Here is a 72089-nt window from a genome sequence, read left to right as displayed (position 1 = left end):
CGCTTGTCCCCACAGAACATTTATGCTGTGCGACGAGTGAGTGCGTTGCTGCCACAGTCCGTGTGGACGGCGTGGACACTTCTGTCGCGAGTGTTTATGTGCGCCCAGTCGTCGCGGCCAGCTGCGCGTTTGTGCCGCGCCTTGTCGCCGTGCTCGCGCGTGACCACGTACTGTGTGGAGACTTCAACGCGCACCACGTCAGCTGGGGTTGCCGTACCACGGATGCGCGCGGTAGGGACCTATGCGACGCGATCAGTTCGGTGGGACTCCTCGTACTAAACTCCGGGGAACCCACCTTCATCCGTCGCAGTGCGGCCTCGACAGTGATTGACCTGGCGCTGGTGTCAGAACGCTGCTCCTACGAATGGAAACGCCACGCTGACACTGCTGGTTCTGATCACTACCCGATCACACTCCTTCCGTGCCACCCCAGCCGTGGTGCCGTTCGTGAATACAGTGTTGTACGGTGGCCACTTTTCCGTGACCTGTGCGCGAGCGTGCAGAGCAGTGATGATTTCTTTTCGCGCATCGCGGACCTCCGCGCAGTGCGCCAACGAGCACAGCGGCGGGCGCTGCGCTCCTCGGTCCCCGGCGCATGGACAGAGTACAACCGACTCGACGCTGTGTGCCGGCGGCACGCGCAGCGTCTACGCGACCGCAGCTGGACGGGCGTCTGTTCCTCTCTGAGTGACCCACGCCGACGTCGCCGCGGCTGGCACATCATGCGCGTCCTGATAAACCCGAAAGTGTCGCGCTACCCAGTGCTCGCCATAGCCGTTGCGCAGGGCATCACTGAAAGGGAGCTTGCTGAACTGCTTGCCGCCTCTTTCGCGCCTCCTTCCCCCTCTAGAGCGGGGAGCGCTGGCGGTGTCACGACAAACGCCGCACCCCCGCTCCCTCCCCTGCCTCCCGTGGATCCCATCACCTCAGCTGACATTCGCTCTCTCTGCAAGGAAGACTTCTCCCTCTACGAGCTGGAACGGGTTCTCCTCAGAAAGCGCAAGCGCAGCGCCCCTGGAGCGGACAAAATCACACATCAGCTGTTGAGAAACCTGGATGCCTCCCAGCGCCCACTCTTGTTGGATGCATTCAACAGAGTTTTCTCCAGTGCTGTCCTCCCGGAAGAATGGCGTTCCGCGACTGTGATCCCTGTCCTCAAACAAGGCAAACCGCCGCGTTCGGTGACGTCATACAGGCCCATCTCCCTCACTTCTGTGGCGGGCAAAACTATGGAGGAGATGGCCCTTTGCCGGCTACAGTGGATCGCGGAGGTGCGCAACGCTTTCCCACCAGAGCAGTGTGGATTCCGGCCACATCGCGCGACCATCGACTGCATTGCTGCAGTCGCGAGCACCCTCGAGCAAGCCCTTCACGATGGAGAAATGGCCATCCTACTCCTCCTTGACCACGGTGTAAGATATATACTCTTTAGGTGAGGACACTCGCGAGACGCGATCGACCAGATAAAGTAACAACGCCGAGAGCCCGTCGGACCGCTGACGGCAGCGGATACCTACCGGCGGGAAGATGCAACTTCAACACAAAAACGCGTTCCCGTAGCAACTGGCGCTTCGCGGGAAATCTGAATTTCCTAGTCAGCGAGCGCGGCTACGGCACGCCTGCAACTCAAGTTAGAAACGCATACCGCGTTTTGCACGAGCGAAAAACAAGACATGCAGCGGACGCCGGCGTTGCCGCCGACTGCGTCGGTTGCTATAGCAACGGTGCAGAAAGCATTTTCTCTCTTTAGGTTGCGTCTTCCTGCCGCTAGATACCCGCTGCGGTCACCGGACCAACAGACGCGCGCCGTTGTTACTTTATCTGGTCGAACGCGCTCTGCATGCAAGCCGAGGAGTGTCCACACCTAAAGAGTATATATCTTACACCGTGTCCTTGACATAAAGTCGGCGTTCGACTCGCTCCCCCACTCGTCTATCCTCAGTGCCGTGCGCGCGCTAGGAGTTGAAGGCAAACTCTTGAACTACGTTCAGGCCTTCCTCACTGACCGAACGTTTACTGTGCGCGTGGGCGGGGCGACAAGTGCGCCGCGATCTGTCAGCTGTGGCGTGCCACAGGGCAGCGTCCTCAGCCCGTTTCTGTTTAATCTGGTACTCGCGCCGCTCGTCAAGTGCCTACCAGAAACGGCTGTGTTCCCTGTTCGCGCAGTGGTGTACGCTGATGCAGCGCCTCCTCTATTTTTCTGTGCCTGGGCGAAGGAGCGGAGCGCAATGGGAACCGACCGTCGGCGTTAGTGTGGCATTTAGCCGCCGGGCGCCGCCACCGTAGTAGACTAGCCGTCGCGTCGTCGCTCGCGGAAACGAATGCCGTGGCTGCATTTGAAGCTGCTATATGGTTCAGTTTTCGGCTGTATTCAAGTTGTTTAAAGTATAGTGAAAACTTGTAAACTGGAATCATGAAGCACTTGTCGTTCTGGGCAACCAGCCCATTTCGAAGGTATGTGTCTTTCGCGGCTATTTGATCGAGACGCTCGCGCGTCGTTTGCTAGCCCGATTCCAGAGAGCGCATGCCAGTGATGCGCGGAAAATTGTTTTGTCACCTTTATGTTCGCTTGACTGAGAGACGGTTATTGACTGTCTGAAAGTCGATTTTCGAAAGCAGCATTTGCCAAGAGCTAATACTGAAAACTTGGGCGCTTAAAGTTCCCCGATGCGTGCTACCGTCTACTGGTGTAGCACACTATACGCAAGCCATGATTTCATGCGCTAAATAGCATGAAATGTCACTAAGCTGCTTCCAGTGACAATGTACATAATGATTGTCGGTTGCTTCACCGGTAGCGCATGTAGTGTCCATGGGCTCCGATTCTTCTGCTTCGGGACCTAATGTCAGCGCTGCATGCACATGGCGGCGATCGCGAGGCACCGTTGCTACTGGTACTACATGCAATCGTTGACTGTTCGGACGCAACACGGTCACGTTTAGGGATACTTGCAATGCTTGGTTCAGTTGTTACCTTGGGCCGCAAACGTGAAGGGTAGTCTGCAAAGAGTGACGGTACTGCATCCTTCGTAAGCCGCCGCTTCTTATATTCTATGAAATCTTCGCGTCGTGAACGACGGCTGCATATTCTAGTGTAGTTTGAAGATGTATTAGGAGACCAATTATCCCGCCTAATTACTGCAAGCCACCTCTACCAACACCAGCGGCAGCTGGAATTTCATGGAACGACAGCCGAACAGTGTATTAAGGCGAAAGCCTTAGATGCCTCATCAAATGCGAAAATTGACCGTCGTCGGCGTCAGCTCGAGTGATGCAAAAAACAATTACGTGATGACGTCATCATATGACGTCACAGATAATAAAATTTTGTGACATTATCGTGACGTCACATAACGTGACGTCGTCATATTACATCTTCGCTTGGTCAAAATGGGCCGATCACGGAGGCAGTGCATGCCTCCTCTGATGTGCAGAAAGCTTGCACTGCCTCCGATCCGTGAGGGTGTAAGAAAACCTCGTTAGGCGCAGAAATATCTCGAAGGGAGGCAGGGAATGTCCAATCCATTGACTAGAAGAAAAGAAGAAGATGGCTTTCGCCTTTCAGTCGACTTAGACGAATGCATAAGGGACCCTGCGAAATTTCTTTTTCTTTGTCAATAAAGGAATTAAAAAAGACAATCGTGATTTCTTTCAGTTCCATTTGCAGAGTGGAACACAACAGTATGACATACTAAGGCACTGGGGCGGTTGCAATAGCCTGAAATAGAAAATAAAACGCAAATACTATCAAACTCGAGTGCAAGTATCGAACTGGCAGCACGGCCTGACAGTCTGCCTGCGGAATACTTACAGCGGAGATGGAAAGACACGCGAACATGCGGCATCTGCATTCTTTGCTGTTTCGCATCTATTTTCAAGTGGTTATAGCCTGGATGATTGATGAGAAGACGACGCCGTCCATGACACAATAAAAGACCATCTAGCATCTTCTTATTGCCACCGCGGTTAGAGCGTAATGAAAACAGCGCGCCGCTATTTTCGCGTTTCTTTCCATCCCCCTGCACCTGTGAAAGCCTGCAAGAAGCACAAATGCAATTAAACTCGGACGCATACACGAATTTGTGAGCTTCGTGATACGCGCGGCCGTTCAGCGCCAGCTTCCCGTGGATGGATGGATGGATGGATGCTATGAGCGTCCCCTTTATAACGGGGCGGTGACATGTCTGCCAGGGGGAGGTTACTCCGTATACCTCCCATAGGATGCCTTAATTCATGACGTCAGCGCTGGCAGCGCCAAACGTCCCTTCAGTTAATATCCTGGCGGCTGGGATTCAGAGACTCGAACGGCAGAATGGCGGCGCACACGGTATGCGTCGTCATGGCAACACTAACACCAGCCGCGCCTCCTCCCCTAGCGCCCTCGCGCGCGCCGGGTTTTTCTCTTTTTGTTTTGTTTGCGTGTGCGGGCTCCCTCTCTCTTTCGTTTATGACCCCCTCGCCCCTCCGCCGCGTGCTGCGCCGTGCAGCGCGCCGGGCGCTTTTTTTTTTTGCATCCGCTGCGCGTGCTGCGCCGCGCGTTCGTTGCGCGTTTGAATGTGCGCAATTTGCAATCAGGCATTCTGCAAACACTGCAGTCGTGCAGCATATGCCAGAACGCAAAAGAATGAATTGCACTCACAACACAAAATATCTTTGGTCGCTTTTTATTCTCCCCGTTTTCGAAAATCAACATTCTATCAAATGTGGTGCGATACAGGCTCAGGATATTAACACACACGTGTTCATGATCACTAAACAACACGAAAGTTCGCGGCAATGTTAAGAATTTAAAGAACAGTGAAAAAAAAAACAGAACATAACACTAGGGCACATATTGAAAAACACAATATTTATACTGACAAAAGTGCAGAACAGCTTCTGATATATGCGCACGATATTGCACAAAATTATCATAACTAACAAAATTGAACATTCCTGAAATGCAAAAACAATGAAAGCAGTTGAAATACCTAAAAGTAGAATAATAATGTAACGACCATTTTAAAGATGTCAAAATGAACTCCACATATAACACAACTAATATTGGCCGCACTTTATTGACTACATTTCCAAAAACGTTGATTTTCATATAACTAGTGATGATAAACGCGGAGAAAATAAACGGCTGATATCGGATGATTCATGGCATCTCTTCTTGAAGTGCGCCGATTCTGCAATTCTTCAGCTTTTCTCTGGGCGCACCGATCAGCTGTGTTGCGTTCCGAAATACGCCCTAAAGAAAAGGGCAAGTTTCAATCAGATAAAGAGCGCCGTCGACTCGTGCAAAAGTGAACTCGTTTGTTCGTCTCAGAGCAGCATAAGTTTTCATACATCTACCTAATGTCTCACAAACGTGGTTATAGGCGATGGGGAGTAATTAACCGGAGACAAATGCAAAGCACACACTCAAGCACGCGGTTCTGTGAGAGTTGTAAACCTGTAACTATAGTTACTTTGCATGGGCTTCATGTCCGCTGCTTGTTCGTACAACGATTTAAACGCAGCATCCTGCCCTTTTCAAATCAGTCATTTTTGAAAACAGTAACTGTAGCCCCACTGCAGAGAACAGCTACTCGGTATGGCCGTGAATTCAAATTGACACAATGAAAACCGCGACTCGAAGTTCGTTGTCTGTCTGTCAAAGGGCACGCTCACCTGTCGTTCTTTTGGGGGCCGGCACATATATTCCGGGACTTGTTCTGGAAGTATTCAAGCAACAAAGCACTATGCACGAACAGCGCGAGTCGTAAAACATCGCGTCGCACAAGCACACAGCGAGCGAGCACCATGAAACGGACGAGCGACGACGGCTAACGCACGCCTTACCAACGCCAGACACGAAACTTTCTAACGGATTTCAAAGTCGGCGGCGCCAGCAAGGCGGCGGAAAGCGCGCCTCCCGCAGGAAAGGGAGTTGATCCCGCCAGAGAGGGGGTTGAAGAGAGTTGGGAGGAAAGAGACGGAACGCAGATTTTAACTCTGATCCCAGTCGACAGATGGCGCCTCAATTTGCCATACCGGTCACGTGGGTTTCTTTCACTAGCCTGTGTCTGCCACCATGCTCGAAGAAAAAAGAAAAAAAAAACTTCCTTGTTTCATGCTGGCCTAATACCTTGTCTACATTGATTAAATCTATCTTATTATACCAAAAAAATTTATAAATTCACGGTCTATCTCTCTGCCTCTTAAGGCAGAATGACCTTATTCCCCCCCCCCCCCCCATTATTTATTTTCGTACTTTATCTCTACTCTTCTGCCACCAATACTCTAACCGTCTCTTACTTATTTCTATCGCGGACGTGTTCAGCTTTCCATTGTTGTCCCTAAAACCCAAGGCTTCCTGTAGACTCGTGCCCACAAGTATACCTGGGTGAATATCGCCACATTCAATCAGTACATGTTCCATCGTTTCCTTAGTTCATTTGCCGTAGTCTACTTGCACAGCGCCACCACGCGGCAGCGGCGAGCGGACGCGGAGCGCGCGCTCGACGGCCCGAGAGCCAGTGCCTCCTCTATAGAGGAGGCACTGCTCTAGCCCGAGGAGAGCGTTCGCCCAGGCACTGAAAAATACAGGAGGCGCTGGCTGATGACGTCGCATTGTATGTGCGTGGACCGACCCGAAAGTGCTCGGTGGTGCGCGCTTGCATGCAGGAGGCCCTCCAATGTGTGGCCGCCTTCGTGAGAAACATCGGCCTCACGATCTCGGCGCCGAAAACCGAGGCCCTAGTCGTCCACCCCCGTGCTGAAGCCCGACGACGTCTTCCGTGCCTTCAGCTGGATGGTGCACCAATAGTTTGGAGTAGCAACGTCCGCTACCTCGGCCTGACGATAGACAATCGCCTCCGATGGTTCCCGGCGGTGCGACGTGTACGCCAGACGACGCGTCGCGTGGAATCGGCCGTGCGCCAGCTACTCGCAGGCGGCAACGGCTGCCCCGCTGCCTTCGCCTGCACCATCTATACGAGGCGATGGCTCTGTCTGCCATCCACTACGCACTGCCGATCTGCAAACTCCAGGCGCCACAGTGGCGACTGATCGACCAGGACCACCGCCGAGTCATCCGCATGTGTCACGGAATGCCTCGTGGCTCTCGTGTGGCCGAGACCCTCGCGGAGGCTCGTGCGTGGCCTGCGTCGCTCACGGCGGACCTGCGCGCATTGTGCCACTTGCAGCGTCTCCACCGAGCGCCTGATGCAGGTCCCCTCCTCTCGCGGTTACGTGCTGTGCCAAACTCACGTGTCGGTCAACTTATCGACGTGTACGACGGTGTTGTGGCTGACGATCCCGCACGCCTTTCGCGCTGGCCACCCCCTCACCGTCGAGTGCCCCTTCGAGTGAACTTGCACCTGCCGGGCATTCGATCCAAACGCCATACCCCCCTCAGTGCCATTGCTCAGGAGGCCGCGGCGCGGATGTATGAGGACCTGGCCGGGAGGACGCAAGTGTTCACCGATGGGTCCGTCCTACAGGATCGCTCAGCCGCGGCCGCTCGGAACGACAGTGCCGCTTGCGATACTGTGCATCCTCAACAACAGCTGAGCTAGTCGGGCTCCAGCTGGCTGCAGACCTCCTGCGCAATTCGCCGGTCGTCTCTAGCGCAGCAATCTTCTGCGACTCGAAACCTGCCCTGCGCCAGCTCGCGAGGGAGGAACGGGGCCCCCTTCTTGCTCAGCGCGCCGCTCTCAGCCTGCTGGCCCTCCAGGAACGAGGCTGTGACGTGGTCCTTCAGTGGCTCCCTTCACACGTCGGCATCGCGGGCAACGAGGCTGCAGACGAGCTCGCAAAACGAGCACACTCCGCCGAGACTTCGCTGACAGATTACGCCAGCTCGTTCGACTCGGCACGCAACAAAACCTTCGCCGGGAGCTGGTGCGCGAGCATCCGGACGCACGGGTCGCCGCCGGACACCCCCCTCCTCCGGACACCCCCCTCCGCGAGCGGCGAGTGAGCGCGCGCTCACTCGCCGCGAGCGCGCGCTTCTTCTTGCCCTGAGGACCGGGTCAGTGTGGCCCGCGGAACGCAGGCATCGTCTTCGCGGCGCCGCTGCACCGAACTGCACCGATTGCGGCGCGATCGAAACCCTGTGCCACCTATTGTTTGACTGCCCTTCTCTCAACACCGCGCGGAAGCAGCTCGTCATGAAGTACCGACTCGTCGGACTGCCGTGTGCGACCCTACAGGACTTGCTCCATCCCACCGGCCACGTGCACCGTCGCCGATCAGCCCTTGCGGCCCTACTCGCTTTTCTCGAGGATGCCGGCCTAGTCGAACGAATTTTCTAGCCGCTCGCCACGGTGACTCGGACGCCCGTTCTCCTGCCCCCCCCCCCCCTCACCTTTTTTTTTTCACTCATACCTTTCTTTTTTTTTTCTTCTTTTACCATCTCTTTTCACTCTCACTGTCCCTTCAATCCCCAGTCCCCCGTGAGTGTATCGGTTGAGGTGTCCTCACTTGAGAGACAGTTATCGTGCACTCTACACCCAATTTTCATTTTCATTTCCTTCTTCCTTTTAAGAATCACCCCCCCCCCCCCCCCCAACGAAGGCTTCTCAGGCGCCGCCATAATCCCATCTGGGCTGTTGTAAATATACGTGACCCACCGAAATGCACTGCTGAGGCGCGGTGGCTTCAGCCCTTGTACTCCCTCCCCCCCCACCAGATCAGATGATGGAACCCCCCTCCCCCCGTCCCAAAGTAGGCACCTGGATCCGCCCATGAGCCATAGATAGGTCACTTCTCTTACTGCAGCGGATGCGTTTTCTGAAGGAGTGAGCCTATATTCGTATAAAATTCCTATAATGTTGCTATTGGATTCACTATTTCGCTCTCGCGGTGAAACTGTGACTTTATTTCTAACGTGTGACGGTTTTCGATGTTGCGTGTTCATGGAGAGCAAATGGTTCGGCTGGGCAACATGATAGCAAAAGCGTCGCACTGCTCTGGGCAACGCGCGAGGATTTGACAGCAAGCCACAGCAGCAGAATAAGCGCAACTCCACAGTGCATTAAACATGCATTTGTTTCATTTTTACACGTGACACTCTGGCAAGGCATCTAATTGCGATTGCTGCACCTCGGGCTCAACAAAACTGATATTTTTCACGAAAAAAAAAAGTTTTTCATGTTGCCGTGTTAGTCGAGGGTGGCATTTTCAGTTTAAAATTAATCCTTCGGCAACTATGCCTTGCATGAAAGGTCGAATTTCTGTTTAACTAAGTTTCGATATAATGAAGTAAATTGCCGATTTTACCAACTTCGCTATATTGAGGTTTAACTGTTCTCTTTACTATTCAAATGGGATTAAGTCATCTTTATTTTTTAACGTGCGTACTAGAGATTGACATCATCGAGCCATGGTGTCTGCCCATCTTGACATAAAACAAAGTTCTGTTTCACTCAGGGAATTTTAGCAAGAACACTCGGGGAAAACCTGGAAAACTCAGGGAATTTAGAAATGTCAACTAGGTAGACACCCTCTGGGTACTTCGCCAAATTGAAAAAGGAATAATTATGGCGTAGTGGGCACTTCGCAAGTGTACTTGTAGTAGACATTACAGGACAGTTTGAGAGGGCCAATGTTAGGCATAGCGCACGAACATTCCTTTCCTTGCAGCACGGTTGAGGGCGATGCGCACAGGGCCCGATTACCGGCTACTGTTGAAGGCGAAGCTCAAGCGTACTCCAAGTTTTTATAACAGCGCAGAGGGCAATATGGCAGCACAAAAGGAGGCCACATTGGAAAGGTGCATGTACGGTTAATATCCGCCAGTGAAGGTAGTGCGCCGAAAGCGGCTTGCACGTACGTGTCACGGCCAGACTGCATCACACGAGCGTGCACTTCTGCTTTGCCGTGCACACAACCAAAGGTACGCACCACTAGGCCCGCTGGATCAAAGCGTACAAGCTTTGTGCGCTTTGATTCAGCAGCGCGCAACGAAACCCCCCTGATTGATAAAAGATAGCGATATTGTTTCTCGGCCAGAATGAAATGTGGAGGCAAGAATGTGCACCGCAATGTTTAACTTGTGTCTATGTATTTAAGAAAAATGAGGACTTACCTGGAAGAACTGGAGAATAGGACTCTGTACACACTAGTGCAGTGCATTATTGCTGTTGCTTACGAATGAACAGGTAAAAGAAGCATGAAATTGAACTCTCTGTTATACTTGCACATGGCTGTGTGCTTTGAAGGTTTATGCATCTGGCAAATACTAGTTGCCCATAAAATGTACAGTCAGAATCGGAAGATTATGGACCACGAAGCCCAAGGAAAAGCTTAATACTCCCGCTGCTTTAGCAGGCAGCCATGAATTTAGATTCTTGTCCCGTTCTCAAATACGCTAATAACATGTACTATGCGGTTTGACCGAGCACAGTCACAGGTTGCCAAGAGATTCAGTTTCCTCATAGTGAAGCAAGGTGTGGGAGCGGGCTAGTTGGTATTCCATATTGCTAAAACGTTAGCGCAAAACGAGCGCAGCAGACAAAGAAACGACGAGGACAAGCGCCTCATAGTGGTTGGTTCCTAAACCTTTGACGCCAACTGTGCGTGTAGTAAGAACTTTAGGTCCAACAACTTCCTAGAGACAAAACAAATTGTTATAATGTGAGTTCTTACTTTCAGTCCATTGCAATTATAAAAAGTACTTGCTTGATCAGGTTGCATCAGCAACGCCGCGCTGTACTGGGCCGGTATCTCTTTCTCGCTTGATCTTGTCTGAAACGCTGACCGTGTAGCAATAATGTGAAATAACAGTATGCTTCTGGCAAAAAATTCTTGCGAGGCCAGTACTTCCGAATAACTGAAAACTGGACCAAGCTCGAGTTCAGAGGCCAAATCGGGCTGGGCCCAACTTTCATCACGGGGGCCAGGTACGGGCCAGCTTTAAAACCGCCAGGCCTGGCATACCACAGAGCGTGGAACTTTCGAGCCCTGGTTTGGTGAAAAAAATAAATGGTCGGTGCAATGCTTCAGTGTGGTGGCTCTTGTTGCAAGTTGACCGACACCTGGCTCAAGCAGCAACATGACCATAACTCCAGGGGATAAATGGGAAGTGTCGAAATCTGGGCCAGTTGGTTCATGTAACTTGAAGAAAAGCCAGCAAATTCACAGGACATGAGAAAGAAGCAAACGCACACGTTGTGTGCGTTTGCTTCTTTCTTTAATTTGCTGGCTTTTCTTCAAGTTTCAGATAAATGGGAGGCCGGGGATGAGAGGACTCCAGAATACCTACAGCAACCACTTTTGAAGCAGAGTTTGAGCCAATGCTTTATTCCAAAAACCAACTGTGCTCTATAGATGATGATGTAAAGTGACGTCGACAAACACATACAGATGACGGAATGCAGTCCACACAAGCGTTTACAAGATGGCGCACAAGCTCGGGCAACGTGTCTAGATTCAACTAGTACCACTGACCACACTTGCTGCATTCGTTATCACTTTGCAACAGTTTTGTTTCCTGGGAACTAGCCCGCTCAATAAATAGTACTCGGTACTTCCAGTTCATCATTCTTGCCTGTTGTCATACTATGAACATTCACTACCTCTCTGACATCGAAAGAGATGACAATGGGTCAACACAACCATGGCGCCAAAAAGAGAAGATTTAGTCATTGGTTCTCACAAACCAACACAGTTTCCCAGAGTACAAATGTGTAAAAGGTATCAGGCCCAACAGCCTTTGCGTCTACAGCTACACTGCTGAAACTCTCACAAGCACAAAGAAGGAATTGACTGTCGTCCACTTGCTTCGCAAACCTATCTCTTCAAAAGAACATTGCTTATGCGGTATAACTGAAGACACTCGGCAGATACAGATTTCCCAGGGAACACATAGCTGCCATGCTAGAGACAAGCTGTCCTTGTGAATGCACTGAGCTAGAAAAGACAAGATACAAGGAGGCATATTCGAGTAAAAAAAAAAATCTAGCTCACTAAACTCCTGTGACTAATGGCCTGAGCACAATCACCACATTGTCTGCTAGCTCGGCATCAATGGAATGTTCTCACAATACATTTGGCCACGCAGTACTTTGCAGGAGACACAGCACGCATAAAAACACTTCTCGCAACAAACACTTGCATGCACACGTGTACAAGTGAGCAACTGTGATGATTAGGTGTTATAAAATGTTGTTCTTGCTCTTATCAAAGACAACTACAGCACAATGCACCCTACTGCCATACACATGCACAAATAAACAGCTCAGCAAAAAGAAATATGTGGTCAGAATTGTTCTAAGCATTATTGGAATGCATCCACCAAAACACATCAAAATACAAAACGCATGGAAAATGCGATTGGGAGAATTTGGCCATGACATTTTCGTATTCTTGGCATGTGTCATATGCGATTCAAACTATAACAATGAGATAGTCATTCAAAATGACTATCTCATTCATGACAAGCGGCATTAAGGAATGGCAAGCGGCAATAGGGAATGAGGACTTACAAGCTGTACGTCTTAAAAGCCACTTTGTTTTGAGTATGCAACCACACACTTGCTGGTGAAATGCACCCGACACAATCTATTGGACCCCCCACCCCTGACTGCAGGAACATAGTAGGCAAGCACAAACAGGTTTTCTTTCCCTGGCAAACTACTTGAGCTTATTGCAATGTAAGGCATATGAGCCAAATGTGCTGTTTGTATTCAAAAATTCTTATTTAGCAAACCGTTTTCGCCAGTACAGCTGTTACAGACAGCAATTCATTACAACATACCTTTAAAGCACAAAGCACTGCTTTCTGATAGCGTGACACAGATGAGATTCTAAAAACAGCGTAACTGCCTTGAGCACAGAGCTGCCAGAAGAGTCATCAAGATGTGCATCAGTATGAAACAGTAACTGCCTTGAGGAATGAACAGGTTGGAAGGTGTTTTTGAGAAACTCCGCGACATCATAATAAAATTATGCCTCACAAGGCATGTGTTGAACAGAACGCAATGCGCAGCTTGATTTATGCATAGATGGGAATACATGTGGTACAAATAGTCTCATCAAACTATTGCTTAAGTAATGGCTCTTATTAAATACAGCATTCTTCCTATTTTCAGTAGTCTATTAATGCAACAAAGTCACTGCTCAATAACGGGTGTGCGAATAGGTATCAGTAAAATAGCTGCAATATAAATGCAAGAAAAAAAAAAAGGCTGTAGCTCTCACGTGTGACAGTATGGATTAAAGCAAAGAAAGAGGATGGAAAGAAAGATTCTGGCTAGATCTGGCCTGCGCCCACAAAAGACGAATGAGACAGCATAGCTGCACGGACTTTGAGAAACGGAATGAAAAAGCTAATGGAATGGTGGCATACAAGATGGGAAGAGACATCAGAGCTGAAGCTTCTACCAGTAGGCAAAACATAGAAAAAAAAACAATACTCTACGTTTTCTCTTGCTGGGCACTGCAAGTGCAAGGGGAAGATCTCATGTAAATTCAGTCGGAAAATACTATAGACCGAAGCCAACGCCAAACTGTGCTTTAAAGATAGGGCAACATTCAGAAATTGGCGTCGAAACCAACTCGTATGACGGCAGCTCTACCAACAGACGGCATGCTTAGTTTGAGGTCTGTCGAATGAACCGCTCATCATAACTACGTGTTCACCTCAAATGGAACGTCGACTGCAAGTTTCCAAGTATCAGCACACGGATGAGCATCGCAGTGGCCCTCATACAGGGCAACGAATTCACCTGTTTTCTAATCGTCAACACAAAAAAAGCAAGGACATCGTCCCTCATCCCTGAAAGTTCAACTTGGAATGCATACAAATAGTATTGCTGCACGAAGCACGAAGATTTACCTTCCACACACATTAAACTAGCTTAGTGCGGCATTTATTGAAGGCATGTGAAGAGAATCTTGAGTTATCGTCAAAAGTACAGCTGAAAAGTCGTAACCTAGGATTCGAAACAAGCTCCACGCGTATTATCCAAACGTGGCCAGAAATATTAACATTTGCTGCCAAAGTAATGTGTATCATTGTTATTCAGTTGAACAGGCAAAGTAAGCTGCTGAGACATATATAGTTAAAGCCTCTGTGCAGCTGCTGGCACTTTCAAACTGCCTGTCCCCATTCGATATCTGCTATGCCACTGATGATGAACGTCAAACGAAAATTACACATTTTACGAGGGCCTAGGCACCGACTTTCCGAAGCCCGCCAGACAACTTGAAAAGACGTAAAGCGGAAGACATCCTATACCACTGACACAAATACAAGACCAGTCATACGCTGGACTGACGTCACCGCACTAGCACGCTATGCACGTTTTTGTCGAACCTCAGAGCACTAGCTCGTCTTGTTCCTCGTATTCTATCTTTTCTCCCATGGGTGAAACTCTTTCCTCCTCGACGGATCCGGCACTCGGTGACACAACGTTCCTCGGCATCGGTTGCGGTTCTTCCGTCGGCGAGACAACCTCTCGGTTCCCTTCCTCTTCTTCCTCCTCCTCTACCTCTTCGTCGTCATCGACCTTGAGACTATCCCCATTGACCGTCACGCTCGTGCAGTGGTTGACCAAGACTGTCGTCGTCGCCGGTGGCATCGGCGGTGCGGTTGGACTGTGATCCGCCGTGCCGTTGGGGACGGACGAGAGCTTGTCGACGAACTCTGGATCGAGGGAACGTAGTCTGTCGAGAAAGCTCGCTTTGTCCTCGTCGCTCCAGCCCTGCAACAATGGTAGAGATGTGTGTTGGGCACTTTCTCAAGGTTCCAATGCATAAAAACAACACTTACGCAGTGATGGAAGTGACATTTTGCTTTTTGGAGCACACTCTGGAGCAGAAAAAATGCTAGTTTGGAGCAGCTATTGACATTTTCGGAGCAGATGGCAAAATATTCCAAACAACTCCTGGAATTTTAAAGCATTATTCAAGCATCTCATAAGTATTATTACCGTATTTACGCGATTCTAAGCACCCCCCCCTGTTTTCACTATAAATATTTTGGAAAAAAGTTTGCTTGCAAATCTAAGCACCCCTCTTTTTTTTATTTTTTTTTTCCTTTCTGCGAACACGGTGCAGTCAGGGCCGCCAAGCGCGCCCTCTCGTCGCTAATCTCGGAAGCCGCCATGTCGTATGTTGCTAGGTTCACACAAGAGATGGCGGCACAAGAGTCGGCAGCCAATCCAATCTGCAAGTCCAGAAAGGTTGCGCTGGCTTCGCGGTGGCGGGTGGCGTGCGCACGTTTCTTTGTCAGTTGTTCAATAGAACTGACATCGGTCAAAATGAGTACAAAGAGGGCTTCCTACATCTTGAAGTTTAAGCGAGCTGCGATCGTGTTTGCCGAGGACAATGGCAACCACAGTGCTGCTGCAGAATTTGGCGTGGACCGAGCCTGTATCATCAGGTGGAGGAAGCAGCGGAACCAGATTCTCAAGGGCGCCGCGACTCGCAAGAAATTCACGGGACCGCGCAAGGGCCGACACCCCGAACTCGAAGAGGAAGTCTGTGAGTTTGTTCACAGCGAAAGAAGCAGGGGCTTCGCTGTCACTGCCGATGCCCTACAGACAAAGGCGATGGAGATCGCGAGGAGAATGGAGATTCCCCGCGCCGTGTTCCGTGCTAGCCGTGGCTGGGCGGAGCGCATGATGCGAAGGAATGGATTTTCTTTGAGACGCCGGACCACGATATGTCAAAAGCTGCCAAGTGATTTTGATAACAAACTCGTTGCTTTTCAGCAACATGTGCTGGATCTCCGCAGATTAAACAGCTACGATTTCGGCCAGATCGGCAACGCCGATGAGACGCCCGTTTTTTTCGATATGCCAAGAGAGCAAGCACTGTTAACGAGGTAGGAGCCCGGGAAATGAGGGTGAAGACTACAGGGTACGAGAAGCAGCGTGTCACAGTGATGCTGTGCATTACATCTGACGGCCGCAAGCTTCCGCACTACATTATTCTGAAGAGGAAAAACATGCCCAAAAATGAGTGTTTTCCGAAGGATGTCATCGTCCGAGTCCAGGAGAAAGGATGGATGACAGCCGAGCTAATGGAAGATTGGATCCGGATTGTGTGGCAGCGGCGCCCCGGGGCACTGCTTGGGGAAGCTTCAGGTATGCGGTCCATGCTTGTCTTAGATGCTTTTCGCGGCCACCTGACCCCGGATGTGAAGACCAAGCTGCAAAAGAGCAACTGCGACTTGGTCGTAATTCCAGGAGGCATGACACCAGTACTGCAACCCCTGGACGTTTCGGTGAACAAGCCGTTCAAGGCCCACCTTCGACAGGAGTACGAGGAGTGGGTCCGGAACCCCGACCGAAAAAAAACGCCGACGGGAAAGTTGCAGAAAGCGTCCCCGTCCACCGTGGCAACATGGATTTCGGACGCGTGGAAGCGAATCAAAGTCGACGTTGTCGCGAAGTCGTTCAAGAAATGTTGCATCACAAACAACCTGGACGGCACCGAAGACGATGTGCTGTGGGACACAGAGAGTGACGGGTCGAATGGTGCGACGGACTCGAGCGGTATGACGGACTCGAGCGGCAGTGATAGTGACCGACCTGATACACAAGTGGTGGGTTCACTGTGTGAACCTATTTTTCTTTTCATTGTTTTTGAATTAAAATGCGATTTCTCGCGTCAGCCTCGTTGATATGTTGTCGCAAAAGGGGGTGGGGCTGTGCGGTCATTTTTCGATTTTTCGAATCTAAGCACCCCCCCTAACTTTTAATATCGCGATCGTGAAAAAAAGGGGCTGCTTAGAATCGAGTAAATACGGTACTTATTATTAAAGATATTGCACATACAATTATCACTGCAAATTGCAACAAACAAATAATTAAGCAGATGGGTGGTCACTGAACACTAAGTAAGATAAGCTATATATTTAAAATACTGGGTACTTGTGACAAAAATTATATAAAACCGATGAAGCTGAGCCCCAAATTATAAAAGAAACTAGAATCACATATAACAGTTTATAATCGGTAACAGAGCAAAGAAATCTGTTATTTTCATATTTCACCAAAATAGCCTGCATTTGACATTTCAAAAAAGAAAAAAAACACAAGAAACCAAGTTCGGATCGGTAGAAAAAACAGCCTTGCCAATTCTTGGGGCAAAAATGAGGTCGGAAATGACAAAGTGATAAATGTGATCAGTCACACATCACAGTCCTCCCACCAGCAGTTAGTAATCAGTAAGATATCGAACTCATCTCACACATTTTACCAAAATAGTCTGCCTGTCATGTACAGCTACATACAGCTAAATCGGAGACATATCAACAATGCCACTACTTGCGGCATTCTCGATATGCTAGTATGGAGCTAGTATAGAAACTCCATACTAGCATACTATAGTACATACTATACTCGCCGACAACTTTTCTTGGCAATGAACACATTACTACTAAGCTACTGCACATTACTGCTCCGCGAAGTAGTCCGGCGCGCGTTTCGAATTTAGTTTCAGTTTGTGAATCTTTCGTATCTCTTGCGACGGCTGTTGAATTATTCGAGCGGCCATGGTCGAATAATAACATTGCGTACTATATGCTTTGTCTGCTTAGACAGCCATTTGTTAGTGAAATTCGTCACAAGTTCCTGCGGCGAGTTATCGGAAAAGCTGGAGGGCGACGAGAGCTCACATGAAGGCTGCAGGCATCATTTTGACTGTGAAGAGCACGTAAAAGTTGCGACGTTTTCACACGTGCAAAAACGTGAAATGACACTGCATATAGTAAAAAAATATAAATTTTATATCTCCTTGGTGCGTGATGTGCCTCTTTTCAAACAGTGTCCCATAGATAGAAATTACAGCAATGTTGTTTTGCTTAATTCTCACGCAGGAAACACGGACGCAATTGTGGGCCTTTCTTCTTCAGTGGTAGCACACGCATAGTTTGGCTTTGCAGCCTTCTCTTCATTGCCAAGAAAAATGTCCGCAAAATATAGAACGATAGAGTCAAACCCGGATATATTGAACTCACAAAAATATGCCTGTCAGTTCAATATAGGGCATCATTCGATATAAGCCTGCTAAAGAATTGGACGTCATAAATTCACACACCATTCATGAAAGCACTTTATTGACGAAGCTAGCTTAGTTGCGCTTGAAATAATTTTCCATTTTTTTCTGTTTGAGCAACTTCGCTGCCTGCGACAGCACGCATTTCCCATCATCATCATCATCAGCCTGTCTACGCATTTCTCAACATAGTCTAAAGAGTCGGAGCAGGCGAGGCCGCAACCTGCCACATTCGCGCAGAAGCACCGGACTAGTGCAAGAGCACCAATAACCTCTGAGGGTGTGGGCAAAGGATTGTCGTTTCTCATGCCTTTCTTTGAACCGCTGTAGCCAACCGGAGCCACCTTGAAAATCCTCCCTGCCAAGGAGAAAAGCCATGTCCTTTGCTTTTTGCTTGATCATGGGGCCGGACATGGGGAGGTTGCATGACCGAACGTCGACGAACCACTTGTACACAGCTGCCTCGACCTCTTCATACACGGCCGTGTGTAAGCGTGAGGCGCCACGGGCACCGGGTCTTTTGTCCGCTTTATCCCTAATCTCCGTCTTATTCTTCAAGATCGTGCTGAGAGTGCTCCTCGGAATCTTGCACGCTGCCGCGACGTCCGACTTCTTCTCATCACGTTCGCCTCGATTTATAATTTCGAGCTTCACGGCGAAAGGCAAATTCTGCCGCTTCACGCTAGCCATCACGGCACAGGCGCATGGTGCGAAGCAGAACGAACAAGAAATGCAAGGAGATAACTCGCACGACCTGCACGCTCGCACGACGAGAGTACAAGAGGCCTTGTTTGGTTGTCTCAGCAAGCGCTGCAAGCGGGTCAGGATCATTTTTTGCGGGGGGGGGGGGGTGACGGCGGCTCGACTGACGCAGCGTGGTCACGGTAGCGAGTGTGGGTCATGCGCCGCCGGGTTAAACCACTTTTGGAGTGAGCCGTGGGGAAAAGCGCCAACTTCCCCGCCGCTACGAGGAAAAGCCAACTTCCGGGGGCACTTTTGCCCAACTTGACAAAAGATATATCGGGAGTCACTGCTGTTTCTTGTTCGATGTAACCGCAATTTTCGCTATATATTCTCACTGTAACTATACCGTGTTCAGAAGTTGTTCGATATACAGGATAAGCCGATGTAAACGGGTTCAATATAGTCGGGTTTTTTGTTACGTTTAAGCTCACTGGTTGATCGTGTGCTTAAAGTTCAATGTTTTCGGTTTACCAGTGCCATTTCGGAGCAGGTCCGGAGCAGTTACTAACAAAAGTTACAGTTTGGAGCAGCATGGAGCAGCATTTCTCTTTTGGAGCAATTTGGGGCAATTGGAGCAGCACTTCCATCACTGCTTACGATTGCGTAGCATTTGCAACATGCTCAAGGTCCTAATGTGGTCATTACCATCATTCTCAGCCTGTTTATGTCCACTGCAGGACGAAGGCCTTTCCCAGTGACCTACAAACTTGTCACAAGCTAGAAACTAGTCATAAGCAAAGCCAGAAGAAGCACGAACAGGGTGTTTGATCAGTAGTCAAAATCGTAAGAAGTTGAGCAGAAACGATGGAATCATTAAGCCACCTGATAGTGGTGTGAATCTGCCGATATGTTATTTGCACTGCTTGAATGAAAGCGCCATGTAGCTGCATACCTGATGAGTAAAACAAACATGACTGCTGTGATTTCGAGAGCACTTCAAATGTACTATATCAAACTCGGATATATCGAATTATTGGCTATATCGAACAGTTAAGAAATCCCCTTGAATGTCCCATGCACAAGTGTAGGGCTGGTGCACACCTATATCGAACTCCCGCTCATCGAAACATCTGATATATCAAACGCTGCGCCGCGCCAAACTCCAGTGAGTGCATTTTTCCTAACAAATGTTGGTCATTTTCGGCCACGTTCTGTCAAGTTCTGATCACTCTTCGCGCGCAGGTGACGAAAAGGCAGTGTCGTTGCATTACGTCTGTGAGTGCACCGGCTTGTTTGATGCGCGATCTGTGGGTTGTAACGCGCGTGCATAGTGTTTTTCGAAGGGGCCAATTACCGAAGGCACCAAAATGAGATGAATGCGGAGATACTCGGCAGCCTCGTCTAAATGTTCGCATTCCTTTCCATTTGTTCGTGCACGATGGCATGCGGGCCCGAAAAGCATGGCCTTCAAGATCCGCATCGTCGTGACGTATTTTGACGTTTTCAGTTATAAAACGCACATCTCGGAGGCTACGCATTTTATTGCTTTTCGCGCCAAAGCAGCGGCTGCTTGCTACAAAGCAAAGCTACAACTGCCATCGCCATCACAAAGATGTCGGCGGTGGAGATTTGTTCCTTCGTTGTTTGTGGGCTGCGTTGTCTCTTGCGGCTTGAGGACTCGTGTACCTCTCGCGTCATTCCTGACAAATCCTCATTCGGGAGTTGAACTAAACATTGACCCGCTCGTAGCGATAAAATGATGACTGGTGCTTGGAACGACGTCAAGCAAAGCATCGTCATGAACTGTTTCCTTGCAGGCTTTGGTACCAGGTGACGACTTTGGGTGCGTCATGACCGCTGACAACGGCGTATGGTGCCTCAGTAAATTTTGCGACTTAGCATTTCCATGCGCACTCTCGGACGGGAGTACAGCAAGCGACTTTATCGGTGCAGATGACGTCGCTGTTTCTGACTGCATCGATGCCGCGATCAAGGCTAACGTTGCTGGTGCCGCGAAAGTAGACCCGTGCAGTTATGAAGATGTCAATGCCGCCACTAAGTCAACACTGCCGCTAAACAACCTCTTACCGCACTCCAGAGCTTGCATTGGCGTTCAGCGTCAGTTACCTCTGTTGTGGCCGAAGGTGCTGAATTTGCTTATTTGGAACGCTTCAATGATATTTAGGATGACTTGATCAACTTGACTGCGTGCAAGAATTAAGTCACGTTTACGTACTATTTTCGTGCGAAATAAAGTGCGGTAACTTGCAAAAGAAGAAGTTGCCACCTTGTTATTCAGCATGCTAGTTGTGAGGAAATCGTCACATTAGCGCTTATTACGAATTCCGGAAATTGTTTCGAGACCTGCAATGCATTCTTATAAGCCTTAAATACGCATATTTTATACTTCAAATTATCGATATATCGAACTATTTCGCGATCCCCTTCGAGTTCAATACATCCGGGATCGAATGTATTAAGGCAAAAGCCTTAGCTTCCTCATCAAAAGCGAAATGTGACCGTTGGCGTCAACATGAGGAATACAAAAAAAATGTCATTATGTGATGACGTCACCCTGCGACGTCATGAGGACATCACAGGTCGCGGAAATTTGTGACGTCATCATGGGTCACTTTGACATCACATAACATGACGTCACATGACGACGTCATGACATGTACCAAGTGACTGCCATCATAAAATGGCAACAGAGCACATTTCTTTAGAGTTCGCGTAGGTTCATTTCGTGCTCGACTGTGACCTGTATGAGCCATAAATGTTCCAAATGAAGTGCAAATGGTGATGTGCCACTTCCATTATGAAAGCTCACGTCTAGGGAAAGTCATTTTGCACGCTGATGACAGCAGCATCGCGTCACTTTTGCATGCTCGAGTCCTGCAATTGTGAGTAACACAAACAAAGGAAAGAGACCTTCAGCTGCATGTCGACCAGGAAAAATTTTCACGGGCTGAAAATAGGAAAAAATCCAGACTTCGAAGACGAGCTTGCTGACTAGATTAAGCTACTCCGTGTAGATTGAGCTTGTCCTGGCCCTTGAAAGCCCACATGATGAAAAATCTACCTTAAGGGGGGACCCTGCTTCGGAGATATATTTTTTTGTTTTTGAGTACATTTTTATGAAACTTTCGCAGCTTATGTATTTTTATGTCCTGAATTCAAATATGCAATCATTTTTCTAGTACACTATGCTGTTTTCAAAATATCAAATATTTCATGTATACTGTTGGGAGCAAGATTTATTTATAAATTGTAAGAGTTATAAAGCAAATCAGCATATCACAATAAGCTGGAATGAATACTGTTTGCAATAAAACAAGAATGGATGTTCTAGGCCCAATTGAACAAAAGTTATAGAACGTTGAACACTCGGCAAGTCAGCGATTTCGAGCTCGGTCAAACTGGGATCAAGCTGGGAATGTTCAACATACCATAACTTTTGTTCAAGTTGGCCTAGAACATCCATTCTTGTCTTATTGCGTACAGCATTGATTCCAGGTTATTGTGATAGGCTGATTTGCTTGATAACTCTCACAGTTTAGAAATAAAGCCTGCTCCTAACAATACAAAAACTATTTAATAGTTTCAAAACTACATATTGTATTAGAACAATAATTGCATGTTTGAAATCAGCACATAAAAATACATAAGCTGTGAAAGTTTCGTAATGATACGCTCAAAAACAAGAAACATGTTTCAGAAGCAGGGTCTCCCCTTAAAGCCAGGAAAACTGGCTCACTGAAGAAAACAAACTGCCAGGATAATAAATTTGCCTTTCTTTGAGAGCAAATTGTACTTGTTTCTTTCTCTTTCTTCTGATCATCAACATGGGGCCCATCAGCTTTATAGTAAATAAGTGATATCATTACATTCAGATACATTTCTATTTTGAACCTGTGAAAATAGGGAGCACGTTACATTCGAGTAAATACAGAACATTTCCCTCGGGTAGTACCAATGAGGCGTCATACTAGGCAGGACCGGTGTAAAATTTCACAACATACCGTATTTACTCACATAATTTGCGCACTTTTTTTCGCGAATTTGAAGCTCCGAAAAGGGGGTGCGCAAATTACACGGAGATTTCGCGAGCACATCTGAAATAACGCACAATATATAGTCCTAACATGCGCAATATATTACATTAAAGAAGAAAATAAATTATAGCGCAAACGAAGGGTTTTTAACAGAATTAGCACATACTTTAACCAGCCAGATTTGGTCATGCACGGTCTAGTCAGAATCACTGGCTGAGAAGTCCGACTGAGAATCATTGCCGCGGCCGCTGTCACCGCCCTCCCAAAGCGCGTCATCCTTGGTTCCGTAGAGCGACGCTGGGAGTAACGAGGTGCCACGGCACGGCGATACCGGTGGGCCTAAGCTCTCGCACATATTTGAAAAGGTATTCTTCAACGGCAGGAAACTTTCCATGCTTCGGTCCTCGGAACGGTCTCCTTCCCGGTCTTGTATTAAAAAGCGAACTCTTCTGCGGCACGGTTCCCGTTTCCTTAGGCAAATCCTATAACAGTGAGCTTGAATTTTGCCGAATAGTTATTGTAGCCCAGCGCAAGAGAACAGTGAAAACGCAACTGGCTGATCGCGAAACCTAAACTTCCGAAATCAACGAAGGCTGCGTCGCAGCGCGGACGCAGAGGAGGGGGGTCCCTCGCACACCTCCGATGCAGAAAGTAGTCCGTACCGTGTCGCGTGCATGCATTCTCATGGCGGGAGAACGCTCGAACAGTTCCGACAACCCGTGAACACAGGTTTGGGTGTTTGGGTACGGTTGGTACGGTCTCGGCAGTTTCCGGAGAATAGAACGAAGTAATCGGAAGAAGGGACTTCGCACTCTTGTGTATGATTGCGCTCGCCTGCTCGGTGAGGGCCGCGGGGGCGAGGCCGTCCCAAGTTTCCCCGTGCGCGCGCGCCGGCGAGCTGGCTAGAGCGGGGCGGGGAGCGCAAAATATGCGAGTAAATATTTTTTTTAGCAAAGCTGGCTAAATATAGGCCTCCCAAGCTCGGCCAGGGGGCGCTGCGTCGCACGCGTTTCGCCGCCTTTCTTGCGAAAACCGGTCGCTCCTGTCCCCACACCAGCCTTTTGACTGCGCTGTCTCCGCACGTTCAGGCACCCTGCACGCTCTGTTCTCTGCTCGCCGTGCACGTGCAGCTTCACGTGTCGCTTGCTCTGAAGGTTTAGAAAGATCCCAGAGATGGAAAAAAACGTTTTAACGGTGGGAATCTTACCAGAGGAGGACGGTTGATCGACCACCTTTTCGGGACCGAGCAGGTCGTCAAGGGCGATGCTGTTTGTGCGAGCGCTACGTGCGTGCAGATTCTGAACGGGCACATTTCTTTGACATGAGTAGGGAGGTGACTGCGCGAGTTCTGTAATTATTAGGGGTGTGCGAATATCAAATTTTTCGAATACGAATCGAATACGAATATCTACCTTCGAATATCGAATCGAATATCGAATATCAAAGGAAAAATGCTTCCACAGTAACGATATTTTATTTAACATGTAGCTATTTGAAAAAAGAACATTAACAGCCTGACTGGCAACATAACATACACTCCAGAACACAATGTCCAGGCTAGCACAATGCACATCACAACGCAAGCAAATATCACGGCGCAATGAAAGTAATGACTAGATGTTATCATGAAGAAATATGAGTTGCTCCACATGATCAGGCAGCAGGCGCTCCCTTTTAACAGAGGCACCCCCCCCCCCCCCCGCCACTGAAAAGGCACGCTCGCTTGGAACAGAAGTGGCTGGTATAGGGAAGTACATGGGGCAAAGCTTTGCCAGACTGGGGTATCTGAAGGTGCCTACAGTCCGCCACCAGTCACGTGGGCCACTGTCTTTCTTCAGAAGTGGTCCCGCATAGTGAACGAGTGGTAGTGCGGCACGTTACGGCCGCATAATATTGCAAATGCACGGTTACATGATCGCCAACAGCGCTGCACGTCGGAGATGCACCAGCAATAAATTATACGTATTGGGGCGCTCGTCGCAGGCAGAGATCGCGTCTCCGTGTACTTACGATGTTTATCGCTCCTCTCGGCGACGTTTTTAGCTATACGAACACAGCAGAAATGTGGAAGACGAGTTATTTTATGCATGATAATCGAATCGCATATTCAATTTTTCGAATATCCGAAGTTATCGAATATTCGAAACTTTTCGAATTCACGATTTTCGAATTGAATACGAATATTTCGAATGTAATATTCGACGAATATTCGAAACTTTCGAATATTCGCACACCCCTAGTAATTATGTTACCGGTAAAACGCACATTCGTCGCGGCAGTTGCGTCTACTCGGAGCTGTCAGCAACCATCCAGCACGCTTTCGCGTGCGTTTTCTATTGATAACTTTTCAATTGCTTGGATGCCAAGTTTATCGTGCGGCTTTAAATTTATTATGAGCTCAGTGTGAAGAGCATAAATTTACATCTGCCCTGTTGAGTCACTGGCTGCATCCCAATGCACATTGTTCAGTTTCGTGGGAGTTTCATTTTTGCCGAGGTTTGCATCGAATGATAACAACGTCGGATCGCAAGTTTAATGTCGCCTTGGATTTTTTTAGAGCTCCCTTTGACAGCATAATGATATACGAAAACAAAAAAATAAATATTTCATGCCCACTTCGACGATGCATGTTTCTTGCAGAGGCGTGTTTCATTTCGAATAATATCGACGCCTGATCACGCACCGTGTTCGCTTATTCGAATGTCGCTTTGGTTGTTTCGACAGCTCGCTTGGTCAGCATCATACTATACAGGGGCGTAGCCAAGGGGGAGGGGGGGGTGGTTCAAACCCTCCCCGAAAATTTTCAATTTTGCTTGTTGCGTATATGTACACGCACAAATACAAACGCACGCACAAACATAAAGTATGGTTGGACCCCCCCCCCCCCCCGAAAAAATTTCTGGCTACGCCCCTGATACTATACAATACCCACTGGGATCGCGCATGTTTATGATTATGCCGAGATTTGTGCGCAATAATAAGCGCATCTGAATTCGCGAAGCCATCGAAAATTTAATTGCCACCTTGGTTCTTTTTTCAGCTCGTTTCCAAAGCGGCATGCAAGGCTTTTTATTGCGTGCCGAACGCATGACATTAATACGAGGCACGCCGTGGTGGATTAATTCGGATTAATTTCGGCCACCTGGGTTTCTTTAAGGTGTACGTAAATCTAAGTACGCCGGTGTTAGTGCATTTCGCTCCCATCGAAATGCAGCTGCTGTATGCGTGAATCGAACCCATGCATTGACCACGATTTTATCAGCGCAACACTTCAGCCTTCTAAGCCATCACGGCGTGTCGCATGCAAGGCCAATATAAACGCTCAGTGCAAACATACAGCTTAATTCTGTTTACAGGGAGCCGCGATGGGAAATGTACCGCAATCAGCTGAATTAAACACTTAGTACTCACGGTATGTTATTTAAACTGTGGTGTAATAAGCCCAAATGCTCCGCTGCTGTCACATTACAAATGGTTGACTCGGAAAGCCAGCGCGCAATCTCGAAACGTACAGCGGCTGTCTATTTGTTGTAACTTCGGTTCACAAACGCACTTCCCTTTCAAATGAGCACGATCATCGCGTTTCTCCCCGTTAATAGTTCGCAATACTGTGTACGACAAAAACTGCTTCAAGGTGACAAGACCGCGAAAGCATCGCGGCGAACTGCCATAATCCACTCTTGACGCCTCTGCTCCTCGCACTGCTTGCATTGGAAACGGTAGAACATGACAGGAAGTTTTCGGCTCTTCGACATTTTTAAACTTTTGTGACAGTTCACAATGCAGCAGGACTGCGTGCCTGCTTTCGAGTACGACGAAGGAACGGCACCCATGGCGTGAAAAATGCGAGATAAAAGCTCCGGGGAGCACGTTCTCCGCGCGCGCGATGGGAAAACCAAGCAAGAGCGACCCGTCCCAGCTACCGGAGTTTTCTCCTCTCTCCGCTGGGGCGGCGGACGGCGCTGCGCAAACTTGAGCGTTGGAGGCCTATTAGGGGTGCGCAAATTATGCGAGGGCACAAATTATGCGGGTAAATACGGTATTTGAGGTTTTTAGTACACTATTTCTATGGAAGCTTTGCTGGGGCCAAACTGATTCGTTGTGAAATGTGGGTCATTTCTATAACCGGGGGACGTATACTCGAAGTTCCACCGCATTTCTAAGATTGAACAGGAGCAGAGGTTCATGCGATGCCAGCTAGCTGCACACTTCGCTCTGAATACTGGGCTGCTACAAGCGAAGGCAGTAGAACTTGCCTGAGAGAAAGGCATTGCGTGCAATGATCTTAAGGACAGAAAAAACAGGGCGTCGTGTCTTATGTGCCACGCTGGACATCGCAGAAAGGCCCTGAAGCTATGAAATGCGGCTTGTGGCTTTTCAAAGCCATGTGATAAAGCTGGGGAAGAATGTTGACTTTCAGCTGGGCCAAATATGCTATGCTGAACACATCGTTACCCGTGCCATTGCCATTGGATACCTTCCTTCCGGATGCTGCAGAGTTGACAACGGAATACGCACGTGACGTTATTGCCCGCACTGACTATGCCCGTCAGCATGCCCGCAACAGATTAACACATTCTCAAGAAATACAGAAAGCACTGTTACGACGGGAGGCATCGCGACGAACGATTTCCAATGGGTTTCCTCAATCTTCTTTGGTCCCCAAAGTGATGTGCATGCCTTTCTGAGAAGCTGCTTTCTCATTAAACAGGCCCATACTGCGCACTTCCACAAGTGATGGACATCACGTACGAAATTGTTCGTGATAATCCCACAACCTCTTCTGCTCTTTTATCCCTCGACGTCGTCAGTGTATCCAGGCTCCCGCGTTACCGCCCTCCTTCTGCTGTGTCCCCATAGATGCGCCGGGTCACTGCTTTTGCCGCTGGGGGTTGCGTTATGTGGTTTTGACTGACGGTGACACTGCATAGTGCGATACAGTCGCCGACCGATTTTTCGGACCTGGAGGGGACTGAAAAATAGTCCGAAAAATTGAACAGTCCGAAAAATTCGTTTTTGCCAAAAAGTAATATTTATTGCATTCAGGCTGGCTTAAAAAATTCCTTGATGCTGCCTTGCCTCATATTACGCCTACAAGCAATTGCATTTGCCTGTATTTGCGCCAGGGTGACATCCTCGCCGTAAGCGCCCATTAGGAGTGTCACCGCGTCGATGATCTGTGCAGCCGACGGCTGCGGGCGGTCATCGTCGTCGTCGTCATCCGAGCCGCTCTCTGGCTGCGGCACAACCTGCCGCAGAATTTCGTCTTCTGTGGGCTCAGCGCATGAAACAACATTGTCGTCTGCACCAGCGAAGTCCCGAAATGTCACCGTGGCAGGAACATCCACTCCACCACTTCGCAGATCGCGGATCAAGTCCTCCCCGCCATCCATCGCGCTGTCCAGATCGCGGACGTCCGGGTCATCCGCCTCGGCCTCTTCAGCGGCACCGAAACCCGCATGCCTGAAACAATTCGCGATGGTCTCCGGCTTCACCGCCTTCCATGCCTCGGCCAGCATATGGATGGCGGCCAGGATGTCGACTTTGTAGGCTTTGCCGCTGTCAAGGCACAGCACGGTACGATTGAGCAGGCGGGCACGGTAGTGTGCTTTGATATTTCTGATGACGCCTTGATCCATTGGCTGGAGCACACTTGTGGTGTTCGGTGGCAAAAATTCCAACCGAATGGCTTCAAGGTTAGGCACGCTCCCATGCGCGCCGCAGTTGTCTACGAAAAGGATGACTTTTCTGTGCTGACGCGCAAACTTGCAGTCAAGTCTTCGTACGTACTGCTCGAACAAAGCTTAGGTGATCCACGCTTTCGAATTGCTCTCATATTCGACAGGGAGGGTTTTCATTGCCCTGAAACATCTTGGGTTTCTCGCCTTTCCTATTACAAGAAGAGGGAGCTTCTCTGTTCCGGTTGCGTTGGCACCAACCATCACTGTGATACGCTCGTTGCTGAGCTTGCCGCCGGCGCACGGGTCACCCGAAAATGCCAGAGAGCGATCTGGCAGCATTTTGAAAAACAGCCCCGTCTCGTCACAATTGAAGGTGTCTGAAGGAGCATATTCTTCGATCAAGGCTTTGAGCTTGGTGAGACGATAATCAGACACAACAGCCTGATCTACCGCTCCGCTTTCACCACTCACTTTTTTAAACAAAATTCCGTGCCTCTTCTTAAAGCCGCGCAGCTCCATCCGTAAACTTGAAATCCTGGATGCTCATTTTAAGAGCGAACGCCTCGGCCTTTTCTTTTAACAGATCTCCCGACACGGGCAAGTTCTTCGACAAAACTCCTTTTAACCACAACTTCAGGGCCTCTTCAAGGGCTGAGTGAACGCCCTTACTGTCGTTCTTCTGGAATTTGTTGCTTGAGTTCTCAAACGCTGTCAATATCTTGGTCCGGTTTTTCACATAATCGGACACCGTTTGCTTGGAGAGGTTGTATTCCTTGGCTACATCAAGCTGGGAACGTCCACTCTCGATAAGCTTGACAATCGCTATTTTCTTCTCTAACGTCAGGGTTGTGTACTTGCCACGCTTCTTCACACCACCAGGCTCTCGCGATGGCGCGGATGGCGGAGCCATGGCGTCGAGCACGTAAAATCCGATGCTGCACACACGAGAAGCACAATATGTCACGATGCGTGCGGAATGGCGACCGAACTAACAAGACAAGAATGAACAAAGAATTACTCCTTCGCCGCTTGCTCCGCTAGCTTCGCTCATCGCCGCATAGAGTTTCCTACAATACTTACTAGAGGGAACTCTGGCGCTAGTGTCTATGGGAGCTGCAACGCATGACGCTTCAGCCAGCATGGGAATGATGGGTAGTACACAAATTTGTCTAAACTTCGTACTTTCGGCTCCGTTTGGCTCCGCGTCGGCTGCATCCGCTTTGTCGCATAACGAAGTTCAGCAAATGTCAGCAGTTTCACTTCGCCACTTTAACTTCTTTAGGCTCAGCGATTCAAACCTGGTCACGAAGTTCACAACGGTCTATTCTTTTATCCGAAACAAAAGCCAAAACACACAATGAACAAAGCCACAAGTACGTTTGAAGCCACAAGCACGAAGACTAGGCAAATTTGTGTACTACCCATCATTCCCATGGTAGCTGAACGATCGCAGCGCCAGAGTCCCCTCTAGTTAATTTTAGGAAACTATGCATCGGCGTACTGTGTGATGACGATAGTGCTGACTGAAAACGAAAAAGTGGCGTCTCTTGACACACAAAAAAAAAAAAAAAAAAAAAAATCAGGCTTCACCTCCGAGATCGGCAAGCGCTTTCCCATCTCAGCGGCGGTAACGGCCATTTGAAAACCAATTCTAGCCAAGTCAACTGAAAATCCAACATGGCGGCATCCGCATTGGCTGGTGGCGTGGCTCAAAACGAGTGATTTGGTCCGAAAAATCAAACTTTCAGGTGCAAATTTGTCCGAAAAATTGGTCGAAAAAATGCATTAGGTCTATGGAACCCCTGACGGTGCATTTATGAAGTCCGGAATATCCAACAAGTCCGAATTATTGGAGTCCGAAAAATCGGTCGACGACTGTATACCCTAAAAGGCATCTGGGAGAGCGGCAAAGTGTGATGCGGTTTTGCTACTCAATCAGTTCTCTTATTTCCACTTAACAATATACTGGTGCACCTCGACATGTTGTCGGCACTCTCAGTGCTGCACAAGACTCCAAACAAGTTCAAATAAAGTTGAGTGGCAGCAATGAGAAGATGCGGCTCACCCTAATGTTACCCCGTACGGCAAATGGTCGCAAGCTTCCACCCTATGTTGTGGTCAAGTGGAAGACACTGCTGTAAAATGAGAAGTTTTGGGAAAATGCTGTCCTGCAATGCCAGGAAAAAGGGCAGATGGACGAAGCACTGGTGCTTGACTGGATAACATCTGTCGGGTGCCAGCAGCACGGAGCACTGCAGGGGTTCCGTCACTACTTGTGTTGGATGCTTTTCGCTGTCGTCAAGCCGATTCCGTGAAAAAAAACTACTGTGCGGATCTCACACCAAACGTGTCATTCCCAGAAGGACAACATCCCAGTTTCAACCACTGGATGTTCGCAATAATGAGCCTTCCAATGTCCAGATTGAGTGCTGCTACTTGCAGAGGATGACGTCTGAAAACGCAAAAGTAATGGCTACCGGACGGCTGAAACCACATACTATAGTGGTGCTTTGCCTATCTGGATGGCGGACACTAGGGGCAGCATCCCCGAGAAGCTTGTCAGTCGCTCTTTTAAGAAATGTGACATCTCAAACACACTTGGCGATACCAAAGGCGACCTTTTGTGGGAAGACAGTGCCAGTGAAAAGGACGACGAAAGAATGTTAATGGCAATGCAAGTACAGTGGAATCTGGCAATGGAATGGCAATGCAAGTACAGTGGATTATAGAAATCTCACAGGGTCGTGAAAGATATTCGTATCAGCCAAAATTCACACCACCAAAAAACGTGGAAAACTAGTGCCAAGTTAGTATTCTACGGCGTGCCTAGCATGCAACAAAAGGAAACTGGCATATATTTTCACTTATTGTTTCCCAGTGACACTGCAATGTCAACACTGCAAGTAGTTTTTAGACATCAGATCTCTTACTGGTTCATAATTAAAAGCCGCATGCACGTGTGTGAAATTAAGAGACAAGATATGCTGTGACCTGAATCAGCTGGTTGCATCTTCCAAAGTTTGGAATGCTTTCTTGCACAACACCAGTGCACAACGGCGAAAGCACACCAGCGGCGCGGCATGCACGCTCATGCTTGAGCTCCTTGTGCCCGTGTGTAATTGCCGCAACTTCCGCGGCCGCGCGGGCAGCATTTTTTCGTATCTGCGGGTCAGCATATGTTCGCATCAAACACTGCAGGCTGAAAATCGGTTCACAGCAACCATACTCCTGCACACTGTGGGCTAATGAGCCCTGGCCAGGACCACAGAAAAACTCATACCACGCCGAAATTCGTATGAGCCGTAATCTCATCATGGACATTTTACTGCTACTGCTTTCCATGAGCTTTCCTCACTCGCATGATAAGTGGATGAAAAGTTTTCTCGCTTTTGCAATCCCCAATTTACAGCTCATATCCATAAGCGGGTCCACATTATATGCGGGTAACAGCAAAAATGTAAATTTACCACAAACCTGGCAAAGACACAGACAAAATGGCTGCTGGTTCCAGCTTGACTCTACGAATCCTCTTTGGTTTACGTAAGCCTGAATCTTTATTTGCCACTCTTGGTAGCTCCGTAACATCATTTCCAGCTGAATAAGTGCCATCTGAGCGCTACCTACAACACAGAATCTGTGGCAAGGTAAGGCTTCCGCTGAAAGACATGCGCTTTGTCAGTTGGCCTCTTCGATTATACACTCCTGAGAGTCCCAGCCCCAATCACAGAGTCCTGACAGTCCCAGCACACGACTGTTGAGTATGCAGTGTTTCAGGCAGTCTGGGACAGATATTGGACAGGTAATTGAAGATGCCAGGTGACAATGCAAGTCCAATTGCATCAGCTGACTGTGTGCAGCATGAAAGTCAATATGAACGAAGTTTCATGGCAAAGGTTCACAATCGAGGCACCCGGACAAGAGGACAGGGTGTATTCCAATACTCACCGTAGATGGCTAAATAGACAGTTAAGCAAACACCGGTCATCTTAAGTCGCATTCAAATTCTCGAGAAGACAGCATCGAAGACAGATACAATACGGGCTACTTTGCAGTCCAAACAGGATGGCAGCGGAGCGGAACGCTCTGAAAGCTCAGATCTTGCTGGCATGGTCGTCTGCCCACAAGCAGGTACTTTTTACATGCTTAACCCTTTGACACGCTATGTACACAATTGTGTACACCACTTGTTTCTACTATTTCTAACAACTAGGGGCTAAGAAAGAGCATGATATATCGAGCTTTGGATGAATTGAACCTCCTGCATAATAAATTTGTCTTCATTTAACTTCATTTTGCAGTGTACTATTGCATACGATCACTTTGCTGAAGGCACTACATACTACATTTGACGAGTCGTTCGACGTGGCACTTCCCGCTACTGTTGTGTAGGGCAGGAGCGCGGCGTAACCCGCGGAGGGCCGACGGAGAGGCCGAACGACGGGAGGGCGCGTGGAGTAACGACCCAAAGACCAAGCTTCGGCGAGACTGACGAGAGACTGCTCTCCCGCGTTTATTGCAGGCGGTTTTAAGGAGCGAGAAGAACGGTTACTGGTCCACGAGGCACGGGTCACATGACCGGCATGGCCACGCCGGATTGGTGATAACAAAGAGGCATGGGGGAGACCCAGCTCCACCCAGTGGCATGTACAGGGACCTTTACTGCACTGGTGTTTCCGCGTGCCACGAGGGGTCGTACGACACAACATCGTCTCCCCCTGTCAGAAAATGCGTCCTTAAGCGGTCGTTGAAGGGTTGCTGCACATTTGCCGGCGGGAAGGAAAAATGCCCAGGACTCTCCTCCTGAGGCCCCAAGTGACAATCCTGAGCTGCAGGAATTTGTGGCTGCGCTTCAGCAGGTGCAGAGTGGCACTGGACAGCAGGGCCATCGCGAATGGCCTGCGCAGGCAACACCTGGTTGTTGATGTGCAATCTTGAATGCGGCCGTCGACCGCAGCCGCCGACGATGACGTCCTCGTCCTGGAGCCGGCGCAGCTCGCTGGCGTCCTGCTGCCGTAGCGCCAGAGGCAGCCCACGCAGCTTGGTGGGCCCTGGCACGATGTGCTGTCGCCTCTTGGCCTGGCCAGGCAGGTGCTCGAACCCCGGAGGTACACGTACAGGAAGCTGCGAGGAAACTGGTGTAGCCAGACGACACGTCAACGTTGCGCCGTCGATCAGGAGTCCCAATTGCTGGATGGCGTCGAGCCCCAGCGGTGAAGTGCCGTGTGCTGTCACGTAGAAGGTGACGAAGACCCGCTTGCCTTGGTGCTGCAAGTCCGTGCGGAAATAGCCGAGGACCGGTATGCGGTGGTTCGAAAAATTGTTCAAGTGAACTGACGCTCGCAGCAGGCGATGCTTCGAAACGAAAAGTGCGTTGAAGTCCCTCTTCGTCATCAATGATGCCGTCGCCCCGGTGTCCGCTAGCAATGACATGTGGCTGTCCTCCGACGACAACAGGGATGCGCAAGTCCCTTGGGCCAGACGGCGAAGCTTGCACGGACAGGACTGTGGCAGGGCCGCAGTCAGCATCTCGGACGGGGGCAACTTCCTGCACTGACGCTTGCCGTTTACGGAAGACTGCCGCGAAATGCCCTTTGATGCGGCAAAATTGGCAAATTTTCTTTTTGGCCTGACGATTTCTGGAATTTGCCAAATGCCCTAACTTGCCGCAACGAAAACAGGGGCCGACTTGAGGCTTGGGCACAAGCTGTTGTATCTGCTGGCAGCGAACGCAGCATTGTGCCAGCGCCGTCGAGCCCGCGGAGCCATCTTGGACCCGGCCACCCGCGCCGGGGGGGAAGCCGCCGCCATGTTGAGTGACATGCGGGACCAGCGAAGCAGCCGACCCGCCATTTTGAGCCGCTGCGACGCACTGAATGCTGCCGCCGTAACTGGAGTGCGAACCGAGTAGCCGTTCATTCTCTCCGAATGCCGCGTTGGCTTTGTTGAGCGCCTCCAAGTCACGTCCAACTTCTTCGGCTTTCTGCAGCGTAAGGGCTTCCCCGTACGACAGTAGTTTGGCCCTTACATGTAGGTTGGCGACCTCGTGAATTACTTGGTCCCGTACTCTGTCGTCGTAAGTGGCACCGAACTTGCATGACAGGGCCTTTTCTTTTAGCGCGGTGACGAAGTCGAGAAACATTTCGCCGGGCAGTTGTTTGCGGCTCGTGAACAGGTGCCGCTCGGCTAGCACATTCGTTGTCTCGGCGAAAAGCCCGTCTAAAAACTGGAGCACCATGTCGTACGTCGTTTCCGTCGCCGCTTCTGTCTTCGGCACCGTGCCCGAACCAGACGCCGTAACTGCGCCTTCCGCTTCAAGCTGCTCTTGCGCGGCGAAGTATTTGCGTTGGCCCTCGATGCCGAGCGCACAGAGGAGCGCTGACATACGTCTTTCGTCCTCCCAGCCGCTTCCGCCGGCCGCCTTCAGGTGAACCTGGAAAATCTTGTGCCATATATGACAAGGAATGGGAGGCTTGCCGGGAGCGTTGAGGAACGGGGGAAGGTTTGCAAAAGGAGCCGCCATGTGTGCAGGAGGTAGGCCGTAGACGCAAGCAGGAAGGTGGCGTCGTAGAGGGAGCCGGAGCGGGAACAAAGCGAAGTCAGGTCGACGCGCTTGTAGCGTGCAGGAAGCAGCACCGACGCGCAGCAGAAAAATGTGACCCGTAGCGTAGTGTCACGTACGTCGTGCTCTTCCTGGCGTCGCCTGTCGTAGTAGCGTAGCGGTTCAACTACCTCGTCGCCATGTGTTGTGTAGGGCAGGAGCGCGGCGTAACCCGTGGCGGGCCGACGGAGAGGCCGAACGACGGGAGGGCGCGCGGAGTAATGACGCAGAGACCAAGCTTCGGCGAGACTGACGAGAGACTGCTCTCCCGCGTTTATTGCAGGCGGTTTTAAGGAGCGAGAAGAACGGTTATTGGTCCGCGAGGCACGGGTCACATGACCGGCATGGCCACGCCGGACTGGTGATAACAAAGAGGCATGGGGGAGACCCAGCTCCACCCAGTGGCATGTACAGGGACCTTTACTGCACTGGTGTTTCCGCGTGCCACGAGGGGTCGTACGACACAACAGCTACCCACGTCAAAAGTATAATTTTTCTTTGTTCAACATGGACATAACCTAAAGAATTTGTACTATATTTCTAGCCTGAGATTTTATTCTCTTTATGCAAAAACAGAACATGAATGGCTTCAGAATGAACAGATATTTAATTACAAATTAATTAGGAATGATTACTGTAACGCATAAAAATTAACGTATTACGACATTATTTTTGCTGCAATATAATATCGAGTGCCTTGAAATAACGTATCGATTTGACGCATTTACAGACAGTTCTTCATAGGTGGCGTCTGAAAGGGTTAATATAAGCCACATTCAGTATGTCCCAGATCTGAACATGAACAAAGTTAAAGAAATAACAATTTTGCTTGTTTTTCTTAGCTCCCTATTGTCGACGCGAGGTGGCGCCTCATTGCACAGACATCACGTAGACGCATTCCATAACTCGCGCAGACGCATTCCATTACTCAGACGGCTGGGGTTCGATGCTGTCTTCGAAGCTGTTAGCATAGGCTGTCTATGACGCTGTCCGGAACTTGAACAAAGCCCCAACATGGGATGCAGCAGTTCATCTTGTGTCATACCTTTGTCTGTGTGCCTCAATTGTGCGCTCACCTTTGCCATGAATCAGTACGACCATGACCACTCTTCCGTCCTGCCTGTCCACAAATGCAGAGAGGACAAGGGTGCATGCTTACCTGGAACCACTGGTCAAAGAGGCTCATGCGGCACTGGAAGAGAGAGGGTGGCGCATCAGGGTTCACGATGGCGAGGTGCGACAGCCCCAGGGCGCCGTCACCGGCCGGTCCGAGGGGTGTGTACTTCTCAGCCAGTACGTGCAGGAAGTCGTCGCGCTGCAGGTCGCTGTACTCGCCAAACCAGCTAAGGAGGTAAGCCGACTGCTCGGCAGCGCTGCACGCGGGGCCCTTCTGGCTCAGCATCTTTGCCCACCACGATTCTGGAAAGAAGTCGCACCAATGTTTAAAGGGACACTAGGGAGAAAGATTATCCGAGTGTTTACTACTACATTATGCCCTTCAAAAACACCGAGAACACTGATCTTAGAACAGAGACTTTAGTAAGCATGAAAGAAGGGGAATCGTTCGAGGGGCTCGTTTCTTCATTAGACACAATCGAAGAAACCAATAGACAAAAAGCATGGGCAACGTTATTTGCTGTTTTTGACTTAGTCTAATGATTATGACCTATATTGAAAGGCATTAAAGCCGATGAAAAAGCAACCGTTTTTTTTCCATCAGGGGGATCCGAACCCACAACCTTTTAATTGCGAATCCGTTGCTCTACCGATTGAGCTATGCGGAGGGTGCTTGATTGTCTGTTGGTATCATAGGTTAGTACACCACAATAGACATGAAAACAAAAGGTAAGTGGCAATTCCACCGAAAACTTTATCAAGTTCAAGCTTAATTTATCACTGGCAATAACCCACGTGGCGTAAATATTGAGTATTTTTACTGGGCTGGAATGAACTAAATATGAAAATAAGTTAGGAGCCCAAGACATCGCACCAACGTAACGGCACCAGGGTTCTGGTGAAAAATTTAAACAATAAAACTGTAGCCCTTGATTTCTCTTGCAGTAACTCAAAGCACGCCTTTAGCATCACAAAAATGTTTAGAAGACACAAACAGGTCCCTTTTGTAAAGGTAATCCCACAAGGACAAAGCACTGTAAAGGCCATATATGCATTTCTGCCACATTCTCGCGCCAACAAAATTCCCACAAGAACGAAATTTTATGCTTTCCCCGCCGATTTCGTTATTGCGGGTTTCAACTGTATACTGATGTAACGGACATTTGTTTGTTGCTTCCTTGATAATCTGGATAATTCAACATTCGGTTAGTTCGGACACTTTTTCCAGACCCGTGAAATCCAAATCAACGAGGCTTTACTGTACGACGTTTGCCTTGACCAGGGAACGAATCAGAAGACGTTCGAAATGAAATATTGCATTAATGAACTTCAACTCCATCATAAGAGCAGTAAACACGGTCGTACCTCTCCTCGTTCAGGGAAACCACGATGAATATGACGTGGGAAGGGCGGGGGGGGGGGGCGGGGGGGGGGGGTGTCACGGGGCCAGTGCCTGAGCCAGCAGGGGCTCTCGTTGTGCCAGGGAGCCGAGGAAGCGCGCCACGAAAGGACCGTCACGCTGCGCCAGGGTATGCAGGAACTCCCGCTGGCCCTCTGGTCCCCAGGAGGCAAAGTAGAGCTCGCACAGGGACAGCTGGCAGTGCAGCACCGAAGGACAGTTGCGGCGCGAAAGCGACAGTGCGTCTAGCTGGCCACACAGTTCACCTGGCGACACGTGAAGACAACGCACGTTAAGTTGCTGCTTTCAAACACGCATGCATAAACAGATGCAACAGCCTGTTCACACACCTGTCCAATGATGCACATTAAAACACTAGAGAAACAAAAGGCCATTAAGGAGACCCTAAACCACCTCCGATGTTTTTTTTTTTCTAATATTTCAAGTAAATGCACGTATCGAGTTCAGAGTGCCATCATAATCAACAGCACCAAACGCATCATTCGGTACAAAATAAAGAAAACAATACCGTGCTTCTCTCCGTTACTTTCAGAATCCTCAGCATTGGTCGTGACATCACCTGGGGAATCTGGTCGTTTCAGCAGCAGAAAGAACTTGTTTGCCTGCTGCAGGTACGCACGCTCCCTGCTTATCCTCCTCGCACAACGAGGATGAACACTCGGCCAGGATGAGAGACGAGTCAACGCACAGAGCGTAGCAAAAGAGCGACACAAGCGAGGGCCGCATTTCGATCATCAAACGCATCTTCCGCTGTTATGACAACCATTAAAAAAATTCTTGCGACCACGTGTACGTTGTAGACACGTGCACAACTGTAACACCACAACTAAATTTCGACCTCTGGGTGGTTTAGGGGCCCTTTAAAATCTGGAGGCCTCCCCGACTTCTTTGTATGCTTTTTATGAAATGGTATCAGTCAAGCTTTGATGCGTATGTCTCACAGAAGTATAACCATCACCTCTGATTCGTGATCAGCATATTTAATTTATGTGCAGTGCAGTACAAAGGTATCTTCCAAAGATCTCCAGTCACTTCTACTTTGAAAGACTTCACCTTATAACAACCTGCGAATCTGCAAATTTACAGCTTCATCCCTCCCTGCAATCATTGGTTGCCCAAAAACTCCCCCATTTCCCTCGACAGCCATGAAAGACACCTTTTGATCTATTCTAGCCAATGCACACTGGCAGTTCAGCTTCGTTTCTTCTAATGTGAACTTCTATGTCAGTTATTCACTTCTGTGCTCAAGTACCTGCTGCTGTTTTCCTAACTTGTAACGTTACATCTTCCACTTCCTGGTTCGTTGCTCACTAGGTTTTCAGCACACATGTGATGAGAGACGCCACATTTGAGTTTCTGTAGACTCTTCCATACTACCTGGTCCTTTTTCTGTGTCCCCCCAAAAAAAGTATGCTTAAAGCAGTTTCACATCGCCGACAGCATGAATTGCCAAGCAGCTATCAGGCGCATGTGCACAGAGCCGCTACAAAGAACACATGCCACGAATGTGGGCACTCGCTCCTGCTTTGCGAATGCTCCATACGAGGAATGCTGGGATAGTTTACCAATGCAGCCCAACGTGTATAGTGGACGAGAGGGGTAGAGCTATTCACTTCTCTGATGGCGCCAAACACACCGGTTGCATCATGCAGTCAGAATATAGAGACACCGGTCTTTGCCGATCGTGATGCAGCGGGGCCCAATGTGTGCCTTTGTTACAATGGAGTACATCCTCGCCTCAAGTACACTCGACAGACAGCTGGTGACAGCACGAGCATATGAATACCGAGTCCTTTAGCCCACCAAGACGACATTTTGCCTGTGGCCTGAGGAATACAAACTCCTGCTCGGGCGACTTCGTTTTTCTTTTAACTTCAACTTAGCTGGGTCATTTTATGCCAACTTCACCTATCTGGGCGCTCGACAAAAATCAATTTCTCTGGAAAAATCTGAGAAAATTACACACGTATAGACATTAGTCCGTATAGACATTATTGGGGGAATTTTGGCATCTAAGCCAATGGTATTGTTATATTTTTACCTCTGTTTATCGTCTCCTTGATATGTAATATACATCATAAAGTACTAACAAAGGGAACTGAAAAGCATGTGCTACGAATACATTACCTCTTTTTTTTATGCAGTAAATTCAGTCGGTTTGTACTGCCCCCATAGCAAAATAATGCAATGGTGGGACTAAACTTCAAAAAAGTTTTTCTTCACTAAAACAAAAACTACTTCGATTAAACTTTCTGTGGACGAAGTTGTTATGATTCTCAATCGTATGCGCTTTTCTGCTAATTTTTTCTTGGACCACCTTAGAGTGCTACAGGCGTCTGAACATAGGCCAATGTAGCGTTTTTTACAAGTTCAGGATTTTATTTTAAAGCCTGTGCGCTGCACACAGCCATAACAAGAATTTTAGGCGATAGTATGTTTTATGGAGAGTTCTACAAAAATAATTGATGTATTTGATCTACAGTCGTCTTTTGTAAAAAAATTCCCGAAAACGCTGCAATTTACCCAATTTTACCTACGCGCCAAGGAGTGAAAAACATAAGGCTACATTAAGCAACTGTCCTATAATAAAAGTGCGATGCTCTAAAAACGCAAAAAAAAAGCAAGTTTCGAATTAATGCGTAAAACGGTCCATTTATAGCGAATTTTTCTTTTGTACCTGGTTTTCCGCCACATAGAGAAGTTCAAATGGCGCTCACGTGCCCGAAAAATTTTTGCCGCTCAAAATATTTCGGGAAAATACTGCAGGACTAATGTCTATACGTGTGTAATTTTCTCAGATTTTTTCCAGAGAAACTGATTTTTGTCGAGCGCCCCGGCTGGGACAGTTGGCGTGGAATGACCCAGCTTGCATTAATTTACGTTCCCTAGAGCTGGTGGCCCAATGTCATGGCCAAAATAAGTGCTGATTTCAGGACTCACTGGCGGGATCTTCCTTGGGGGGTGCCAAGTGGGCGAGAAGCGTGGCAGAGAAGGCCTCCCTCTGGGCAGTGTTCCACAGGGAGAACCAATGCAGCACACAGCTCACCTCGAGACGGCTCGTGCCAGCCAGGCCCCCCCTCATCAAGGGCGACAACCGGCTTCTCCTACAAATGGGCAGTAACTACAGTCGACGCAGAACAGTGAGCAACGCACAGCACTTTATCCAGTTTTCTTTTTCACATTGGGTTCCATCTTGAACATTCGGATCAAGCGTGCACCAACTAGCTCTACAACATGTTTTGATAGCTAAGTAGGATTTATACTTGGGCGCGTTAGTAAGGAATCATAATTATGATATGGTGCCACAATGTATGACAAAATCACAGAGGAACACATGAAACACAAGTGCTGAAACACTGTGTTTCGTGCGCTCAGATGAAGAAACGAGCCTTCGAAAATTTCCTTCCTTATTTATTTATAGCGAGGGTCTCGTTCCGGCAGAGCTGATGGGCTTATTGGTCAGCTGTCCGCTTGATAAAGGCTCACGTGCTATGTGACGCCATCTGGCACAAACACAGTGTGTTCCACACTCGCCGTCATGGCTAAGGGCGGCGCTGACTAACACTCCCAGGGTTTGCATACACATAAATACCTGATAAGTGGACAGGGGGACAACCGCCGCTGTAGTCGAGTTCATAAAAGCATCAGGCGCATAATCCGAAGGTTGCAGGTTCGGTCCCTGCCGGTGGCAAGTTGTCTTTTCGTCCATTTTACTTTATCCACATCTATACCACAATTATTACGATACACCTAAACACAACAATTAACGTGCTCTACACCTTCTTTGGCTTCATTATCTGCTGGTTTTCATTAAGGGTGTGTTCCTCTAGTGATTTTGTAGTACTTTGTGATGCCATTTCATAATTACGAGTTTTGAGAGTTAACACATGGTACTGTTACAGTTTCGTTTCGAATGGTTGTCTGTTGCATGGTGCCAGTTGCACCATCCTGTAGAATACAAAGAAATAAACAACATGGGATAAGTTTCCATGTACAATCCACAGTGTATGCTTGTGCCAAAACTCATGTCATTCATGTGTGTGTGCTCCTTAGGGCTAACTGTTGATGACGACCACAGTCCGTCCACTTCTCGGTACTGCCAGCATACACACGTAACAGGCACTTCAGTTTTTCTGCAGAAATTGGGCAATTTTACCCCAGAGGAAAAGCACTGACAGCGACAGCAATGCACTCCAGTGTTGCTAACACAGAAAAGCCAAAGGTTTTTGTGTGCGTGTGCAAGTGTTACACGTTGGCGGGAACTCAGTTTCCCTTTTCTCAACACTGCCACAAAAATCAGCTTGAGCCCACGACAGCTTACCTTGAAAGAAGTATTCCTAACTGCATTGTGCTGCTTAAAATGCCATTAGCGTGAGCAGCCAGAAACGCCTACAGAGCACCCTGACAAAAACATAGAGGAGGAAATGCACCATTCGTGCGCGATGTACATGTCTACCTGTGATGTCGGTGATGCTCATGGAACTGGCAAACCATCACAGAGAGCAAGAAGAGTCACTAAACACATCATATCTATGATGATGTCACGAAGTGTCGTCAGCTCAGAAGAGCACTCGTGCTTACATGAAAGTCCTATTACAATATACTCAAGGCTGATTTTTCCACTAACAGTTGGTCAGAGGCACCTAATAATAATAATATCTGGGGTTTAACGTCCCAAAACCACGATATGATTATGAGAGACGCCGTAGTGGAGGGCTCCGGAAATTTCGACCACCTGGGGTTCTTTAACGTGCACCTAAGTCTAAGTACACGGGCCTCAAACATTTTCGCCTCCCTCGAAAATGCAGCCGCCGTGGTCAGAGGCACCTACAAATGCAGGATAATCAAACGTAAAGATCTCGAGTTTGAAATTTTGCTGTCACAGTTACTTAAATAGGTCCTCAACAGTCAATTTCACTTCTGTTCCAACTATTCTGTGAGGCCACACAGTGAAGGCAGTAGTACCACAAGGACGAAACACTGCGAAGTTTGGACGCTTGCCCCACCACAGCTAGCTTGGTCATCAGCTGTGCTCCTATACTGGGCCTGTAAAAATGGCATGTATGGAATTTCCATCAACATGTCACTGAGCCCTAGGCGCATTTGCCACACCTGTCGCCGTTACCCGACAATCCAAACAAGCCCCGTCAACAATTTGTAGAGCAGTAGGGTACAGCTGGATCTCTGGAACTTCGCAACTGTTCAATGCAACCCATCTTCATTATGCTGGAAGTTGACCCACCACAACCCAATGCCTCGGTGCCTACTGTGGTTTGCCCTGGGCCCATAGCATCAGCAGTGATGTGATCAGTCGAAGCTAATTCGGTGCAGCCTCTGGAGCAGCTAAAACCTCGTTCTGGAGCAGCAAATCAGTCTTTTGGAGCAGTTGCTCACATTTTCAAGCACAACTTTTTAAGTTGCTAAGCAGGCGGAGTTTTACCATGTTGAACACAATAAATATATGCACACATACATGTATAGTTGTACACAATGTCCCAAAAGGTGAAATTAGCTCGGGGATCATCGCTTTCTTGCGGACAGCCCTAAACTTCTATATATCCGTGACACTGGTCGCCCGACATTTCCTCCCTATACAATTGTTATTCAGTGGGGTATTCCGAGAAGCTCCAGACAGCGCGAATTTTCCATGCATATTCTTTTTATTATTGAAAGAACTATTATGATGACGTCAGGCTTTCTGTACAACCTAGGCGCATATCATTTAGACAGGTTCCATGTGGAATTTTCGGCGAAGTCGAGAATCAGCTCTGATACACCGGAATAAGGCATCACTAAGCTTTCCCGATAGGCCACTGCAGCAGCTGGAATCGCTGATAAATCCTTGCTGTTGTATGGTATTAAACTTGAGTACCCTGTGTGATATCTCTTGGAGGTCGGCACAAATAGCACTACGATTCTTTAGTTCAGATAACCTAGCTAGAACGAAAAGTTCTAATACATACATGAAATGCAACTAACCTTGAAGACTGGTGTGTCATAAAAACTTGCAATTTTACAGATTATTAATTATGTGTTACTCCAAATGATTCAGTAACTATTTTTACCTGACGATGTAATTTCATGGTACGGGTAGTTGGCACTGTTTGGCAGGGAGCCCCCGAACCTCTCCTTCCCAGCCGGTGAAATAAACATGCAGATTTAACAGTTGAATTTAATCTAGACTTGTAGTATAGTGCTAAAATAAACATTGTGCATGTAAACTTCATATTTTGGTCAACACAATTATTTATACTGTGTGCCTGCCACAATACATGGCAACTTCAGCTTCCCTCCCCAGTGTTAGCGTATGGATCCGTACATCAAGCTCTTGTACAACCTGCCAGCTAATATTATTTCGTGTGCCACTATCTCCTTGCAATAAGCAAAGCATTATGGCAGTGCAAGTGCTTCGGTGCCGAAGTCACCCTTTACGAGTCACTGTGTGCATGTCTCTGCCTTGCAGCTGGGCAAGATGGTCGCAACGGGCAAAGTTATAGCACAACTGGTGGTGAGGGATGAACATTATTGGAAGCTCAATCAAGAATTGGGTGGCAACTGCGATCTACTAATCACCATTACTAATCACCATTAGCTCAATCGAATAGTATTCTCTACTGAATACGTAGTTGCTGGCTCTGAGACAGTTTCTTTAACTACACAGCTCTCGCCTCTCTGGTCCAATAACCCCTAGAAGTTACAACGGCAACTTATCTAAGTAACTCGCGCACCTGCCATCTTTTTTCCTCTCCGAAAGACTGCAAAAATGACGTCTTGGCGCATGCTCGGTGCAAAGTATGCGATTTCTGCCGAAATGTAGCAGGATGTAGGAGGTTTCACTTCTTGGCGCAGTTTAGCGCAGTAATCACATCACTGCATTAGTGAGACTTCCCCCTCCCCTCATGTTCATTGACATGGAAGATCATGTGGAAGATCAGTGACATGTATTGGAATTGGCTTGACTTCTATGACTAGGTGGGAACCTACAACAACTTGAAAGACAGCAAGAGACTGAATAATGAGGCACTTTGAGTGCCCTCACAATAGTCGTAGTGAAACCAGAAACATGTTCTCACAATGTGGGCAGCTTTTATCATAACCTTCATGTAGGTATTCGGGTGCCCTGCCATTTGCAAACTCAGTGCCAATCAATGTCAGCGTTGTAGTGCATAGCAGAGTGGTGAGGCACTCAACGGTTATATAAAGGTTGTCAACGATCTCTGTAACTGCAACAAAGTGGTGAAGGCAATTCTGAGAAGATTAAGCACATCTTAAAAGGTATCGAAGACGACACCTTTCTGGTGCTGTTAGCAAAAAAGTCTATCAACAAACAGCCCCTGAAGTCGCCAGTCTTTGTGGAAGCTTTGATGAACTGAGCAAACAATAAGTTGTCACCAATTGACTTCCTAAACATGCCAGCTCCGATGAGCACCGTTATCACTTCCATGCATAGACTGCCAAACTATACTTTTCACCCATCCATGGGCCCACTAGCAACTCTACCATTCGGATAGTGGAACACGCATGCACAACATGCTTCCATTCTGACCTCGCTGAATGTGTGTGACAACTACACTGCTGCCTCCATAAGGCAAAGAATGCCAATGTATGTCCACCCTGGTACACATATAGTCCATGCTTCCCACAATACTGGCATTGTTTTGGACGGCCCCAATTTTTTTTTGTCAGCAAGACAGCATTGACCACTTGCTGTTCGTCTTCGCCTTGTCGCACCCTTTCATCAATGCAGCATCGGAAGGCTTTTCTGTGACGAGAAAATGAAATATTGCAGTTCAAGAGAAAAGAAGAAGTACAATGCCAATGAAATGTACAAGGCCTCGTGCTTCCCTTGCAAATGTTATCGAAGTCACACCAGAAGCAATATGGACGTTAGTGCTTCTGGGTATCAGTGCTGCACTGTTGCTGATAGAGGGACATACTTGCTGCAATGAGGGGAAAGTGACACCACTGCCCTTCGATCTACTCATCTGTGCTGGCAATGCACAAAACGTGGAATCTTCAGGTGCCTGCACAGCTTATGCCATCGTTCAAGAAGTTTTTAACATCATTGTTAAGGGTGTCTGTTGGGGGTTATCAAAGTAGTATTGATAAGCATAGCACCAGCATATAAAGCAAGAGGGCTAGCCTAGTCTAAGCCATGCAACGATGATGGGCCTTCCTAACATGCCAATCTTCCTCCCAGCACTCGGAACCAGTAGCAGCACAGGAGATGCCAAACAAGCTGGAGTGAGCATCACGATGTCACAAATTCCTGCCCTAATGCTACAACATTCTGTATGACCATGACATGACCTACTAACCTCCTGGCAAAGGAAACCGAAGTTGGCTGTAGAAAAGCTAATAGACATTACTGTGCATACTGCAAGGCCTCGCACCTTCCTAGCATTTTGTGGTCTAGCCACCTTCTGTTAATATGCAAAAAAGCACAATTGAAAATATCGTGTCAGTATTTGGAAATGTGACAGATTATTTTTCGGGCACCATACAGAAAATAAATGCGGATGTATATCATCCACATCATATTCATAATAAATATGCCATCATCATTGGCCTATATAAGTACATGGCCTGCAAAAGCCCCTTTCAGTCCCGTCCTGCCCCTTAAAACTGTTTAATCACATGACCTGGTCCTCTGCTGCCCTTGACTGCATTATTGTTACCCTGGCACCCATTTCGATACTCCAGCACATTACAGGTTATCTCCACTACCCCTTCCTTACACGATTTGCTTTAGTAAGCTTCCACACAGATGAAAATGCAGTGTTTGGTGATTTTGTAAGCAAAACCATGTTCAGGCTCACATCAAAAACGCAATGGTCCTATCCCCACTGTAGTGTAGTGCCACTGCTCCATCAGCTTTATAAATGCATCACCTGAAATACAGTTTTTCTTCCCTAGCAAAATGTCTTTTATCCTGCATCTCAGGAAGAAAATTATCTGTTTGGATTTGCTCTATACTCTACGCTGTCCGATCTCTGGTTCTTACCACTAGTCGGACCTCGATGTACGAACCCCAACAGTAAATAATCTTGAACATTTTTCCAGTGCCAGTGTGTGATAAAATATATATTTACAGGGTTCGTACAGGTTTCCAAGAAAAAAAGTCCAAGGACATTTGAGGACTTTCAAGGCTCAGTCTCTGGTCTTTCAAGGACATCAAAATGGCATCCAAAGGAGGATTTTTTTTTACTATAGTGACATTTCCAAAGTCTGACTGGTTTTACTGCACTTGTAATTTAAACATAGTAGTCTTATTACACTATAGAAATGTAGAGCCTTGATCCCATCTAAAGTAACTTGCAACACACAACAAATGTTCAGTATAGCTGCCGTGGCTTCTCTAGTATTTACTAGTCTTTACTTTGTTAGAGTGTGCCATTTTCATGTGCTGCTCACTTGAAATGGGAGAAAAGCAGCATAACCCCTTCAGGCGCGAATTATGATGCACTGTCTGCGAATGTGTCAAATTCATGTACCATAATTCCAAGGCACTCAATATTACATTCTCGAAAGAAAATGAAGTTTTGTGTGAGTTTCAGTAATTAATTGTAATTAGCACGTAATTAAACAGTTCATTATTCTGCAATCAGTCACGTTCCATTTTGACATAAAAATGATGAAATCATAGGCTCCAAATACGTCCGGAATTAGTTTTTGGTTGCATTCATTTCGAGAAAAGAAAAGTAATACTCTCGACGATGGTTCTGGAACGCAGCATGTCGAACGACCCATCGAACATCGTAGTGCCTTCACCAAAGTGATCGGCTACAGTCACACGCAGCGCAGTGAGGTTAAGTCAAGACCTAATGACTATGCAGAAGGTTCAAGTCGTCCAACGATCAATGTATCTTGCTCTCTTTCGGCCACTAGTTGACACGACTAGCATAGACAAGCTGCATACACAAACGTAGCCACCGCCGCTGAAAGGGATAAATGCAGGAGACAGAGGGAAGGCGTAAACAGAGAGAGAGAGAAAGCAATACAAGGCAGACCGACAGGTGGGACGTGAAACAAATTATAGAACAAGGCAAGGCCGTCCGAACATCAGGAGGGAGCCAGCACAAAAGCCCCAGTACGTGTCTTTTGCCTCATTAGTGGTGTTTATTTTTCCCGTGCGAATCCTGCAAAATAGAACGCAAATAGAATGTGTCCTCACTCGCGCCGGTGCATTGCTTCAGAAATTCGAACTTTTGCCAGATCGACGCTTCTCTACAACTAAAAGCAGGTCGCATTGTGGACTTGGAGACTGCAGTGCTCTTGATATTCAAGGACTTCTAAGGACAAGAAAAAAATATTCCAGGACTTTCAAGGGCCTTGATGATGTGTTTCTCAAATTCCAAGTGTTTTCAAGGGTTTTAACCCTTTACTGCCGGTTGTCGCGAATTCGCAACATACCGAAAGACGCCGATTAAGTAACACACGAAACGCGTTGATGCCTTCACCGGCGGCTGTCACGTATTTGCGGCGAACGTAGCTTTCCGCACGAGACATCTAGCGCCATTGCATGTAAGGTATTGCAATCTGGAACCCAGTGTTGTGTATCAGTTGCCGGAGAGCGCGAAGCACGTGCAACAGCTCTCACGTCTTCGTTGTTTTCTGCCCATGGACATAAGTTCCATCTCCTAAAAAATTTTTTCGATGTGCACGCACACAAGAGGTTGCACACGATATATCACGTTGTTTTGAAGTACGTTATTTCTTGCACTATCCTCGCTTCTGTGGTATGTCGCGAATTCGCGACATCCGGCATTTGAGTCAGTCAATGACGACTGCCGGTATGACAAGTTCATGATGGACTTCTGCTCATTTTATAGAAAAAAAAGGCTTCGCACGCGCTTGCCTCCTGAAGATAAAAGTGACGACAGCTGATTCAGTGACAGCGAAGACGACGATGTCGATCCCGATCCTTATTCACAAGCACGAGTGTCTTCATCGAGCAGTGAGGATGAAGACGAAGATGTGGTAGTCCAGCCAAGCTAGTGCCTCTCTAAAACATGCAGTGCGGTGGAAAAAAAAGACTGTCAAGAACAGCGGGAAATGCCACACTGGAAAACCGCTCATCCTCAATGTGACACTGTCCGAGCTCCTATTCAATATTTCAAGGATTTTTTTATGACACCTTCACGGAACACATCGTTCAGCAGAGCAATCTGTTTGCGACACAGAAAAATCCGAACAAAGGACTCGCTCTGTCTCGTGCTGAGCTAGATCTATTTCTCGGTGCTGTCACCTTCATGTCATTCTGTCGGCTCCCAAGAAGTCGGCTATACTGGGCACATACTAGGGCACACATGGTGGCCGACACGATGTCACGTGATTGGTAGGAGGCAATAAAGTCAAACTTGCATTTAACAACAATGACGACGCCAAGTTACGTCGCCGTGAAGAGATCCGCTTCATTGATGCGGCGATGCCATACTTGCGTTGCACTGAACATATTGAGCTAATACTGGCTTAAGTGCCGGTTGTCGCGAATTCGTGACATACCTAAAAGTATGCATTAAAGTTGCATTTTGGATAATACAACTGCTGATTTAGGTTAAGGTTGCTATTTTAAAGCTGAAAAACGAAAAAGAAATTTTTTTCTTCGGCGCTTTCATAATTCAGGCAATAAAGGGTTAAGGACCTGCGTGCACTCTGTACTTACAGCAAATATTGGATGTAATGACGGCACATTTGTGGTAGATGCGGCTTTAATAGCATGGCTCGTTCGTAATGCCTACGATTATTCAACATTGCTCAATGCGCAGTCCATACGTTATTGTGTTACGCTGCAAGTTTAAGCCCCATGAGTTAAGAACAGTGGAATACAAATATTGTATAATTCTCTTTCCAAAACTGAGCCGCCACTGTGGTCTAGAGGCAATGGTGCTCGGCTGATAACCTGAAGGTCGTGGGATCAAATCCCGGCCACGGTGACTGAATTTTGCTGGAGGCGAAATGCCAGAGGCCCGTGTATTTAGTTTAGCTGCACGTTAAAGAACACCAGATGGTCAAAATTTCTAGAACCCTCTACTACAGCATTCCTCATAATTATATCGTGGTTTTGGGACGTTAAGCACCCAACCGTTATTATTACCTTTCCAAAACTGCCTGTAAACTGCCAGGACATGACTTGCTAAAGTACCTCCATACATTCTCAAAGCACCTTCATTTTTGTTTACGTGAAGGATTGCTTCGTATGACCTGCGTCACCTCTCACTGGCTGCTGTTTTGTGAGCACATGCACTGTTGGCTTGAAGAGGCTAACAGCCAGTTTTTCTTTTTACCAAATTTGACACACGGCATGTGTACAAAAGATGAACATAAAGGGTCATCGAATGCAGCCATGTCTGGTGCAGCGGTGAGTTAGCAAATTTGTTGTCCATTTTTCAACGTTGATACCTAACCCTCTGGAATATTCAGTGTGGCCAGCCTTTCTGCCTACATCCTGAGCCACATTGCCCAAATGCAGCCGAGTTGAAAAGAAGGCGGAAAGTGAATGTGTCCTCTTTCTGCTACTGGAGCTTGGCGTGGCTTGTCAGGAACATAGGTCGGCAAAAACGTGAAGCTCACTCAGACTCACTCAAGATATATATTTTGTGCTTAGGGCTCACTTGGACTCAGACTCACCAAAATTTTCCTCAACCGGACTCACTAGGACTCAGATTCACCCAAATATTACTCACTTGGACTCACTAAGACTCACGACTCGATCTGAGCCTGAGTGAGTATGAGTCTTGGCGTATAATTAGCTTTTTTCGAACACGACGTCAACGCACTTAAAATGCCAATTTCTCATATAATCGGTGCTCTACGATATGCATTTTGATCTCGTGCCTTTCCATACAAGTTATCAGTGACTGCAATCCAGTAAGGACATTTTTATTGAAAGATATGACTCACGTGAGATATTTTTAACAAGAACTTCCTCTGAAAAATTTCCCGGGGGTGAGGGGGTCAAGGCATGCCTCTGATCGATAAATATTGAGTTGGCATATGAACGCTGGTGCATTGAAGTATCTGCGAGTAGAATTGAGTATCAACGTGAGCTGTCATAAGGCTGATAGTAATGCTGAAGCTGAGTAGTTGTCACCATAGGTCGGCACAAACATTTGCAGCTCAGTCAGGCTCACTCAAGAAATACATTTTGTGCGTAGGGCTCACTCGGACTCAAACTCACTAAAATTTTCTTCAACCGGACTAAGACTCACTACAATTTGTCTCAACCGAAATCACTCGGACTCAAACTCAGCAAAATATTACTCACCCAGAGTCACTCAGGCTCAGACTCACGGCTTGATACGAGTCTGAGTGAGTTTGCTGACCTATGGTCAGGGATAAACAAAGTGTGTCCATTCATGGGATTAAAATGGGGTGGATAAAATAATAACAAGAGCAGCATACATGTGAAAGAGATACCAGTGATACAAATTTATGCTCTACAGCTGAGACAGCAGCATACAACTGAATGACAGGCTAAGTGGCCCGGACAAAACCATTACAGAGACATCCACATGTACGTAAAGGCAGCTGGTGTTATGCTAGTTCAAGTTTGTACACACCTGCAAAGCTAAAAAACGTAGTCAAGCTTCAAATGCTCCATGAATTCTTGGGACCAAACGGAATTGAATCATAAAAATAGAGATTGAAAAATAGAGATTTTTTGCAATGAATAAAAGACGACGTTAACATTTTAGTACTCACAGCAGCATTAACGAAATTCTAGGATTTTAACATTGCTAAGCCACAATATGAAATGTGTCTATAATACAATCTACGATCTATAATACGATATGCAATCTGTCTACAATAGGTCTATAATACAAACCCACATATTTACATAGCACGTCATGAAATGCAGCTTATTGAGGATTCCAACAAAGAGTTAGGAGTATGCAAATGGTTCTCTACACAGCATTCTTAAGAGCAGCTCAGCAGTTTAAAAGGACAGTCAAGTGCCGGTTACACAGTAAATATGTGTATGTCTAAGAAAAAATCAGCTCTCTTCATTCATACAAAAAAATAAATGTAATACTTTTCCTCTAGTGGAAATGGCTTGTGGAGCAGGCATCATTATTCACCACATACTGCAGCGATAAAGCATGTTTCCATTTCATTTCATTGGAAGAAAGCACACAGATGTGTCTATAAAAGAACACAGAAACATCCACAGGTGAATGTTATGTCCGCACAAAAAGCACAAATAACTGTGGTTTAGCCAGAAAAATTACACAATGTTGTTGTGAGATTAACAGCTCAATAAACACACAACGTTATTTTTTTACGTGTAGTACAGCATTTAATGCAATATTTTTTGGATTTATTAACCAACCTCGAGTTTAGTCAGCTGCAGTTCATAATTTGGTGTGCTTGAAAGCTATTTAAAAATTTTTTTTCTGGACATACAATGATTAGCTGATCTGTAGGGAGGAATGAACAGGACAGAGTGCTATTTGTAATTAGGAAATTTTTTAGGGAACTCCAAGCAGTGCTGTTAGTATGCCTTCATAGCATTTGAAGCAATACGAGAGAAGTGCTTTAGAAGTTTTGCAATAACTGATATGCTTCCTCGCTTTCTGTCAGTGCTGAGGTAAGAAGTGTTGCCCAGTGCTAGAAACCAGAGTTGTAAGTTACGAGTTACAATGAATTAATTACTTGCATTCAAACACATTTCACAGTGGTTCTGTATTTAGTTTGTTACTATTTTTTACCAAGTAATGCTCACTGTAATCCAACGAAGTTTTCCAGCAATCAATTGTGTACGTTTACAACACAAAGCACTAAGCGGAGTTTGAGGGCTACAGCCGAATGACTATGCGTTTGTTTCTGCGCAATGTATCCTGCTTAATCGTAGCCTGTGTTAGCGTGGCACATGTAAGGAAGAAACAAAACGCACACGTAGACACAGGTAGGCACTAACGATAGGCGCTGATTTTCGCCTACCTCTCTCTACGTGTGTCTTGTTTTTTTTTTTGTTATATATGTGTCATGCTAATACACGCCATGATTATGGATGACCAACTTGCCTGAGCAGCAACCCTTCTGCATTCAGCCTAGCGATGACCAAGCAATACGCCCACAGCCTATCCCTTCCGAGTTAGAGACTCCCTCTCCCAATATCGCTTTTACCCACTCTCAAGGGTGACTCAGTCCAATTCGCGCACGTGAGGCATGCTCAGGTGACCAAGGTCACACAGCGAAGTTGACGACGTCACACGACGTCAATAAAAGTCGACACTCCTCGGCCTCGCCAGTATGCTGCATGTCTCTGTGAGTGCCCAGCGCTGCTAGCGCATTAAATGCGGTTATGGATACTTAAGAGCTCCTGTCACATTTCTTGTGTCACTTTGAGACGTTGCTTCTAGCTTGTTCTAATGCTGCTGTGACATTCCGTTGCTGCAGCGTTGATCATTCCCCTGACGCCGAAGCGCTGGCCCAGAGCGCAACGAACGGCGTAACATTACACACGGGCGACGACGTGATGACTGTTTCCAAGGGGCAACCACCTCCCCTTTATTCTTTCCTCCCTGCACCGGCGACCGCCACCGCATTTCTTCAACCCCTTCGCGCGCTCACAATCGACTCGCGGGCGAAGCGGCTTACTCACGCACACAGGTCTTTATTCCTTCCAGACAGCTACGACAATGGCTGCAATTCAAAGACTCGGCGCTACTAGACGTCTGAGAGGCTGCCGCATATCGCGCGGGGGTCGCTCGGGTCGGCGACCGCGGCGCGGCGCATTTCGACCAATTTCCGCGTCGCCGCTCCTCACCCACACCACATTAGCCGCGCCCAACCAACCCGGTCTTGTAGCTGCTAGGAGGCGTCGCAGAAAACATTTGTGCGAGAATGGCCTTTCGTACGCTCGGCAGTTTTAATTCGTGCGGCCTCGTAGAGGGAGCCGTCTTTCAGCGCGCGAACACATGAGACCGAACGTATAAAAACACGGGCCTTAATTAATCCGTAATTATGAAAGTACCGGCACAGTTCGGACTGTTGTTGCCTCTTGTCAAGCATGAAATGGACGAGAAAAAAAAAAAACAATTAAGAAGACCTTACGCTTCATGGCAATATGATGTCATGCGAGATATTTTTAAGCGGTAGACAGTAGCAGCTGGCGCAGGCGCATCTGTACGAGAAAATAACCGTGACGCACCGAGAGCATGTTCGCGGTTTGTAATATTAACAACTGTCTTGGTTTGACGTCCCAAAACCACGATATGACTATGAGGGAGCACCGTAACCACTAGACCACCGCGGCAGGTCATGTGCAAAAGTGAAAGTTAGGATAAACCGACACAAGGAAAGCTAGAGAAACGCTAGCTGCGAGATCGTAAAAATGTACAAAACACTGTAGAGGGTCGTCCACATGTAAAGTGAACGCCTCATTAGTATCCAAGACTTCATAGAAGCTTATGTTTAATGCATAATTCGGAAAACTATTGAGCGCCAGCATGATTAAACGTCATATAAAAAAAACGGATATTAATTTTCATCGTGAAGTAGAATAAACAGTCTAAATTTACCTGCTTGTATAGTAATGAGGTGTTCACCTTAGATGTGGTCGACTCTGTACATTTACAAAGTTCAAAGTACAATGCTTTGTACAATGTACAAGGCAACGTACACTGTAGAAAGCATTGCACTAGTGCGCCTGCGCGAGCTGCTCGCACCGCTTCATGAAGCAAAGACAATGTTGGAAGTTAGTGCGCAGTGTCCATGCCGTTTCTGCCTCCTGTTAGTTTGTCAGCCAAAAAATGTTCCTATCGGTTATGAAAACCATGTATCGGTTATGAAAAACATAAGGCACGCGCCCTATTCAAGTTGTGTTCTACACAGCAAGCCGCCGCAGAAACAAACGCCAGCGTCCTCCGACGACAACCTCCATCGTACCACGGGTGTCTGCTGCTCCACTTTTTTTTCTTCGCACGCACGCATGCATGTGACGATACAGAACGCGTTCCACTGAGCCGACGCGCGCGCGCTTTTCCCCGCGACAAGTCCTTGACAAGAACGGAGCGCGCGTGGAACGACGTGCTAGCTACGAGAAAAAAAGGAATAAATAAAAAAGGCATCCGGGGAAAATGCAGTACATAAAGCGAGAAAGAGATACGGCGAAACGTGCGCTCGCTCCGACGACCTCGATCAGCAGTGTACGTACAGCGCGTGTGGGTTAATACGACGTCGGTCTGCGTGTCGCCTCCATGCACCCGTGTTCGATGCAAGCAGCAGAAGCAAACAACGGGAACGGAGGCTGCGCGCAGCTATCGCGCGATTCCAGAGAAAAAGCGGGCCGGATTTCTCGAACGAACGAAGGAAAAACCGGCGCCCGCGTGCGGTAGGTAGCAACGTATCGCAAAAACTATGCACTACCAATGAAACCAACAGACAATCAATCCAAGGAACGTATAAGGAACGCTATTTGTTGCTCTTAGACCGCAGGGTAAAGATTGTGACTACAGGCGTGCGCAGGGTTCCCCTTCAGGATGGGGGGGGGGGGGGGGGGGGCGAATATTCCTCGCGACGTCCCCCCCCCCCCTTATTGAATGAGGCAGACTTCACGGCCCTCTTAGGTGACTAAAGGGAGCGGTCCCCCCCCCCCCCCCCCACCCCGCATGCCAATGATTATGACCTCAATTGAAAGGAATCAAAGTGGACGAAAAAGCACCCTTTCCGCCGGTGAGATCCGAACCCACAACCTTCGAATGACGCGATGCACGGTTCTCCGGCTGGGTAAGACGCCGAGAGTTCAATCGGAAACGGGAGTTTGCGAGGCGACTTCCACAGCTTGGTTGGCCAGAGCATCGTTAATTGTACACACACGTTGGGCCAGAGGTGCTCATCCTGGACACCGTCAAATTGCGTCATATCGTCAAATGCCGTAAAGGCGGCATCTTAAGCCAATCAAAGAGGCCTTAGAAGACCCCTGGGCCAATCAGAGTTGAGAATATGACGAATTTGACAATCGTTGTAAAAGACAGGGCGTGCAAACACGGGCACAAGGAAGAAGTCAAGACACCTTCGACTTGACTTCTTGCTTGTGTCCGTGTTTGCACGCCCGCCCAGTCTTTTAGAAGTTATACCGCGTTTGTGCACAAGCACCCGTTATAACGAAGCAGTACAAGCACTGACGTGCGCAGTATTCTCCTCCATTATGGGGTCCAAGTTTCACCGCAGCGCCGCCCCGTCCTCCTCCTCCTCCTCCTCCCCCCCCCCCCCCCGACCCCCGTTGATGGAGTCCAATAGATAACGAGCTCCGCTATGGGTGCAAAAATGAAAATTAGACGATGACGGCCTGCCATCCTTCCCCGGCTTTCCGGGGATAAAGGTGGCATATGGGTAAAATTGAACTGGCACCCCCCCCCCCCTCACCCGTGCGCGCCTGAGTGCAAGTGCAATGAAGCATCGCTCCAGTGCGCTTAAATGCATTCACCGCTGTCTGTACAGGCGCGCGGTTGCGTCGATCACATAACGATGCTAGGATTATTGCGTAATTATCAATTAGCACTGAAATCGCAGGCCGGAATAAAAACATAAAAATACGCGAACTCGCACGGAAGTTGCGGCATGTGCCGCGTTTACACGGATGTACGTACTTCCGATGTTGCCGGTGGTATTTAGTGAACTAGATATCTAGTTTACTATAGTGGTATGCACAAGTGTGGGTGTGGTGAGGTAGAGTGAAGATGAACACTGGCCGCAGTTTCATCACTCTTCGAGATGCCGCTTTCAGTGCGCGCCGATTGACCGGTTGAAGATGGGGGAAACGCAGTCTCTTCAGTCATAGGACGCACGATATTGCAAATCACGAAAAAGCAACTGTCGCGGAAGGCGACCGTTTCGGAAATACGATCAGAGGGCATTTGATTGAGCACACCCGTTGTAAGTAGACTGGTCACTACACTACATTATCACGTAATGCTTCCGCACTATGACACAACTTCCGTGAGAGTTTACGCACATTTAATTCTTTTTTCATATGAGTAGACATACGTAAACATATCATGGTTGTGGGAATCGAGCGCGCCCTCCCATTTGGCGCCTCGTTCCCCAGCTAGTTCGTGTGCTGGCCCCGCGCAGTCGAGCGCCATAACCCACTAGACCACCGTGGCGGGGCACGCGGGGCCAGCACACGCGCTAGCTGGGGAACGAGGCGCCAAAGGGGAGGCGCGCTCGATTCCCACATGGAGTAAACATTTCAAATTTACAGTAACTTTGAATCAAACAGCTCTGTTTTTAGTCAACGCAACACTCCTTAAAAAAAAAAAAAAAACATTCTCATGTGATCAACGACACACAGCTGCTAGAACTCACGACAGATCTGCACGCTGACATGGACTCGAACTAACACACCGATTGTATTTCCCTTGACTTTTCGAAGGCATTCGATCGTGTCGCCGAGGGTTGGGTCATTTCCAAATTATCTGCCCTTACATTAAACTCACTGACGCTATCCTGGCTCTGAAATTTTCTTTCGTTTCGTGAACCATTCACATAGTAAATCGTTTTCAGTCAGACATCACAGATGTTACTTCAGGAGCTCTCCATGGAAGCGGCCTTGGCCCTCATAATTTCCATAAGCATCTTTAATGATGTACCGACTAACATTTCATTCAGAATACGCCAATTTTCGCAGTTACGACTGCATTATTTATCGAGCTATAACCACTTCCGCAGAACCTGTGACCCTTAAAAGTGATCCCGATCTCATCTGCAGTTGGTGCACTAAGTGGTTAATGAATTTCAACAATTCAAAATGTGAAGTACAGTCCGTTTCGCCAAAGCCTTCGATCTGCATTTTTTTTTTCATGCGAAATAGACAATATTGAAGTGTCTCGCAGCAAGTCGTAGAAATATCTGCTTTATGTAGTACCTGCAAGTGCAGCTGATCTGGTATTTATACTGTCATGTTTTGAGATTTTTTTTTTTATCTCAGACTGTAGATGGGAGCCGAGGCCTTCGTCAGGCTCTTCAGCCTTTAGCCCCGGAAAGGAAATAAACTTCGTTAATATTTCATGGTCCTCCCACATAACTGCCATCAGTTCCGAAGCGTCTAAATCACTATAGCCGGATACAACTTTCGAAGTCTGCGGCATTTCCTTCTCAAAGGCGGATGCACACAAGCCTGCACCAATGCGCGCGCACTGCAGACTGACGTCATGAGCCGGACGGCAGGCGACCCCGCCTTCGCAGAACATGGCCAAGTGCATGAGCGGGACCATCTTTTTTAGTCGCGGAGGCCGTGCTTCGATTGCTGGTTGGGGCCTTTCCGGACTTCTTCAGTTGTATGCATTAGACATCCAACCGAGATGATGCGCAACACTTCGGGGGCAGATCAGGCTTCCATCATGCGCTGATTGAAAATAATCACAAAGAAGATAGACGGACAGAGGTTAACGGGACAAAGTGCTTTGTCCCGTTAACCTTCTTGATAGTGATTATTTCAATCAGCGCATAATAAAAACCTTGACACGAACCAACTAGCCCCAGCCCATCGCTTTACTGGCAGATCCGGCTATCAGCTAACGCGAGGTCTACCTTCGGCAACACTGCACGCATTTCGCTGAGAGCGGAAGGGGTACGTGTGATGCGCACGTGCGATACGAACAGGTGGCGCGTGCCTCGCTTTTACGAAGCGGAGAATCGGCGACGCCGCGTGGTTTACGAGGTGCACAGCGAGCAGTCGGCAATCCCACGCGGCTGCAGCCGCACTTTTCGCCTACGTCAGAGCACTGAAAACAAGTAGCTGTAGAATGGCTTGCTCGCGCGCACACAAACGAGAGAAAGAAATAGAGATCAGCGTCGGGTGGCAACGAAGGATGTGTTCTAATACGCAAATTCGATGCGCAGCTCCGTTGCTGATGCTGCGCATCGATGCTGATCAAGCTAGGATAAACTAGCTTGATCAGCAGTTAAACATATTTAAATTCTGGTACTTCGCGTGCCAGAGACAGACTATGATTATGAAGCACGCCGTAGTGGAGGTCTGAGGGTGGGGAGGGGGGGTTCCTGATTAATTTCGACCATCTCGGGTTCTTTAACGTGCACCTAAATCTAAGTACCCGGGTCTTTTTTGCATTTGGGCCGGGAAACGAACCCTCGACCTAGATAGGTTTATCAGCGTAACATCGTTCGGATGAAAAGCGTGGAATCGCGCATTGGTTGAGGGCAGTAGTACGAACGTGTCCGATGTCCTCGTAAACACGTTCACTGCCGTACACAGTCATGCGAAATATACGAGACACAGCCGAAAAGCGCAATCTTATAGGGATTTTCCTGCTACGCCCCGACGTGCCTTCTTTACAATTCGATCTGCGACATTTGTCCGATAGGAACAACTAATAATAAGTTTATTAGTGAAAGTACCTCATTAGCCGCCTGGACAGTGCCGAATATGGATGCAAGTGATGCCACCAATAAGTTCCTCAAGTATTCCACTTCAATAATTGCGCATGTCTTCACCACGATTTTTCGAACAAAGATTCCAATTAAAGTAAGGAATTCTGGAGGCGACACTAAAATCCTTGACTTAGGTGTCTGGTAGCGGCAATCGCACGTCGGTGTTCGTGCGACCTGGTTTGTTCCTAGAGTTAACACTGCTTTGGTCGCGCTGCCGAAGCTGATCTCTTGAACTCTTGAACAGGAACCATCGATTTCTATTTTTTGGAAGACAATTTAATGAATATTCTTGAAACCGGAAATGCTCGACCAGATATGCTTGCAAGAGCAACAAGATCGTCACTCGGTGCTCGTACGTGCCATTAAAAACCGATGCAAAACTTCCCACAGGTTCAGTGCCCGTAGAACAAGCCGTGTGAAAAATGTTTGTGTCAGTATTTACGACTGCCACTTTTAAGGCTGCTCGAAGGGACGAGATAAATCAGCGTAATACACGTTTGCGGGTGAATCCTCCATGCGCACTGTTCTTTGATCCGGCGGTCAATGTACCCAGGTGATGACGGCTACTGGCGCGCTCCTGCCTCGCTTGCGAGACACGGTGTTTATGCTATGAAATGTACAGAAAAGTCATATGACACGCCCGCCGTGGTGGCTTAGAAGACAAGGCGTTGCGCTGAGAAGCTCGAGGAATGCGGGTTCGACTCCCGGCCACGCTGGCCGCATTTTGATGGGAGCGAAATACAAGCACACTTACATTTAGGTGCAAGTTAAAGAACCCCGGGTGTTCGGAATTAATCGAGAGCTCCCCACAACGGCGTGCATCATAATCCTATCACAATCTTGGCGCGTAAAACGCCCATCATTACACTGACTAGGTTTATATGACAGGCGCGGAGGCGTAGCCAGAGGGGGGGGGGGGTTCAACCCCCCCCCCCCCATTTTCAGTTTTGCTTGCGTATATATACACGCACACATACAAACGCACGCACGAATATACATAAACTATGGTTGAATCCCTCCCCCCCCCCCCCCCCTCGAAAAAAAACTTCTGGCTACACCCCTGGCGCAAGAGCGGCACACCAAGCAAGTTTGCATTGTAGAATATTTTAGTGTGCAGACGTGCAGCTGTCTGTGGTGTGGCAGTCAATAGGACGTTAGCGGTGTCCTTTTAGAGATGGTTGGTACATCTTGGCAACGAGTGATAAGAGGGCAGCTTTGCTCGATTTATCTAACTAGGCGCTTTAATGAACATAAAGTGGTCACCAGTTTATGTTCACTAAATAAACGACGGTGGTGAATAAACGGAATAAACGACGGTGGTGACTTGAGCAGCGCAAATGTTATGATTCAGAAAAAAAGTAGCCTTTTACGATCTAATGAGCAGGAAATATATATATAAAAAAAAGACGAGTACAGGAGTTCTGTGGGCACTTTCGATCGCGTTCGAGTCACGATAAGGATCGACTTTCTCAACCGCTACTGATTTTTAGCGGCATCTTGCGCAAATAAGCCAACCGAGATCACCAAATGCGATCTCGATCGGGCTCGATCGTGATCGACAGTGCGCTGTTTGGCAGCCGTATAACACGCAACAATAATGTACCACATGCAACGGCAATACGGGCATTCCAGTGACACATACCTCCAGTGATAAAAACGCTGTGTGTATTGTATTTGCCAAGTCGTTGACCGTAATATCGGCTCACCGAGAAAGGTGTTTGTCCGACATTGTCATTCCGTCCATAGAGGGAACGTGCATTGACAGCAACGAAATTATGACGCGATCCGGATTTGGAACCACAGACCAAAGAGGTATATCAGTGCGGCAACAAATGAATAACCGTAAATCAGTGGTTCATGCAGAAACCTTAGAGTTCTGGAATGAATGACCACGGATTGCACTGACGCCAGCGACTACACTTCTATCGAGCAGCGTAGTACGTGGGGAAGCGAGCTGTCAACGAGATAGTACGCTCACACAACAGAGCATCATCACGGACGCACTCACAATCGCCGAAAGAAGTAATCACGAACCGCATCTCGCCGAATGACTCCGAGGTCGCGCCTCCACGCACAGAAAACACGCGCGATTGCATCGAAATGGATCGGCGAGGCGAGAAACCAGCTTTCTTTTGGCTCCTCCGGGCGCTGAACGCGACGTGGCTAACTTCGGCACGGCCGCCGGCGACCATTTTCCTCTCTTTATTTCTTTTCTTTAGCGAGGTGACCACGTCTGAACGCTCCAAAAACCGGAGCATACCACGTTTCAAACGGAAAAGCGTTCAGGAAAAAAGCCGGCATGCGCGCTGTCTAGCCGGCAAACGCACCGGAGCGGCGGAGACCGGCGTGTTCCGTTTAAGTCCCGCTGAATTCAGCCACTAACTAGTGCCGATAGATACCGAGGAAAATGATGACTGCTCTCTTCGACTCGGTCGCGTTGTTGGAAGCGCTGCCCCCCCCGAAAATGTGCAATTTTAGGCCTAAATGCGGCGTCGGGAACCAACGCGTGCAGTTCCGTGCCGGCACGAATCCTGCCAAGTGAGCAGCAACAGTGCAGGCATGGTATGAAAGCGAGGGCATCGCACGCTTACCTGATTTTTTCGCAGCGATGATCGGTTGAACAAGGAAGGGGTAGGTGTTCGAATCGAGACGGCCAGCGGGAGCAAAAACTTTCTTCTCGGAATGTCAGCGCGACGCCACAAGCACCGCGTACAACATATGTTTACTACGCCCGCCGAGAGAGTCGGAAAACGCGTCGGCATCTACCACTGTACACGACCACGTATACGTACAGTAAGGCCTGTCAAAATCAGCCGCGAAGAACGAAAACGGGAGAGATTGAGGTGGCCGGCTCTCGTTCCGCTTCTCGCCACTAGGCGCTACCATTGTGGCCAGACAAGTGAGCTTTTATAACTTTGTTTAGCGGGACAAGTTAAATACGTGCGACGTTTCGTCACCGACAGGCTCTGACACCCACTGTACCCTTATGTTTGTGAAATAGTCTGAGAAACTGATTTAAATTGATTTGTACTAATCATAGTGGTCGTTCCTGTCATCGCCCACTCGTTCCAACGTGAGATATTTTGGTTTGGAAATTCTATTTCGTTTCCACGTATTCAGCAATGGACACTTGATTTTTGTATTCTGGGCATTCTAGTTTGGTGCAGGGTTGCGAGTTTCAGGGAATAAGTGAGGAAAATAGAATCTTACCCATCCTGCCACCCTCAACCCTGGCCGCGTCTCCTGCGCGCGGGTGACAGGAGACGGTAGGTGGGGTAAAGCGTTCGGTTCACCCATATAGCCGCTTAAAACCGGCTTGACTTGGCTTGAAGTGTATAGGTAGGTGGCGGCAGAGTAGCGTTCAGGCCGCCGTTTATTTCTGCGTGGTGTGGTGGGTGTTGGCAGAGACGGCACTACTGGTGTTGGTTTTGAGCGTGAACTGTGTGCACGAGAACCGCCTCTGGCCGTGGTGTTACCGTGGGGACGTGGTCGCGTTGTGTAGAGTGTTGTAGAAAGTGATTCGTGTGCAAGTCGTTGCCGCTTTCGTTTCTGCGATGTCCCCGTGTTCAGTGGACCGCCGCCAAATCTATAAGCAATGATAACGAGCGTGAGATAAAGGCCATGTGTATGCGATTTGTGAATGTCTGTAATAGTAGTGGTTCTTGATGGAAAGGAAGAACGGAGTGTCTAGCGCGTTACGTCTAGACGTAACTATAGGAGCCGTTGCAGTTACGTCTGGACGTAAGAATAACAAATCTTAAAGTTACGTCCAGCGTGAGATCAGACGCACCGAACCGATCGGCTCTAGTGGCGCAGCGGGCTAGTACGTGTCGTGCTCGGATCTGCGAGGACGTTGGTTCGAACCTCGCTGTTGTCCTTCTCTCTCTTTTTTTATTAAGTGCTCCACGGGCGCCGTAATATTTTTTGTTTAAGGAAATCGCCTTGGTGGCAGCGGTGGATGCCCCAGCCCACGTCGCGCTCCGTACTCTTGCTGTAGTGACACCAGCCACTCGAGCAAAATAGTGGAGCGACGACGGCGCACCGCGAAGCGACAGCGTCCCAGTGACACGAGCCAACCACTGAGACTGGCAAGATAATTATTAAACTTAAGTGCGCATTGTGAATCACACGATGGACGTAACTTTAGCAGCTGATTATGGCTCCCTGCGTCGTCTGCTAGCCACACCGTGTTCGCTAGTGTGCGAACGTCCTGCGCGCGTCCTCAGAGGGCAGCCTATTACGTTGTGTTAGCACAGCATCAAATGCTTGTACGTATGCCTGCACAATATAAACAAGCATTTCAATTTCCAAGGCTTGTATGCAGACTAATAAGTGAGCAAGACACGCAAATTGGGCGAGTTGGTGAGGTTCCATGGTAAAAATATAAAGCAGTGCTTTTTTAAACACAAGACGAAGGAATGGAGGGACACATACGTCTCTTCTTTCCTTCGTCTTGTGTTTAAAAAAGCGCTGTTTTATATTTTTAATAAGTGAGTGCATGCACGTGTCGGTATGGAGGTGTGAATGCAGAATTTTTGAGACACAATTATTATTTTATTTTATTTATTTAATACCCATAGCGCCCATACAGGCATTACGTAGAGTGGAGGGGGGGGGGGGTACAGAAGAAGAACAAGCATGAAAGTTGCAGGTGCAAATGAAAATGTAGATTATTCTACGCCGACACAAACGTACACAGCTACATCAAAAATGTCGTATACATTGGGAAAACAATCTAAAATAAACAGAAAGCACAGTGATAATAGTTAATGGCAATGCGAACAGTAATTACAACAAAGCGCGGCAGTGGTAAATATATAGTACAGCACAAGATGCAAAGGAAGCACTAAAAGAAAACAACACAGTTTACAAATGGGATACAGTATAGATCATGGTGATTACCAGGCGTACGCATGATTTCTTTTAAGGCTCAGTGGTCAAAAGATTCAATCATTTTTATTGCAGAAAAGAATGCGTCATTAGACGAAATTCCTACAACTGTGGAAGGAAGTCGATTCCACTGACTGATAGTTCTGGGAAAAAAAGAGTTGCTGAAGGACGATGTATTGCATTTATATTCTCTTATCTTAATTGTGTTCGTGATCTTTGCGTGCTGACGTGTAGTGAGGCCGGTTAATGTATACGTCACGGGGAATTCGAGTATGAAAATGATATATGCTGTGTAATAGCTTCAGTCGAAATGACGCTCTTCGCATGCTGCAGAGACTTTAACATCGCCTTAGATTCCGTTGAACAAAACTGTCTGTCATACATGGGTATATTAAGCACATATATCTTGCCGCCATGGACTGAACTTTTTCTAATCTTTCTTTGTTTGATGCTGTTGAAGGGTCCCACACGCAGCACGCGTATTCCAGCACTGATCTTACGTATGTTTTATATAATAACTCCCGGGTTTGCTGCGGAAATGCATGTGTATTTCGTCGCAAAAATCCCAAACTCCGACAAGCTTTACCTACGGTATAATCCACATGCCGACGCCATGATAAAGAGGGGCAAAAGTAAACGCCTAGGTATTTGTATTCGCACACCATTTTTACCGGTGAGCAGTTTATTGTGTATTCGAATTCACCTGGACTTTTTTTTTTTCTGGTGAACCTCATGCACACCGTTTTCTTAAGCTGCAGTTTCATTTCCCATCGCTCACACCATGCGTGTATCGCACATAAGTCGTTTTGGATCACAGATCAGTCAGTTTCAGAGGTAATTTTGCGGTATAATATGCAGTCATCTGCAAATAGCCTAATATGATATTGTACGTTTTCGTTAATCTCATTGATATAAAGTAAGAAAAGAAGTGGTCCCAGTACTGATCCCTGAGGCACCCCTGACGTAACATCAGTTATTGCAGACTGTTCGCCGTTTACAACTGCGCATTGTCGCCTCTCACGTAAATATTCAGCAACCCATGCAATAACTTAGGGATTAATGTCAAAGCTGGACAGTTTTTGCAGTAATAAGTAGTGCGAAACGGTGTCGAACGCCTTCTGAAAGTCGAGGAAAATACAATCAACCGAAGAGTTATCGTCCAGTGCTGCTGCTAAAACATGTGTGAACTCTACCAGTTGTGTGACGCACGATAGTTCATGTCTAAATCCGTGCTGGTTTGAGTTCAATAAAGAATTACTATCTATATGCTTAACAATGGCGGTATATAAAACGTGTTCAAGAATTTTGCAGCACACAGAAGTGAGTGAAATGGGGCGGTAGTTATTGATAACGTTGCGCGGGCCAGATTGAGCAACCGATACCATTTTCCAGTCAGTTGGGAGAGAACTGTGTTTTAAGGACTTTTCGTAAATGACTGTTCGCAATCTCGTGAAGTGTTGGCGATTTAGAAATCCTTGTGATACCAAGCATGAACAATAGTCTGCAAAGGCCGGTTAGCAGTAAAAAAGACCTCAAGTCACGCACTTCTAGAGAGGTACACGGAATCATGCAAACAGAAAAGCAGAGTGCACAGAGTTCCACTTCAACTATAATTACACAGATATACAGGCTTTTTTTTTTTTTTGTAGCCGCTACAGCAAGAAGTATATTGGTTCAGTCGCACAACACCATTTATATTGTAGTATGGGCAGAACACAACCTAAGCACGTACAAATAAAGCAAGAAAAAAAAAAAACATCGAGCACAGGGGAAAACACGACTGTCGCCGAAGGCCAATACCCCATTGATTGGCGGATTGCACTTCTCACACACGTAATAGGAACGTTAGGACGGCTTCGTGCATTAATGTGGCAATGGAGGGCGTATATACCACCATTGGGCTGTAGTCAACGCGCTTTCTTGGATATGTGCAACACTTAATTGGATATGTGCCGCCGACCGCCCATCCATACTACACTGCTAACGCCGCGACGGTGAGCCCAATCTCGCAACAATGTGTTGCGAGTAGGCCAAGTAGGCTGCACCAACATAACTGGACGGAAGGAGGCTTTCTAAAGACGACATTTATATGTACACACGCGGGGCAGCTGTTCCGATTGTTATTGTATGGACGTAACCCTAATGGACGTGTGATACATCAACACGGGCACGCAAAGCGTACTTACATCAAGTTCGATGGAGACCTGCAGTTATTTCACTTTTATTTCACTAACCGCGATCGCCCCAAACTGAGGTTGACCGCCTCAACGAAGCTAAGGAAAAGGCAGCACCCGAGACGATGGCTGAAGGCAGCGTGGCTCCGGCGGAGGCCGAAATTAACGTCTTCCTAAAGTGCGTCAGCTGGTCTGTCTCGACAACAGAGCTGCTGATACGCGAAACAGTCCGGCAAAACAAGCCACGCACGTCTCAATACATAAGTGATGCTGGTAAATCGGTGATACGACAGTGATACTGAATGTATGGCCGCTTAATTCAGCGAGCGGCCGTGCTGAACGTTACAGTTACAGTGGATAGGTGCAAACGTCTAACCTTTCACACCTACCACAAGGTGACCACCCCTAACTTACGTCAAGTATTCTCAGGGAGAGTAGATTAAAAACAGCAAGGAGTTGTTTTAGTCTGCGCATAGGACGCGTAACAACGGAGGCAGAATTGCACCGTGGACCCCGTGGACAGTTACGTCTGGGCGTAACGATAGCGACGGCTACAGTTACGTCTGGACGTAACCCTAGACGCATCGTTAAATAAAAGTGATGGTTCAAGTACACTTCGCCCAAATGGCTTTCCAACTGTAAGCGATCGATCCACGCAAAGCACGCACTTACCACACATACATGTCCGCCACAGTACAAGCTGTGCGTCAGACAGACATTCACAAATCACGTAACTCATGGCCTTTATCTCATACTCGTACAGCTCGTTATCATATCTGACAGATTTGGCAATGGTCCACTGAACGTTTTGGCAATGGTCCACTGAACATCGCAGGAACGAAAGCGGCAACGACTTGCTACGACTTCTACAACATACACAACGCGATCACGTCCCTACGGTCACAGGTGGTTCTCGTTAATGCGCACAGTTCACGCTCAATATCAACACCAGTACAGTAGTGCGTAGTGCCGTGCCTCCCCTGCCAGCACCCACCACGCAAGCCACACAAACGGGCCACGCAGAGGACGCACTTACCACACATACACGTACGCCACAGTACAAGCTGTGCGTCAAACAGACACATTTCACAAATCACGTAACATATGGCCTTTATCTCATGCTCGAACAGCTCGTTATCATTGCTTATAGATTTGGCAGTGGTCCACTGAACCGGAGGACATCGCAACAAAAGCGGCAACGATTTGCTACGACTTCTACAACACACACAGTTCTCGTTAAAGCACACAGTTCACGCTCAATATCAACATCAGTACAGTAGTGTGCCTTCTCTGCCAACACTCACCACGCAAGCCATACAAACGGGCCTGAACGCTACTCTGCCGCCACCTACTTATACACTTCAAGCCAAGTCAAGCCGGTTTTAAGCGGCTATATGGGTGAACCGAACGCTTTGCCCACCTAACGTCTCCTTCCACCCGGTGGAAGGAGACACTGCCCACCCTCAAAACCCTAAAGTCGAAACTGTGTACTATGAAACTTTATGCTCAAAACAGACAGAGGGGCATCGCACATACGAAGGCTGCGCAAAACCTGGCACATTATTCTACAGCATTGAGTTCACTGCAATAATTATTCCAGGAAACTCTGTGGTCTCCGGTGCGCGCGCTGCAGGGTGCATGTTGCAGTTCAAGCGCATGTCGTAGTTCTGTGCAGCAGCAAAATTTTTGTTTGTGACTTTTATGCTTCAATTAGCATCTTTGTGTCTGACAGTCCCGAAACGAAATCGTAAATGATCTAACTTATCATATAATTATTGCTAACGTCGGTAATTATGACCAATCCTGGCGTCTTTCAAAACGGCTGCCTAAAATCATAAGAAACTAGCGCCCCACCGTGGTGGAGCAGCTCAAGCTTTGGTGGACGTTCGAGCGCGCCTTTTGAATCGGGGCCCCGCGTTCTGGAGAGAATGAAAGGACGTCGGTGCTACGGTATCAGTTGGGTCTCGGACCTCCCACCAGCATTGACAAGGGATCTGACACCTCCCTCGCGAGGTTTCGGGATTATGTGTTATCAAATGTAACTTTCAACGAATGCACAGGCAGCTATAGTCATGTGCGTTACGCTATTACAATCTCGCGTTTTTTGTTTAAAGGGAGACTAAAGCACATATTTTTGCAAACAAATTATTCAAAAATAGGGTCATTTCACGGCAAAAATCACAGACGTTGCACTCGACCCTCTCAGATGCTGTTCTAGGAAATAGCAGGCAATCATTTTAGTGACATATGTGACCTCCTGCACTATTTTTGCTAGGAGAGAGATACAGAGAATTTATTTACAGAAAGGCATAGAGGCCAGCCTGAGCTATAGTTTGCTCTGGCATGCTACTCTACTTTGGGGAAGGGGGATAGGGAAGCAAAAAAGTCATCAGTGACAATGGTAAGTTAGGGAGATGAGATAATAGTCCAGCCACGCTGGGGCAAATCTATAAACGTGCATCCAGTCCAGTGGCTTGTAGGATGGCTACCACCGCTCCTATAACCACATTTGGTTGCCAGGAAAATTTTATTCTGTCCTCCGCAGTGATTTGAATGTTGCCGTATAGTGCGTGACGCCTAGGTCGATGAAAAAATCCTTCAGAAATACAATACTATACACGGAGCGTTTAAATATCAGCTGGTTTCTAGCAAAGAAATAACGCTTTCTTATTCCCTCCAACTGGTGTCCGCTATTGTTTTACAAAATCAAATCAAATCAAAATGAGCTTATTATGACGTGTATACAAACAAATGCGTACATAATATTTGGACCAATAGCCTTCGTGGCTAGTAGCTGGTCCAATAGAGAAATTACATAAAAGTTAGCAAAGCACATGATTGGTCATGAAAATTATTGATTTTATACACATGGAAGTTTCAGCGATGTACAATCTACGTATGGAAAGGTTATTGCAATTCATTAGACAAGAAAAAGCGTTTACAAGAAATGTTGAAGTTATGCGTAGTTTTTATTTCTAGATGCACAGTGCTCCAGGTTACAGCTCCGAAGAATGACAATCGTTCGGCATAAACGTTGTTACAGGGAGGAAGATTTAAATTTTACTGACTTGTTTGCCTGGTGTTTGCACGCGGGAAGTTGACTATGGTGTTGGGTATGCTTTATGCTTTATGGTGAAGCAAAACGGCGATTATGCGCCCATTCTTTAAAAATTCGACGAGGACTATCAACAACATCACATGCCTGGATAGTTGCTAGTGAGTGCGTAAAAAAAAAGTGTGAAGGTCGGTGACCGAGCAGTTTAGACGAGGAAGGGGCGCAAGCATGCAGAAATTTGTGAAATTACTCGTGTTCAGGCACGTGCAGATTGGTGATGCGGTCCAAGCAAAAATGTTCGCTTGCGCTCCTTTGGAAGTGTATACAAAGGAAATTTATTTCTGAAAGTTCAATCGGAGTAAATTTTGTCGGGGTGGGGGACGCGGCGGATGCTCAATATCAAAATTTAAACGGCGAAACTGTTGAAGCTCGCCGCACTTTGTGCGGCGTCAGCGGAAAACTCCCCAAGTGCGCATGCGCCCCAGGAATCGGGCAAGCCCCACTATTGTGTACAGCAGGTGTGAGTGTCCAATGAAAATGAACACGTGAAACGTGAAAAAGACAGAGAGAGAGAGAGAGAAAAAGATAGAAAGAAAGAAGAAGAGAAAAATAGAAAAATAGAAAGAAATAAAGGGAATACAGCAATAAAAAACAAAAAGAGAGAAAAACAGACACACAGAGAGAGAAAATACAGGGCGGAGGTATGGCAACGACAAGCTACGTTTTATTGGTGTTATACTTTTATGAATTTATTACTTTTTTTGCCCGCTTGGGGATAGCCACTCTGCGTAGCGTTAGAACAACGATGTAATTTTTCATGCGGCCGTGGCAGCTGCATCGATTGATACGAGCGCCGCAATTTTGAACTGGATACCTATACTCACAGATCTGAAAAGCGAGCATCTCAGATTGGCGGCGCTGCATATTGATTCTGAGACACCGAACGTTTTGTAGCAGCAATTTAAGTGAAGATGGGGCTCTATGTTATAGTTACGTAACGCGTGGCTTCTAGCGTGCCTGTGGCGAGGACATCACCGTGCGTTTAATGTCGTGCGTTACCAATATTTAACGAATGACTCGGTTGAGGTTAGTCATACAATTATTGAAGACGATGTCTTCACGGGCCTATTACTCCAACATTCCGTGTGTTATGATGGATATTCATATCCAATTCAATTTGTGTAGAGTAGAGATAGGGCATCTGAAATTGCCCGTTTGTTGAGCCAACGCAAAGAGGGTACTTTTGCTGGGAATAAAGAAATGTGTTGCACGACTGTGTTCTGTTTCTTTTTGTCATTTAAAAAAGGCTATATATATATTATATATATATATATATATATATATATATATATATATATATATATATATATATATATATATATATATATATATATATATATATATATATATATATATGAGAGGTGGAACTTGAAGAAGATCGACTGTTTATTTACTGGTAAACGCCAGGCTCTGACCGAAACGTTGACTAAATAGTGCCACCTCCCATACTTACACTTCTACGGCAACCAAAGGCAACCACTCCTTCAACTATATATATATATATATATATATATATATATATATATATATATATATATATATATATATATATATATATATATATATATATATATATATATATGTGTGTGTGTGTGTGTGTGTGGGTGTGTGTGTGTGTGTGTGTGTGTGTGTGTGTGTGTGTGTGTGTGTGTGTGTGTGTGTGTGTGTGCAGGGCTTAAAGTCAGGGGGGGCCCGGGGTGGCCCGGCCCCTTCTCCATTTTTTAAGGAGGGGCCCGGCCCCCCCTCGGCAGTCCGACGGTGGCACTGGGGCACCCATTTGGCAAGTGCAAGGGTCGAATTTTTTTGTCAGTATTGCTTTGTGCGGGGAAATTATACTCTGCAATTTTCCGAATAATGATTTAATCGCGAATATTTGGTTGACGGGGCGTCAGCAAAGCAGAAGAAAACAGGTATCGTTGTACTACTGAACGCAATTCACTGAGACACTGAACACCACGGGCAGCGCCTCCTCAAACCACGAGTCACCACCTTGTTCGACAAAGCTTCTTGGCACAGCATACAGTTTCACGAGGCACCTCAGTGTGAAGTGTGCTCGTGAATCGGTAACGGTTCACCTTGGTCTGTTTAGTTTGCCACTCAATTTTCATTCTTTTAGTTGTGCATCGCAAGTCTGCAATTGCAAAGACGCGTGTATTTTGCCTACTTTATTAGGCAAGTGGTAGTGAAAATAAAATATAACATTGTCGTGTCTGAGGTTCTGAATCCAGTGAGTCAACTAATGTTACTTATTTTGAGCTCACATATCTTTAAACTTTTACATCCCGAGTTATTTTTAAGAAATCGTTCCCAAAATGATTTCATTTAATGCTTGATTGGATTGACGTTGAATGAGTGCCCGAAATACATTCGGAATAATATATGTATTTGTACAGCATTCATAAGCATTTGTTTAGTTTTAGAGACAGTTGGCTTCACTACACTGCGATCATCGCAAACTCCTCTCTTAACGCTTAATCTATAGCCTATATATATACAGTCGAATCTCGCTGATACGATTCTGCATAATACGTTTTTCAGCCTAATACGTTTTTTTTTTATTCCGGGCCAACATCCCTTGGAAATAATGCATTTTCATGCGTTCAGTACGATAGCATTTTTGCCCAAAATTAGATGATACGACCGCGAAAGTGGATCTTGACCGATATATCTAGAAATCCTGTGTTTATTCTTCGGTATTCCAGCTCGCACCGCGTTCCAACAATCCACGATCTGCGCGTTGCAGAGCCGCTGAGGCCACCGCAGCATCGGTTTTGCGGCGAAAAGATCGTTAATATATATATATATTATATATATATATATATATATATATATATATATATATATATATATATATATATATATATATATATATATATATATAAACAATGAAGTGCTAACAAAGGACCCGGAAGTAAAAGTAAAAAAAAAACTATATATATATATATATATATATATATATAATATTGCCGCTTTATGAGGGC

At 47.4% G+C, this 72089-nt stretch overlaps 2 protein-coding genes and 1 long non-coding RNA gene across 7 annotated transcripts; all 3 read right to left on the bottom strand.

Moving 5' to 3' along the window:
* Positions 1–5038: 5038 nt before the first annotated feature.
* LOC125756303 (uncharacterized) lies at positions 5039–5954 on the bottom strand. Its single transcript, XR_007414350.1, has 2 exons — positions 5656–5954; positions 5039–5233 (listed from the first exon to the last, which is right to left on the bottom strand). It is a non-coding gene; the product is annotated as an uncharacterized LOC125756303 (long non-coding RNA).
* A 5790-nt stretch (positions 5955–11744) lies between these two features.
* Positions 11745–61710, bottom strand: LOC119373808 (uncharacterized). Of its 5 annotated transcripts, XM_049410819.1 has the most exons (7): positions 61521–61705; positions 51566–51675; positions 50798–50855; positions 40471–40634; positions 37476–37775; positions 36154–36413; positions 11745–14675 (listed from the first exon to the last, which is right to left on the bottom strand). In XM_049410819.1, the coding sequence occupies exons 6-7, from the start codon at positions 36394–36396 to the stop codon at positions 14289–14291; spliced, it is 630 nt and encodes a 209-aa protein (XP_049266776.1). In that variant the 5' UTR covers positions 36397–36413; positions 37476–37775; positions 40471–40634; positions 50798–50855; positions 51566–51675; positions 61521–61705; the 3' UTR covers positions 11745–14288. The 5 variants fall into 5 exon arrangements, with proteins under 5 accessions (XP_049266776.1, XP_037499794.1, XP_037499792.1 ...); XM_037643866.2 differs by lacking the exon at positions 50798–50855 and having other exon boundaries at positions 40471–40651; XM_037643864.2 differs by lacking the exon at positions 50798–50855.
* On the bottom strand, positions 37549–40612 carry LOC119374882 (uncharacterized protein C14orf119). Its single transcript, XM_037645086.1, has 2 exons — positions 40471–40612; positions 37549–37775 (listed from the first exon to the last, which is right to left on the bottom strand). The coding sequence occupies exons 1-2, from the start codon at positions 40610–40612 to the stop codon at positions 37549–37551; spliced, it is 369 nt and encodes a 122-aa protein (XP_037501014.1).
* Positions 61711–72089: the final 10379 nt, after the last annotated feature.

This window comes from Rhipicephalus sanguineus, chromosome 11 (genome assembly GCF_013339695.2).
Source record: "Rhipicephalus sanguineus isolate Rsan-2018 chromosome 11, BIME_Rsan_1.4, whole genome shotgun sequence".
Taxonomy (NCBI): Eukaryota; Metazoa; Arthropoda; class Arachnida; order Ixodida; family Ixodidae; genus Rhipicephalus; species Rhipicephalus sanguineus.
This window is presented reverse-complemented; position numbering and strand designations above follow the sequence as displayed.

What these genes read in the sequence shown, in the direction of transcription:
- LOC119374882 (XM_037645086.1), bottom strand. Translation starts at nt 40,612, where the DNA reads ATGAGGGGGGGCCTGGCTGGCACGAGCCGTCTCGAGGTGAGCTGTGTG. An exon ending in CCCCAAGGAAGATCCCGCCA is followed by an intron (nt 37,776 to 40,470) that starts GTGAGTCCTGAA and finishes ACGTGTCGCCAG; the next exon opens with GTGAACTGTGTGGCCAGCTA.
- LOC119373808 (XM_037643865.2), bottom strand. Translation starts at nt 36,396, where the DNA reads ATGCTGAGCCAGAAGGGCCCCGCGTGCAGCGCTGCCGAGCAGTCGGCT. An exon ending in TCTTTGACCAGTGGTTCCAG is followed by an intron (nt 14,676 to 36,153) that starts GTAAGCATGCAC and finishes CCATTGTTGCAG; the next exon opens with GGCTGGAGCGACGAGGACAA.